The sequence below is a fragment of the Camellia sinensis genome, chromosome 1 (assembly GCF_055761805.1).
Source record: "Camellia sinensis isolate YWXY chromosome 1, ASM5576180v1, whole genome shotgun sequence".
In the NCBI taxonomy this organism is placed as follows: Eukaryota; Viridiplantae; Streptophyta; class Magnoliopsida; order Ericales; family Theaceae; genus Camellia; species Camellia sinensis.
In genome coordinates this window covers 2,908,862-2,968,714 of record NC_138961.1, presented here as the reverse complement: position 1 = coordinate 2,968,714, position 59,853 = coordinate 2,908,862, and the positions used below count along the sequence as shown (strand labels likewise).

The 59,853-nt window shown below is 37.0% G+C and overlaps 1 protein-coding gene and 1 pseudogene across 1 annotated transcript; one reads left to right on the top strand and one right to left on the bottom strand.

Annotated features, from left to right (window-relative positions):
- Positions 1 to 500: 500 nt before the first annotated feature.
- LOC114300444 (tubulin alpha-3 chain pseudogene) lies at positions 501 to 13,477 on the bottom strand (annotated as a pseudogene).
- Positions 13,478 to 37,159: 23,682 nt separating this feature from the next.
- LOC114301686 (endoglucanase 12) lies at positions 37,160 to 43,887 on the top strand. The gene is made up of 5 exons (XM_082870477.1): positions 37,160 to 37,496; positions 38,053 to 38,677; positions 41,933 to 42,841; positions 42,976 to 43,148; positions 43,278 to 43,887. The coding sequence occupies exons 2-5, from the start codon at positions 38,254 to 38,256 to the stop codon at positions 43,677 to 43,679; spliced, it is 1,908 nt and encodes a 635-aa protein (XP_082726603.1). The 5' UTR covers positions 37,160 to 37,496; positions 38,053 to 38,253; the 3' UTR covers positions 43,680 to 43,887.
- The last annotated feature ends 15,966 nt before the right edge of the window (positions 43,888 to 59,853 follow it).

Here is a 59,853-nt window from a genome sequence, read left to right as displayed (position 1 = left end):
CCACTTCAAAACTAATCTTAAGAATAGTTTGTAAGACCTCTTAAGGTAAGAATACTCAACCTTTATCCTCCCTTAGATATTTTTTTTTACTAAATCTATATATTAAAAATATGTAAGAGTGTGCATTGTTAATATACACATAGCAAGAATAGCTCAATGCATGTTTACATTTTGATAGAATAATAAGGGTAAATTATAACTTAACCCCCTATGGTTTACTCAAAAAACATGGAGCCTCCCCATAGTTTCATTTTTAATACTTAAACCCCCATATACTTCATACCAAAGTATAATTTTGGACGGATGTAACATAAATTATAAAAAGTCTAAATTACCCTTACAACAATGATTCATACCACTAAAAAAAGCACCACTAATAGCACTAATGCATTGGGAATACCAAAAAAAATAAAAAATAAGGCATAGGCCACTGCCACATCATTAGTGCTCCCTCTAGTGCTCCCATTTTAGTGCTCCCAACCATTTTTCATTACCCTTATTTATTTCTCTAATTTTCTTCTTAATGCCATTACAAACCACCAGTCAACAAACTGTACAGTCCGTTTGGTCTTGATAGTGGCAACGGCTACATTAAAATCCTTTGGAACAACATCTCCACGATACATCAAGCAGCAAGCCATATATTTCCCATGCCTCAGATCACATTTCGCCATCATGCTTGTCGCCTCAAACACTGAATTTGTGATCTCAGGTATAGATAACTGCTCATGGTATGCTTTTGTAGCTGAAATTACAAGGGCATGCGAGGAGAGCATGAAATGTATACGGGTATATCGTATAAGGTTAGTTTGGAACTCTGTAACGTCTACTTTAATGGCCCCATCAAACCTTAAGAAGTTGTCAAAGACGATATTATTTGAGAAATCAATCTGTTCAAATTGGTATAAGTTGGCCTTTCAATGTCTAGGGATCTCCGGCAAATATTGTAAATGGCTTCATTGTCCAAAAGCACAGCCGCATCTGTGTGCTCGAGGAGAGAGTGCGTAGAAAAAACACTGTTATAAGGCTCCATAACTGCAATAGAGACCTACAATGAACAAAGTTAGCTGCAACTAAATCAACAGACCTATAGCTAGAATAACAATGTTTCTAGTCACAACTTTGACGCACATATTGAGTAAAATTCATGCCATTTTTAACAAGTAGCATAAGTGCTTCTTTTTTTTTTCCCCCCAGAGGTGTTGATATTTCATTGAAACTCAATTAAAAAGAACAATAATTTTCAACTTCATGTTAACTAGTATTATTCTAGTTTTATGTTGATTAAAACAAATAATAATGTTATGACAGACGTCACTAAAATCATGACTAAGAAAGAAATAGATTTGAAGATGTTTCTTTGAAATGTGTGAAATTAGTTTTCAGACAACTTTTGGTATGTCGAAACCACCCATTTCAGGAAGAAGTGAGAAAACGAGGTAGCGTCGGATGAAGTACAAAGCAAGGTGCGAAGATTGGTGAAAAAATGGGATAAAATCGTTAAGAATCGAGAAAATTATGGAGTCCAAAAGATGGGCCAAAGATATGTCGGAAATGAGAAGAAAAAGTGGGTTTGGTTGGTATGAATCCTATCAATTCTATTTCAAAAATCTAAATGTTTACACATATTAATTGTTTGATTTCATGGGTTGGGTTTGTTACTAATTTGAATTATAAGAAGAAGAGTGGGTTTGGATAATTTTTAGAGAGAGAAGTTGTGGTGGTGATTTTGCGTGGTGGTTTTGCATGGAATAAGAAGTTGGTTGTGGTTTTGCATGGAATATGATGGTGGTGATGTTGGTTGGTGGCGATTTTGCATGGAAGATGATGGTGGTAAATGAAAGGAGAAATAAAAGGTGATGGCGGTGATTTTGCATGGAAGGTGATGGTGTTGCATATTTATATAATGAGGGAGAGAGAACCTGTATGATGGTCCAAGAGTGTAATCCATACTCTGTTGCACTACACCATTCTGTGTATATATATGGCAATAAGGGTGTTTTGGTCATTTGTCATATGTTTTTGGGGCTAGAAAAACTATTCCACTCACCAGTCATGGTTGTGTAACACACGTTCTGTTTAAACAAACAATTTTGTCCAAAATTGCACTTTGATATGAAGTATAAGGGGTTTAAGTGTTACAAATGAAATTATAAGGGGACTCTGTGTTTTTTAAGCAAACCACAGGGGGTTAAATTATAATTTACCTGAATAATAATTTCATGATTATATGATTTTTATTCCTTCTTGCAAGCATAGATTATATGGTTTAGCTACTGATTTTATCTTCTAAGGTGTTCAAATATTCTCCATTGTTTGAAATAATCTTGCATTGGGGTAATATGAGATGAGGTTGGTTCACTTTTACTCGAAACTTATATTTTCTTCACTGTCTTAGATTTTATCAGAGGTAAAATGCTTTAATAAATTGAAAATAACTTGTGTCAAAAATTTGTTTGTACTGGGAGTATATATAGGTGTTCTATACATGTGTAAATTTTTATAAAATCATTGGACCCTATTTTCTTACCGAAGTAAATATTTGTCCTAAGTGTTGTTCACAACACAGCAGAAACAATGACTTCAAACAGGTCCCATTTTCTTTGCAAATGGTATTTTTCTATACGAACACTTCGGATAGTTAGATATAAGAGTTATCTTTCATGTGCCGCCAATTTCACAAAAAATGGATAAGTCTAAAAGGAGAAATTGTAGTTTTACTAAAATGCAACAGAATCTGTCCTATTTTCTTAGAAAAATTATTTGACCATCTTCCATTGGTTTTCAGTCTTCAAAATCTTCGGGAAATATGTTCTAAACTCAAATATCTAGCAAGTCGTTCTGACCATGTCTCTTTTTGACACCGTTTGATGTCCCTTTTTATTTTTCAAACACAAATCACCTGTGCTGGAAGTTACCATAACTCACTGTCCCAGAAACCAGTTTTCTTCCAAATTTTATTTTAAAATCGTTTTTAGCCCTGGTATTCTCCGTGAAATATTTTCCTAACTCAATGAACTAGTATCATTTAAAATATTGTAATAATTGAACTTCGTTTGATATGGGTTTCATTATTTTTAGTGTGACCATATAGTACTGAAAAGAAGAAGTGTGAGAAATTCATTGAAATTTTGTGATGACTCCTACAACATTCTCTAATATTTATTTTGGTTTCCATACGTGATTATGTTGTGCTATATAAACGTTATGTCACTTTGCTTTGCAAACTAAAACTCGTACATGCATCAAAATATGAATTTGACGAAGTAAAGAAACACGAAATTGAACCAATGCATTAAAGTTTAAAAGTGATAGGGTGAGCCCGGTTTAGAGTCTTGCGCAAGTGAGTTGCAAACCCTAACATGGCACGGGAAGGTATTTCAGCTCTTATCGGTATAGGCGATATAAGGTTAGTGGTGCGGGTGTCACAACATAGACTGTTCCCTTGGGGTAGACCGTGATGTCACGACTCGAGTATGTAACCCTGGTGCGCAGGCATCATTAGTAGTTACAACAAGTAACATTTGAATATTTGATCAAGGGGGAGTCAGAATTGCCCGTGGCCATTACTTAGCGATTGAGTGGAAATGGTGCTCCACTGGGTTACTTAGATTTACCTGATAAACTAAATCTATGTGAATTTAAAAGAAAAGTTGGCATTTTCTTTATGATGAAATACTACTTTTGCTTGCCATTGTTCTTATTATCTATTGTTATTATTTCAATTGATAGCATTCCTGTTATGCTTATTAAACGCTGCATGTTATTCTGTTACTACACATTATTCATTAATTGTGAGTACTATTATTGGGGTGGGTATTTTCGGGTTGTAGTATCTTATTGAGCTCGTTGCTCATTGGCATTCCCGTTGCCCTGGCATTTTATGCCAGGTACAGAAGAAACCGAAGGAAATACCGAGGTCTTGGAAGGCGACATTTAGTCTTGGTTAGCTCGAAGTGTGCCCAAGTTCCATGAACCTTTTTTTTGAAATTTTTTTAGTGGTTTTTTTTTTTTTTTTTTTTTTTTTTTTTTTTTTTTGTATTTGTGTCTTTCTTTCATGTACTAAGACTAAGTCTTAAGTTTTATTGGAGTTATAATTTAAAAACTTTTAATTTCTATGTTGTTAATTAATGGATGATGGTAAACTTAGTGGCAATATTGATGAGGAGTTCTTAATTAAGAAAATTGGTTTTAAGTTCTAAACCTTATTAAGATGTCCTTAAATTTTGGGGCGTCACAACAATTTAGATTTAAAAAAAGGTAGAAAATATGGCAGTCTCTTTAGACTTTTATAATTACTAGTAGTTGGGCACGTGCGTTGCACTTGGCACGTGATTTTCATTAACTGTTAGTACTATAATTATGCGCGTCTCTTAAATTGGTATGTAATATGTATACAAAGTATAGAGACTTGTATAGATAAATTGATCTATCCAAAATACGAGTAAGAAATAAATGCATACTCGGCTAAAAAATTTAAATGATAAATGAAATTTTTTATAAATATAAACATTAATTTATAGCTAGATTATTGAGATCACGATTTTATCTTAAACAATAAACAATAAACAGCTCCTTTAATATATAGTATTGCACATATCTTTTTCTATCAACTTCCCACTTCAATTTTTCATAATTTGTACCTGTAACACAATTGAAAGTATGAAATTAATTGTACAATTACACAATTTTGTTTAATAGTTCATCTCATAATACAAATTCATTAAACTCACTATTATATATTATTTGCATACTATTACTGTAAGAATGCATTAATATCAATTTGTAATAGATTTTTATACATCAAGAGTCATTGAGTCTTATTTCTTGTGCCATAAATATCTTGCATGATGAAAAATATAACATTAGTCATTAGTATGTTTTTCACTTATATCGAAAATGTAGAATAATTTTTTTCAGAAAATGGAATGATGTAACTTAATATTTCGATCAATATAGAAATTTCATGATTGTTTTTACGACATTTATAGATCCATATTTATAAGTGTCTGTAGGGTCACTTTCATGAAACTATCAAGTTACATAATTTTTTATGGCATCGGTAAGTAATCAACATATAACAAAAATTGATCGAAACTTTTTATTTGATATAGTTACTTTTTGCATCATTGAGTTGCTGCGATAATGTTTAGGCGTCATTTGGTTTTAAAATGTGTGCATGAGGTACATTGTTTGTCTTGAATTTCATATCAAATAGGACAATTCCTACTTCAACTCGTATAACTTTTCTTGGAGAGCATGTTGCAATTGATCTTCTGTAGTTTTTATTTCACAATCTTCGTGTTTTTCTTCTTACTTCACCATTATAACTCATCATAATAAAAAAAAAAAAATGATGAATAAAAGTTTGAGGTGATATCATATTGTTATGAATCTGAAAATCTATTTTCTCTCAATAATGTATTTTTTTTTATGAGGGAAAAAAGTACAATTATTGTCGTGATGGAAGTGTTTTTGCAGCAATCCAAAAATTTAAGTTGTCCATTAAATTTTATATTAATATTATCTAATTATAAATGAGAAGAATATAATTCTATATACGATTAATTGAGATCAAGGTGCAATTTGTATGTAATTTTATAATTAAGAAAAATTAGGATCATAGTACAAATATTATATGTTGAGGTCATTATTTAAGTCAATAGTGTAATTAATTTAATTTATGGGCCAAAATATAATAAGATATTTAATTTACTTGGGGGTTACTCAAGTCTAGAAGTAAGATATATATTGAGTTGCTATGTGGCAAATGATCAATGGTGTAAGCTTTGCTCACCATTCCTATAAATAGGAGATTGGTGAGAATGAATAAACACAAGTCAACAATAATAAACAACGAAAGTGAGAAGGAGAGGCAACATGGAGGAAGGCCTCAAAATGGCCAAAAAAAAAAAAGAAGTGATATTAAGGTGAGTTGTATTATATCTTGAGTCACCATAATATATTTTACGTATGTTTTGAGTTACCATAATTTATTTTACGAAAATTGTGTTTTATAAATTATATTGATATTTCAATTACGTTGATTATTTTCTGAACTCTATTTGCTTACATGAAACCCATGGATATGTATGTTTAAATCTTAATAATTATTTGACAATGATTTCATAAGTAATTATTTTCTGTAAGTACCACCACGGGAGTCCCATGCCTTAGGGGATTTATGTAACGCCCTCAAAATAAACCCATAAACCACACAATCTTGACATGGTTAGACATAAGAGAATAAAGCATAATTTCATTCATCAGAGTATTTATTACAACATGTATTACATGTTACAACATGTATTACATGTTGACAACAAAAGTAAATGCCCTATAGGCTTACAACTTTCCAAGTCAACACTTGGTTACAAAAAGAGAGCACTAACTCTACACAAAATAAGCCCTTGGCTTGATATACATGTAATACAACAAAAGATAAACAAAAGAGTCTTCAACTCCCACAGCTATCCAAGCTAAGATCTCGGAGGCGGCATAATACCTAAACCTGAAAGTGATGTCCCATATAGAGTGAGCCAACGCCCAGTAGAGATATGCTAAACATAGTATGAGCAAAAACTAAAACATTGGCATTCGATAAATGTTTAACTCACATAAATCAATTCATGATCCATTTCAATTACATGACCAATATGTCCATGTTTCATTCCATTTTCCATTTCTTATCCAGTTCTCAATTTATGAATAAGGCTCAGAACCTGGCCAATAATTTAATGAGACTATAGCTCATATCAACAATACTTCCATAATTCACAATAGATACACATATTTGCTGTATCAATAACACATTCAAACACTTCCATACTTCACAATAGATACACATATTTGCTGTATCAACACTTCAATAGATATACAGACTTGCTGTATCAATGGAGTCCATCCCCTATCTCCTCCCAAATAACATCTGGTTTAGGAGTCCATCTCCTATCTCCTCCTAAACCGTGGAGTACATCCCCTATCTCCTCCCACACAACACAATGTATATAAACACATATCATATACATAATCAATCAATACATAAATTTAATGTATTATCCCAACCGTCATACTCAATAACATAACAAACCAATTAGTTTTAATTCACCTAATCATCATGCAGTGTCTACAACAATCAAGACTATCCTCCACCGATAGCCCAAAACAGTTATTTCTAAACAGATAATAAATGCATCAACAGATAAATTATCAACATTTTCAAAGGTGAGTGATTTATGAATCCAACTCCACCGTTCTACCTCATAGTGAGCCAATTTCATTATTCTCAACTCAATTTCATATTTCTATAACATTCCCAAATTAATTATATAAATTAATTCATATCATCAAATTAGGGCTTTTCTCCCTCTTTCTCAATATTGACCCAAAGGCCCAAAATATCTTCAATAATATCAATACCCTCATTTTATGACCCAAAATACACAAATGTGGGCCAAAATAACAAAACCCTCCCTTACTCATTTGAAAACCCTAACATCCAAAACTACCCAATATCAACATTAAATCAAAATGACCGAAAGCTTTTATTAAAGATCATATACATGAGTAGTTATCCCTACCTCAAATTTCAGAGCTCAACGGAGAAGATGAAGAAATCTCGAAATGCTCCAAACCAAGAAATTTTCGGATTGATAGTAGCCCACAACGAACTCCACACTTTTTACAAAAGGACAAAGGTGGGAGATCACTCTAACTAGATCAATACCTAGAGAGAAGTTGGGTTTTAGAGAGAGTAGCTCTCCAATGGAGGTTTTGAAAAGTAAGAGAGAGAAAAGGAGTTGAAAAAGTGATCAAAAAGAGCGAACTTCGGACTGATATACACGTCGCCCCGCTCGAGCGTGGAACTCCCCGCTCGAGCGTCAGACACAGACTCACGCTCGAGCGTCAAAAGCGGCGCTCGAGCGTCGATTGCACACTTGCAGAAGTTCTGCAGACCATGGTCCCCGCTCGAGCGGAAGAACAAAAATGAAAGGGCCCGCTCGAGCGTGAATGCCAAAATCTGGACATCAACTTTTGGTTTCTAAACACAACCAACCTGTTCCAAACCTGTCCAACACAACCCAAGACTCAAATATAAAGAGTAAAGGATGAAAATAAGAATAAGACAACAACATAACCACAGAACCAAGTCCGGAATACAATAAACAAAGGAAGGAAAAACCGAGATCGCTATAATTTAAATAACCATTGGCCTCTATTTGACTACTTTGTGGTCCTCTATTTGTCATGGATCCGTTGACCTCTGTTCTGTTTGTCACTCCAGTGACCTCTATTCTGCACGGAGCTAAGTGCTACACTATGTGGGAGCCACCTCTAGAATCCGTACAAGCCACCTCTTGAATTCGTACCTTTGTATTGTCATGAATCGATTGACATCTATTATGTTCTGCATTGTGGTTATGGTTATATATATGATTTCTTAAACGGATTTCTGTTATAATATGAGAAACTTATTTACTCTAATAAAAAAGTATTATATTTTATCTATTTTAAGCCTAAAGCTTATCCATGGTAATTATGCTCTCGGTATAATATTCTCACTTTGCCATAACTCTTTATCAATTTTCAGGAAATAATGCAATTCAAAAATAGCTTTTGGAGAGTCTTAGACGCGGGGTTGTGGAATAGACATACATAGCACTTTTATAGTATTTATAATTCTATTCTTCATATGTAAATATCGGTCTTTTTGATCAATGAATTTTTGTTATGAAAGTAGAAGCTCTGATGATTATTTTGGTACCCTCACTTAAATATTATTTCCGCTTGCGTTTATTAATTTGTTCAAGAATTGGCCGTAGGTAACTTCAGTTACTGGCCATCACGATACTTAACTCTTGAGTACGGGGAGCAGGTTGTGACAGTTTTGCAAAATCTTAATTTGTTATTGAAAGTGTTTGTTGTGGACAATTATTTGTATGACATATATATATATATATATATATATGTATTGAACATAAGTTGATAGGAGAATAATACACAATTCCGTAGTTTTTTTCCTAACAAATATAACTATATTACTGAAACAATATATGTTAAAAAATTAAAGAATTCGATAGTAATATAACATTACAAATTGACAATGTATTAATATAGTAACATATATAAATTTACATATATACATATATATATATATATTTATATATGTAGACATTGACATATATAATATATCACAAAAGTAATGTGTGAAATCTTTTTTAACATAATAATACAAGTAAGAAGTTAATTATTCACAATTAAATAGTTGGTTATAATTTACATGTTTAATATTACATTTTTGTGTGTATATACCATTTTTTTAATTAGATTATTAAATTCACATAAAAATTTAAAGGGATTTGTGAATAATTTGTATAAAATTTGAGATTAGTGAAAAAAGATTTAAAAAAAAACGAAGTTTATAGTGTTTTGTTTGGTTTGTTTTTCAAACTTTTGTTCTAAAATTTTTTATTTTCATATTTTTTGTCTTTGACACTTTTTATTTAATAACCCTTATATTTTCTTTTTATATTCACTTAATTTAATACTTTTTTATTTTTTAATTTTACTTTTAGATTTAGATTCACTTAATATAAATACACTTAGAAAATAATTTGTTGTGTATTCTTTTTGAAATTTTATTAATAATAATAATAATAATAACAAAATATATATAATAATAATAAAAAATAGTACATGTTTGAATTTATAAAAATTTTACCAATATTTCAATTTTTAATTCTATTAAATTATTAGATATTAGATTTTCATGTAAAAGTATAATTTAAATATAAAATATGAAGAAATTTCAGTATCTTTAATCACCAAAGCTGAGAAAATAAAAAAAATTAAAAATTAAAAAACAAATTTAAAAAATAAAACCAACAAAAGTGGTTCTTGTTTAGAATTTTGACATCATACATTGGTTACAGTTCATAAAATATAATTTAAACAAAAAGAAAGTGTATAAAGATAACTTGTGAATTTTTTAGATACAACACAAATCTCTGTTTTAAAAATGCATTCACTTTCCTCTGTCTAAATTCAAACGAATGCATACAATTTCAAGATTCAATCAAAATTATTCACAGTGATTTGATCCATGATGGACAATTGTAAATATTATGTATATCAATATAGAAGCAGAAACAGGAAATAAAAATAGAGTAATTATTTTTTTTCTTCAATCATCATTAATATAAAAAATAGGGAGACGACTTTTTTTTTTAAATAAAGAAGACAGTTTATTTATATTTATATAGAACGTTTGGAAGCAGATATATCATTTTTGAGTATTCAACTTCAAAAATAAAGAGATAGTTGGTTTATATAGGACTCTTCATAACTTTTATATAGTAGATTTGACAGGGTAAAATTGAAATTTAAAAAAAGTAAAAAACATGGCAGGTTATTCACACTTTTATAATAGGAGATATATATATATATATATATATATATGTATATGGGAATGACTATGATACACACCCTTCAAATGGTGTGTACCATATGCACCTTATAACGATAGAAGAAATGACATTACTTCATATTTTTTGAATCATAATTAAAAGAGAAAAAAAAATCATAACTAAATACAAAAAACTCATAGCCAAATATCTCAAAATAATGTAATAATTTAAGAAGAAAATTAGTCATAACTAAAAAAGAAAATAACGTAACTAAAAATGCATATGGTATGGAGGTGTGTAATAGAATTCTCCTTTATTTGTTTATCTCTCTAGATTTACTTGAAAAATTAAGTAATGAAATGAGGGTAATATATTAATTTTATTATAATAATAATTAGAGTTGACTGACAAGGTTATTAGTGTGATTTCAAAGAATAGAAGGGATTTCTGTGTAATTTATCTTTTTAAAAAAATAATTATGACATGATTATGGAGTTATCAATATCATATTAATTTGATTTTTTTATATGAATGATATATTCGATAAATCTTATAATATGAACAATTTAAAAGATCCTAAAGACCCTTAAAGATCCTTAAATTATCAAAATAGGACAAAAAAAACCCTAAAAATCCTTACAACCATAGGCGGAGCCATGCTGGGCTCAGGGGGGTCACGTGCCCCCCTGAGTTTTGGGAATTTTTTTTTTTAAACATAAAGAAAATATATTAAATAAAAAAATTATAAAAATATTATTTAAAATAAAATGTCAATGACATTTTTAAAATTGTGAGAACAATAATTGTTATTTTGATTGAAAATAAAAAGGCTATATTATTATCTATAAAAATTTCAATATAATGGTGATATCTATTATTATTGACATGCAAACATAATAAATTTCAATGAAGATATAGAATTTATTGGATTGTTAGTTACATTTGACATGTAGACTGTATCTTTCATGTGTTTTTTTTCCATTCATAACTAAAATGACCACTATATAAATTATGATCAAGCAACACATCTTCAATTATAAAAAAAAAAAAATACAATAGGTCATAACTAATATCAGAATGAGTCATAACTAACTATTACTTGATATATAGTCATAACTAAAATAACAACCATAAGAAGTTATAACTAAATTATATCTAACACTATAATGCGTTATAACTAAAAATCACGAATATCATAATTGCGACATATGATAGACATTTTGTTGCGACATATCAACGTATCTACTTTTTTAATTTTCCAATCCACATATAAAATAGTTACTTCCCAAAATTTGTATAAAATTTAATCCCAAATCCTTTAATTTAAAATTCACATTTATCCAAATGAACTCTTAACATTTAAATTTAGTAATATCTCATTGTTGTTTATTATGGAAAAAAAATTAATCAGTGTTTGAGTTTTTTGGATTAAGTTTTGGGGAATTTTTTTTAGGGTCCCTAGTATTAAGATTTTATAGCATAAAGGACATTCAATATTTTCATAATGTCTAAGGTCCCTTGAATCAATCCAGAGAAAATTCAATCCAGAGAATTTCTTTGGACTTTCACAGAGAAATTCTAGTTCCAGAGAAATTCTTGTTCCAAAGAAATTTTGTTCAAACCAGAGAAATTCTGATTGTAGAGAAATTCTGTCCAAACCAGAGAAATTCTGGTTCTAGAGAAATTTTGTCCAAACCAGAGAAATTTTCTCCAGAAAAATTTTGGTTCCAGAGAAATTCTGTTCAAACCAAAGAAATTGAGAAAACATTATCCACTATTGGCGTTGCATAGAAGTATTGTTGAAGAACAAAGAAATTGGAAAGCCACAATCCCAAGTCAATATCTCAAAAATCAGTTGTTCAGGACACAAATGATAGTCTAGTCCTTAAAACTATTACATACAGCCAAATATATATGCATCCTAAGAAGTCCTGATTACATTAATAAGAAAAGAAAAACTTTAGATTGGATGAATACCTTTGCAAAGTACTTTGCAGGATTATGTGCACATTGTACGATTGTCAAAAGGGCAAGCTCAAATTCCCCTGAAGTTTCATTCGTTATAGCCTATAATTATCTCAATTTGTTAAAAATCATAACAAGAATTTACGATAAAAAGAGACGGTGACGACATTAAGAACAAATTACCTTTTTCAGTGAGTTCCCATACATGTTTTGGTAAGAAGAATCTATAGCAACCAAATGTGCCCTGCTTATTACAATATATGGTTTCTATAAGCTAAGTACAAGAGTCATTATGTTTGTAGGCTTTGTATGGTTCTAAGGTGTATACAATGCTAGATATTCTGGTTCAAACCAGAGAAATTCACCATTGCAGTGGCCCAGAGAAATTCTCTCGAAATTTCTCTAGACATCCCACTCTCCAAATTTGATACAAACTAGTTAATTAAATAATCTCTTCCCACCAGATTTGACTTCATCCACATGGCCACTCTTACCTTGATAAGGTCGTAAAGTTCTTAAAGATTGGGCTGGACCTCATTGAAAATAACTTCATTTTTGTATTTCCACACAGACCAAAAAGTTGCTGCTGGTATAGCTTTTCATTTTCCAGTTCCCATTTTTTAAACTTCCATCCACTCCACCAATGAAGCAACCTTTCCACTGTACCTAGTATAGCCCATTGCACTCCCCACTATTTGATGATGCTAGACTAGAGTTTCCAAACGAATGAGCAATGTAACATTATGTGATTTAAAGATTCATCCTCTGTTCTGCAAAGGGCACAAACTGATGACCATTAAATCAACAGCATAGCAACACTCGTCAATTGACCATTAAATCAACGAACATATTCAAAATTTATTTGAACCAGTTAACGAAAAAACCAAGTAAAACATTCTAATTGTTGAAACAAACACACACAAAAAAAGGATATGAAATGGGTAGGAGGAAGAAGAAGAAAAAGAATAAAAAACCTCCTGTAGGAAATCGCGGTCGAGCTTATCGGCGATTCGAGAGGTAGTGAAGACAGTGACGACGAGGAGAGAGAGAGGGAGGACGAATGCAAAAATGTAGGTGCCAATGCCGGGACCTACTCCGGTCACCATAGACAAGCCTCCGATCGTCTTGCGAAGCGATATGGGTATGAAAGGAGAGTTGAGTACAAGTTGTTGGAGTGGGGTTGATGTTGATTTGGGGGTTCGAAAATGGAGAGTGTGAGTAGTGGTTGCTGGGTAGTTGCAGAGGATGATGCCCACGCTCGCCATGAATTACCAATCTCCACCTTTTATGGCTTCCTCCCTGTATTGTTCTTGTTGAGAGAAATACCAATCTATCTTTGTCGGAGATTGAGTGCCATGGTTGTGAGAGTCAAATTTCTCTGTGATATAAAGGTGTGGGGTTGAGGGATTTTACACATCACAAAATAATATTGTGGGTCTCTTCCATTACTAAAAATGAGAGAAGGACCTTAGACCAATTTTCCCTTAAGTTTTTTGAAAATTAATCGATTTTCATGTTTTTTTTTGTTTTTAGTGAATATTTTTGAAATTTTAAACATTTTTTTTTACTTTTTTAGATGCACCTTACTTAGATGTATCTAAAAAGTAAAAAAAATGTGAAAAAATATTTTAAAAAATTAATAAATACATAAAAATACAAAAAATGTACTGAATTTTCATATATTTTTGGTATTTAGTGAATTTTTAAAAGGTTTTTCTCACAATTTTTTTACTTTTTAGGTATATTTATATAGGTATGTCTAAAAAGTAAATAAAAAAAAATTGCTTAGAATATTTAAAAAAATCAGTAAAAATAAAAAAAAATAAAAAACAAAAAAGTAGAATTTTCTGAAAAGTATTTTTAGAAAAATAGAACTAAATTATCATTATGAATTTTTTGCTACGCCACTGCTTGCAACAAGACTGTTGTGGCACATTAACAGCTCTCAATCTGGCCGTCGAAGCCTTGTTTGGCAGAGTCCGAAAATTTCCTAAATTCCACCCAAAAAAAAAAAAAAAAGTCCGAAAGGGTGACTAACCAATAGTATCTGACAGTCAATAGCAAGGCTTCATAATTGCTTAGGTTAAAACTAAGGAAAGGAAACGATTAAAAAATGACATGATGCCATTGAATGAGCACGGGTTACTAATTCATAGGATAATTTCTACTACTTGACGACTTCTTGGTAAATGGGGTTCTTTGATCGGGAATCACTCCCCCTTCACACTACTATTCTCTGTCTCCTTTTATATTTCATTTTGTAATTCGAATTATTTAATTTATAAATTTGACAGTAATAGTGAGTTGTGCAAAATCTAATTTAATTGGACATACTAGACATGAACAAATTATATTTTATTTTTTAAAACAAAAATTATGAATTTAAATTTAAATTGTTTGTTTTATAAAATAAAATATAGCTTATTTATCTATTAATCGATATTTGATAAAGCTAATTTGTTACACAAATGATTTTTATTGTGAGATTTATGAAATAAATAGTTCAAATCATTATTATAGTCCAAAATGAGATCAACAAAATGCAAAATACAATATGAAAAAATATATAATATAATAATTAAAAAAGGAGCCATTATATTTCGATCATGCCTAGGAAAAGTTCCCTCCAAACCTATATTTTGAGATTTGCTTATTTTAGTTTGTTTTTTTTAATCTTTTATAAAAAGATATATAAAAAAATAAAAAGGTGATGTGACTTAAATAAATACATTTACCAAATAAGTGAATTTATTTGGATTATCCCTAAACAATCTATAATCCTCCATACCACAATCGTAAATGTGCCAGGTGCACTCATAATGATCCAACAGTAAAAAATAAAAAAATAAAAAGTAATTCTGAGCAAATTAATAACACTCAGTGTGTCTGGTTTGAGTTTTTTGGATTAATTTTTTTGAAAACTGAGTTTTTTGATACCATTACAGGTGCTCACTAAAGGTTATGGCTAGCACGTCTGTCAACGACTTATGGGCATCATACAGTCAAACGCACTCTCTGCTAAATGACCTAATCCTTACGCGACTTGGGTGACGTCCCACTAACCCTAACAATTAATTAACCTTACAATAGCACAAACCCAGGAATTAGCAACCACATAATACAAGTATAAAGAAAACAAATTATAACATATATGATCTCATTACCTTACTGTTGAGGTGGTGGAGGCCTTCTGGCCGCCCACGCAATGATTTGTTCGTGAATCAACGTCTGCAAATCTGCTATCCGCTGATCACACTTGGCTACGCGCTCCGCAATGTACTGGCGTGTATACTGGTCTATACGAGTATTACGATACTGCTCTTTCTGATTTTGCCAAAATTGTAATAACCACAAATACTGTTCTAGGGCATTAACGGAGGGCATACACCATAAATACAAAAGAGAATTTTTATTGAGGAAGTAAAACTATTTTACACAGAGGGGGTTAGAAGCAAAAGTCCTTTGTCTGGTTCTACCGATGCCTAATGCTCGGGTCCCATGCCTTTATTGCTTTTATCTTTGGCAACTTTTCTACGATGACAGCTGTAAGCGAATCCCAAAAATCTCCAAGATTGGGCTCAGCATCTTCAGGTAATTGTGATTCTCCTGCCAACACGTGTTCGGATGGATCACTGTCTTGTTCGGATGGAGTCTGACTTATGCTTGACCTCATGGATGCGTCATCATCCTGGCTGACTGATTGGAGGAACTGGTCTTTTAGATAATCCATGCTTTTAACAATTAATTCATTGTCGGAAATATGGGGATATTTCTGTTTTAATTCCTTCTGAATTTGTACAAACGGATTAATGGCTGCTATTGGAGAAGGTGCTGGTAAAGCTGGCTGTTTAACAGACTCCCAACAGGCTTGGGTATGCTGGTGAATTTTCTGAAGGAGTTCTTTTATATCCATTTTATCCCACTATTTAACAAAAAAGATTCTTTTAAGTCGGGGGACTTTGTTCTGGTAGTCACAGGCGAAATCCCATTTCCATATCCAAGGTATGCTAAACCGGATAGTGAAATGGACAACAGACTTACTGATGGAGAGTTCTCTGTTTTTATTTAAAAATGAATAAGCATGAGAATAAGCCATATGCCATTCATTATATGCTGTTCTAACTGATTCGGGTAAAATTTCAAGGGAAAGTCCAAATTTAGCCCACCAAACGAGGAACCAATTAGGTACATCGTTTTTAAGGATTTCGGAAGCAGTACGGATAAACCAAGAATGGTTCTTGATAGGATTCTGGTAATAGAAAACCTGGGTAAAAGCATCAATGTAGTCCCAGTAAGTATATTTTGTCTGTTTATGCCGGAGATCAAGATCACGGGTAGTATGCGGATGAATGCCCTAAGTGGAAATGGGCATAATGTTACGGATAACAATCTTACTGTACTGGATGGGGCTAGCGGCTTTGTTGACATCATGCAACGTATGCTTGATCTCAACGGCCCCGGTTTCGGTTAACATCTGTTCATAGATGTAGCGATACTGGTCAAAATGCGGAGGAGATTGCTGAGTGGTAAGATACCGACGTTTAATCTCCCATGGATCAGTCATCCATTGTTCATTTGATGGTTCAATCCAGAGGACAGTTTCCTCGGTAATACTGTTAGGTGTGTACGGGTCTTCGATCTTAAGGAGAATGTCCTTAGACGAGGGATTACTGGTTTGACCGCCTCGAGAGAGGGGTGGATATTCTGTTTGATCATAGCGAGGGGTGTTACCTCGGCCACGACCACGCCTACGTTGGCCTCTACTGGTCATTTACAGATTTCTGCAAATATTCACGGGTTAAGAAATCAGGCAAAGAGTTAGTTTCTCCTTTTATATATTCAATATCAAAATCAAAATTGGATAAATAACTCTGCCAAGTCAAGAATATCTGTTTGGATGCAAGATTTTGGACATCCTGTTTAAAAATCTGTTTAGCAGCAGAGCAATCAACTCTGATAAGAAAATGCTGGTTTAATAAATCATCTTGAAATTTAATAACACATTTAACAATGGCTAAGCATTCCTGTTTAATGGTCGGATAATTTAAAGCAGCTTGATTCCAATGTCCAGAATGGAATCGCAATAATTCCTCTTTCTGGGTCTTGGGATTAAGTTGTTTTAAAATACCACCAAATCCTTCATTGGAAGCATCAGTTTCAACTATCTTCTTCCAATTAGGATTAGGTAACTGTAAGCAAGGTAACTGTTGGACTTTAGCCTTAATTCGGCGAACAGCTAAAGTATGTTCAGGTGACCAAGGTGGCGGATTCTTCCTTAACCTGGTATAGAGAATGTTAGCGTCGGTAGATAAATTATGATAATAATCTCTAACATAGTTAAGACTGCCTAAGAATCTCTGTAACTGAGTTTTATCTTTAATTTCATTGGGAAATTTAGAAGCAAACTCCATACTACGGTTGATAGGTATAATACTACCATTGGAAATATTATGACCTAGATATCAGATAGTAGTTTGGAATAACTACATCTTAGGGGCAGAAATCACTAAACCATTTCGGATAATAACATTCTTAAAAATATTAAGATGTTTAATATGCTGATCAATTGATGAGGAAAAAATTAAGACATCATCAATATAAGATAAAGTAAACTCTGTATACGGGTTAAAAATATCATTCATGATATGTTGGAATTCTGATGGAGCATTTTTTAAACCAAATGGCATGACATTCCATTCGTAATGCCCAAAGGGTACTGTAAAAGCTGTTTTATATCGATCCTATTCTGCAATTTGGACTTGCCAATATCCTGATTTAAGATCAAATTTAGAAAAAATAATTGCATCCTGGAGGCGATCCAAAAGATCTTTTTTATTCGGAATAGGATAACGAATCCATTTTAATTTATCATTTAACGGTTTATAATTTATTACAAGGCGTGGAACACCTCGTTCAATTTCAGCATTTTTGTTTACATAAAAAGCAGTGCAACTCCACGGGGAGTGGCTAGGTCGGATTAATTTCTTAACAAGAAGATTACTAATTTCTATTTTGCATAATTCCATATATTCCTTTTTCATCTGACTAGGATGAGCTCTAGTAGGAATATATTTTTCATCAAAATCTGGTTCATATGGTAATGTGACTGTATGTTTTTTGCGTTCCCAAAAAGCATTTGGAACATCATTACAAACCTTAGTATAGCCCTATGTGATGCTAATCTTTCCGATGTCTTAGAACTCAGAGTTCTTACTCATGGATATGAGTATAAACCCGGAACCCCTCCTTTTTCAGTACACTCCAGAATTTATATTAAGGCTTTAACAACGTTAAATCCTTATGTTAGAAAGAAATCTGAAACAGGACAAACAGTATTAATTGAAACCAATCTTTACAGTAGTCAGGTAACAGTACCAAAGTTAATCCCCTGGAAGGATATAACATTTCCCGAAAGATGGCACATTCCAAATGCTGTTCCGCCAAAACCGCTTATTCAGCATAACATCGAGGATGTTATCCAAACACAAGGAGGTAATGTGTACCTACAATTCCAGAAACCTTTGCTTACCCATAGTAGTTCTTCTAATGCTAGTTTTAGAACAGCACCTAGAAGTTTTTCCAATAATAGTTTTCGATCTATGCCTCAGTATAGAGTCGATCTTCCTGAATCCAGTAGACAGTCAGTTGACTCTCTCCTACAACAGATTCCTTCTCGACCTCCTAGTAGACCACCTAGTGATCCACAGGAAGATCCAATGAATTCTGAAATCCAAGGAATCAGGTTATCTCAAAACAGAATTCCTCATGGTGTCTATACAGCACCTCCACCAGGTAGCCCCACGGCCAGTGACATGAATTTTGAAATTTAATGGATTTTATACCAGGAAGTGAAAATAGAAAAATCTTAAAGCAGGAATTTAACCAGGAAAAATATAAAGACTTTAGAGATTGGTATTTTTCCAATCATACTCCTGACCAGTTAGCAGAATACAAAAGTCATTATTATCAACACCTTGAGTTACACCAGAAGCTAATACCTTTCGTAGAATGGTACCAAACAGTTAGTCAACCTCAGCTTACTGCTATTGAAGATCAATACAAGACCTGGACTACAACTGAAGGACAAGCTATCAGCGCTATCCATCCGCCTCCTCAAGCTCTAGAATTGGTCCCTAATGGTGAAACTACCCGTCAACCACTATTGGCTACAGCATACATAGATGCCCAATCAGGAAAATTTGCCAAAAACGAATATATTAAACTCGTCGATTTAGGCTTAACAGTTAAACAACATAATTATACTAATTTAATCTGTCAAACCATGAGTAAACAATTAACCAGAATTAAAGAAGCTATTTCCACTTTCAAGGACAGAAGCTTAGTGTTACCAGTAACAGGATCTTCTACCTTACATCCAGTATCCATTAAACCACCTTTAGAGGTTACTAACTTTAAGTTAAAAGCCTCTAATACAGAATTTATGGACACCCTTTTACAGAAAATGTAGACATTGAATGTCCGCCCTCCATAACCCATTCCACATCCACCTGGACAGTCCAGTGGATCAGTCCAGATGCTTAGAGCTAAACCAACCGAAGACAATGAACATCTATCACCAGACCAAATTTATGAAATTCAAATGAATTTCTAAGAACCCTCATCTGTTAACAAACTGCATTCGTATAGTTCCTCTAGACCTGCTATGTTACCACCTAGTAGGAACTATTACGCTCGACCAACTCCTCCTGATGTTCTCTATGAAGAGACTTACATCAATGACCAGGGAAACTATCATGGCAAGACTATCTATGAATGGAATATAGATGGCGAATCCGAATATGGCATATATAAGAAATTACATCAGATGTTGATGTATGCAACCGTTTGTCGCCAATATAGTAACCAGGATCAAGCCATTGCTAAATTCATAATTAATGGTTTTACCGGACAACTTAAAGGATGGTGGGATAATATCCTTACTCTCACCCAACAGTTAGAAATTCTTAATTCTGTTAAAGTTGAAGTTGATCCAACTACCCATCAACCTGTCCAACAGCAGGATGCTGTTTATACTCTCATCCAGACCATTATTCTCCATTTTGTTGGTACCAGTACGAGTTCTCAGGATCGCGGCCGAGAACTACTCCAGAACCTTCGTTGTCCTTCTCTTACCCATTTTCGTTGGTATAAGGATGTTTTTCTCATCAAGGTTATGCAACGCCCTGATGGTAACAGTACCTATTGGAAAGCCAAGTTTATTGATGGCCTTCCTACCCTTTTCGCCGAACACGTTAGGAAAAAACTTCGGGACCGCCATGACCGGATGTCTATTCCTTACGAACAGTATACTTATGGACAACTTTGCTCCATAATTACCGATGAAGGTCTTTCTCTGTGTAATGACCTTAAATTACATCACCAAATGAAACAACAGAATCTTACAGGTAGAAAAGAATTAGGCGAATTTTGTGAACAATTTGCCTATGAACCAGTCATTAAATATCCAGGAAAAACCCGCAAAATTTTCCATAAGAAATCCTCAAAACCTTTCAGAAAAAAGTCACACAAGACTAGTCATCCGCCAACTACTAAGAAGTTTTATCCCAAAAAATCAACCAGTAAAAATAAAGGTAAAAATAAATCAGAAGTAAAATGCTACAAATGTGGCCAAACAGGACACTATGCAAACCACTGTAAAGCAAAAGCCAAATCTAAGATTAATGAATTAAATCTTGATGTAGGCATTAAAGAACAGATAATCCAAGCTCTTGAAGCCGAAGAAAATTCAACAGACGAAGAAACCCCTTCTGACGAAGAAATTAATCAGTTATATTCCACTTCTACTAGTGAAGATGAACCAGAAGAATCTTGCCCTTGTAATACTAACCAGGAACATATATCAGAAATTAATTATTGGAAATCAATTGTTGAAATGAATGGTTTACACTTAGGTGAACCCAGCAGTATTAATGTTTTAACAGATACACAAAAGGATATGCTTGCTGTAGCAGATCAGATCCAAGATCCAGAAATAAAAATGAAATATTTAAAAATGTGTTATGAACATCAACAGACCATACAGGAAACTCCTCCTATACCAGATTATTCTTACAATCTCCAAAATGTAATTAACAGGATTCACACAAAACCTGTGTTAGAACAACCAACTACACTCCAGGATTTAAAAATGGAAATTAACATTTTAAAAACAGAAGTAAAACATTTGCAGACTGCAAGTGAAGCTGCCACTAAAGATATTAAATATCTTCACAACCAGTTAAGACAGCAAACAGGAAAAGCCGCTCACTGAAAAAACTGAACAAAAATCTGAACCTGAATCTTCTACCCTGTACTTATTACTTGTTAATCAAGTAACTTTTCAGAAATGGTATACTAAAATTTCATTTTTAATAAAACCCGATTTCATGATTAAAGATGCTATTGCTTTAGTCGATAGTGGAGCAAATATGAATTGTATCCAGGAAGGTATAGTTCCTACCAGATATTTTGAAAAGACTACCCAGAGTCTAACCAGTGCAAGTGGTAATTCCTTACAGATCAGGTATAAAATTCCAGAAGCTTATATCTGTAATCAAGATTTATGTCTACCTACATCCTTTGTATTAGTCAAAAATCTTGCTCAGAATATAATTCTAGGCACACCTTTTTTATGTCTTTTAATGCCTATTCAGAAAATTGATCAAACAGGAATTTATTCTCAACTACAGGGAAAATCGGTACTGTTTGAATTCATAACAGAACCTTACACAAAATAATTAGATCAGATCCGTGATTTAGTTACTTTTAAAGAAAACCAGATAAATTTTCTTCAAAAGGAAGTTCAATTTTTAACAACAGAACAAAGATTACAAAAACCCTCTTTACAATAGAAAATAAAATTAATCGAAAAAGAATTTCAAACAGAAGTTTGTAATGATGTTCCAAATGCTTTTTGGGAACGCAAAAAACATACAGTCACATTACCATATGAACCAGATTTTGATGAAAAATATATTCCTACTAGAGCTCGTCCTAGTCAGATGAAAAAGGAATATATGGAATTATACAAAACAGAAATTAGTAATCTTCTTGTTAAGAAATTAATCCGACCTAGCCACTCCCCGTGGAGTTGCACTGCTTTTTATGTAAACAAAAATGCTGAAATTGAACGAGGTGTTCCACGCCTTGTAATAAATTATAAACCATTAAATGATAAATTAAAATGGATTCGTTATCCTATTCCGAATAAAAAAGATCTTTTGGATCGCCTCCAGGATGCAATTATTTTTTCTAAATTTGATCTTAAATCAGGATATTGGCAAGTCCAAATTGCAGAACAGGATCGATATAAAACAGCTTTTACAGTACCCTTTGGGCATTACGAATGGAATGTCATGCCATTTGGTTTAAAAAATGCTCCATCAGAATTCCAACATATCATGAATGATATTTTTAACCCGTATACAGAGTTTACTTTATCTTATATTGATGATGTCTTAATTTTTTCCTCATCAATTGATCATCATATTAAACATCTTAATATTTTTAAGAATGTTATTATCCGAAATGGTTTAGTGATTTCTGCCCCTAAGATGCAGTTATTCCAAACTACTATCCGATATCTAGGTCATAATATTTCCAATGGTAGTATTATACCTATCAACCGTAGTATAGAGTTTGCGTCTAAATTTCCTGATGAAATTAAAGATAAAACTCAGTTACAGAGATTCTTAGGCAGTCTTAACTATGTTAGAGATTATTATCATAATTTATCTGCTGACGCTAACATTCTCTATACCAGGTTAAGGAAGAATCCGCCACCTTGGTCACCTGAACATACTTTAGCTGTTCGCCGAATTAAGGCTAAAGTCCAACAGTTACCTGGCTTACAGTTACCTAATCCTAATTGAAAGAAGATAGTTGAAACTGATGCTTCCAATGAAGGATTTGGTGGTATTTTAAAACAGCTTAATCCCAAGACCCAGAAAGAGGAATTATTGCGATTCCATTCTGGACATTGGAATCAAGCTGCTTTAAATTATCCGACCATTAAACAGGAATGCTTAGCCATTGTTAAATGTGTTATTAAATTTCAGGATGATTTATTAAACCAGCATTTTCTTATCAGAGTTGATTGCTCTGCTGCTAAACAGATTTTTAAACAGGATGTCCAAAATCTTGCATCCAAACAGATATTCTTGACTTGGCAGAGTTATTTATCCAATTTTGATTTTGATATTGAATATATAAAAGGAGAAACTAACTCTTTGCCTGATTTCTTAACCCGTGAATATTTGCAGAAATCTGTAAAAGACCAGTAGAGGCCAACGTGGGCGTGGTCGTGGCCGGGGTAACACCTCTCGCTATGATCAAACAGAATATCCACCCCTCTCTCGAGGCGGTCAAACCAGTAATCCCTCGTCTAAGGACATTCTCCTTAAGACCGAAGACCCGTACACACGTAACAGTATTACCGAGGAAACTGTCCTCTGGATTGAACCATCAGATGAACAATGGATGACTGATCCATGGGAGATTAAACGTCGGTATCTTACCACTCAGCAATCTCCTCCGCATTTTGACCAGTATCGCTACATCTATGAACAGATGTTAACCGAAACCGGGGCCGCTGAGATCAAGCATACGTTGCATGATGTCAACAAAGCCGCTAGCCCCATCCAGTACAGTAAGATTGTTATCCGTAACATTATGCCCATTTCCACTTGGGGCATTCATCCGCATACCACCCGTGATCTTGATCTCCGGCATAAACAGACAAAATATACTTACTGGGACTACATTGATGCTTTTACCTAGGTTTTCTATTACCAGAATCCTATCAAGAACCATTCTTGGTTTATCCGTACTGCTTCCGAAATCCTTAAAAATGATGTACCTAATTGGTTCCTCGTTTGGTGGGATAAATTTGGACTTTCCCTTGAAATTTTACCCGAATCAGTTAGAACAGCATATAATGAATGGCATATGGCTTATTCTCGTGCTTATTCATTTTTAAATAAAAACAGAGAACTCTCCATCAGTAAGTCTGTTGTCCATTTCACTATCCGGTTTAGCATACCTTGGATATGGAAATGGGATTTCGCCTGTGACTACCAGAACAAAGTCCCCCGACTTAAAAGAATCTTTTTTGTTAAATGGTGGGATAAAATGGATATAAAAGAACTCCTTCAGAAAATTCACCAGCATACCCAAGCCTGTTGGGAGTCTGTTAAACAGCCAGCTTTACCAGCACCTTCTCCGATAGCAGCCATTAATCCGTTTGTACAAATTCAGAAGGAATTAAAACAGAAATATCCCCATATTTCCGACAATGAATTAATTGTTAAAAGCATGGATTATCTAAAAGACCAGCTCCTCCAATCAGTCAGCCAGGATGATGACACATCCATGAGGTCAGGCACAAGTCAGACTCCATCCGAACAAGACAGTGATCCAGCCGAACCCGTGTTGGCAGGAGAATCACAATTACCTGAAGATGCTGAGCCCAATCTTGGAGATTTTTGGGATTCGCTTACAGCTGTCATCGCAGAAAAAGTTGCCAAAGATAAAAGCAATAAAGGCAAGGGACCCGAGCATTAGGCGTCGGTAGAACCAGACAAAGGACTTTTGCAAAAGCAGATGCTCGCCAACAGTAAAAAGGAAATCCTGTTTCCCACTCCGTCAAAAGATGAAGATAAGATGATAAGGTGGAATCTGTCGGTCCAGTCGAAGAGGAACACCTGTCCCTTTGTTATAATGTTCTTATCTTCTTTTGTATTATAAAAGGGCAGCTCTCACCCTTGTTGAGGCAGAGTCAATCGGAGTCAGTTTTTATTTTTATTGTAATATCTCTTCCAACCCCCTCTGTGTAAAATAGTTTTACTTCCTCAATAAAAATTATCTTTTGTATTTATGGTGTATGCCCTCCGTTAATGCCCTAGAACAGTATTTGTGGTTATTACAATTTTGGCAAAATCAGAAAGAGCAGTATCGTAATACTCGTATAGACCAATTTACACGCCAGTACATTGCGGAGCGTGTAGCCGAGTGTGATCAGCGGATAGCAGATTTGCAGACGTTGATTCACGAACAGATCATTGCGTGGGCGGCCAGAAGGCCTCCACCACCTCAACAGTAAGGTAATGAGATCATATATGTTATAATTTGTTTTCTTTATACTTGTATTATGTGGTTGCTAATTCCTGGGTTTGTGCTATTGTAAGGTTAATTAATTGTTAGGGTTAGTGGGACGTCACCCAAGTCGCGTAGGAATTAGGTCGTTTAGCAGAGAGTGCGTTTGACCGTATGATGCCCGTAAGTCGTTGACAGACGTGCTAGCCATAACCTTTAGTGAGCACCTGTAATTATGTGGTTGCTAATTCCTGGGTTTGTGCTATTGTAAGGTTAATTAATTGTTAGGGTTAGTGGGACGTCACCCAAGTCGCGTAGGGATTAGGTCGTTTAGCAGAGAGTGTGTTTGACCGTATGATGCCCGTAAGTCGTTGACAGACGTGCTAGCCATAACCTTTAGTGAGCACCTGTAATGGTATCAGAGCCATGTTTTAATTATCACATAAAATGAATATAAATTAAACAAATTAGACATATATGATCACTATACAACCATGACTGAACACCAAGAGAATACTGTAGAAATACCAGGATCCGAATCAGTAACAACAGTAAGAAATACAATTTCCTCTTGAGCCGAAGCAGCTGAACTAGTAGCATACCAGGATGTAAAGGAAGCCCTAGATAAATGGACTATCCCATCTGTAGATCCACAAACCATTTATAAGAAATGACGCTTTCAATTTTTCAGTAAAACTATAATTAAGACATTTGAGCATGCATCTTGTATCCAGAATAATGATGAAATCATCCGTTTAATTCACATAAATGATTTTATTCCGTTTTTAAAAACATATAAGTACATCCATATCGGATTAGTACAAATTGCATTTAAACCATTGACCCTTCTTGGTCAAAATACCAGTATCCAGTGCACCCTTAGAGATGGTAGATGTCTGAACTGGAGAGCTTCACTTATGGGAGCTATTGAGACAAGTTTGTCTCATGGACCAGTATATTTCGATATTTATCCAAACCTTAGTATAGCCCTATGTGATGCTAATCTTTCTGATGTCTTAGAACTCAGAGTTCTTACTCATGGATATGAGTATAAACCCGGAACCCCTCCTTTTTCAGTACACTCTAGAATTTATATTAAGGCTTTAACAACGTTAAATCCTTATGTTAGAAAGAAATCTGAAACAGGACAAACAGTATTAATTGAAACCAATCTTTACAGTAGTCAGGTAGCAGTACCAAAGTTAATCCCCTGGAAGGATATAACATTTCCCGAACCGGATGTCTATTCCTTACGAACAGTATACTTATGGACAACTTTGCTCCATAATTACCGATGAAGGTCTTTCTCTGTATAATGACCTTAAATTACATCACTAAATGCAACAACAGAATCTTACAGGTAGAAAAGAATTAGGCGAATTTTGTGAACAATTTGCCTATGAACCAGTCATTAAATATCCAGGAAAAACCGGCAAAATTTCCCATAAGAAATCCTCAAAACCTTTCAGAAAAAAGTCACACAAGACTAGTCATCCGCCAACTACTAAGAAGTTTTATCCCAAAAAATCAACCAGTAAAAATAAAAAAAAATGAAAAACAAAAAAGTAAAATTTTCTGAAAAGTAAAATTTTCTGAAAAGTATTTTTAGAAAAATAGAACTAAATTATCATTAATTTGTGCCTCCTCTATACTGATTTTTTTGCTACGCCACTGCTTGCAACAAGACTGTTGTGGCACATTAACAGCTCTCAATCTGGCCGTCGAAGCCTTGTTTGGCAGAGTCCGAAAATTTCCTAAATTCCACCCAAAAAAAAAAAAAAAAAAGTCCGAAAGTGTGACTAACCAATAGTATCTGACAGTCAATAGCAAGGCTTCATAATTGCTTAGGTTAAAACTAAGGAAAGGAAACGATTAAAAAATGACATGATGCCATTGAATGAGCACGGGTTACTAATTCATAGGATAATTTCTACTACTTGACGACTTCTTGGTAAATGGGGTTCTTTGATCGGGAATCACTCCCCCTTCACACTACTATTCTCTGTCTCCTTTTATATTTCATTTTGTAATTCGAATTATTTAATTTATAAATTTGACAGTAATAGTGAGTTGTGCAAAATCTAATTTAATTGGACATACTAGACATGAACAAATTATATTTTATTTTTTAAAACAAAAATTATGAATTTAAATTTAAATTGTTTGTTTTATAAAATAAAATATAGCTTATTTATCTATTAATCGATATTTGATAAAGCTAATTTGCTATACAAATGATTTTTATTGTGAGATTTATGAAATAAATAGTTCAAATCATTATTATAGTCCAAAATGAGATCAACAAAATGCAAAATACAATATGAAAAAATATATAATATAATAATTAAAAAAGGAGTCATTATATTTCGATCATGCCTAGGAAAAGTTCCCTCCAAACCTATATTTTGAGATTTGCTTATTTTAGTTTGTTTTTTTTAATCTTTTATAAAAAGATATATAAAAAATAGAAAGGTGATGTGACTTAAATAAATACATTTATCAAATAAGTGAATTTATTTGGATTATCCCTAAACAATCTATAATCCTCCATACCACAATCATAAATGTGCCAAGTGCACTCATAATGATCCAACAGTAAAAAATAAAAAAATAAAAAGTAAATCTGAGCAAATTAATAACACTCAGTGTGTCTGGTTTGAGTTTTTTGGATTAATTTTTTTGAAAACTGAGTTTTTTGATTTTCGTATTTTTTGTTTTTAGTGAATATTTTTAAAATTTTAAACATATTTTTTTCTTTTACTTTTTTAGATGCATCTTACTTAGATGTATCTAAAAAGTAAAAAATATGTGAAAAAATATTTTAAAAAATTAATAAATACGTAAAAATACAAAATATGTACTGAATTGTTGTATTTTTTTTTGTATTTTTGGTATTTAGTGAATTTTTAAAATATTTTTTTACAATTTTTTTTACTTTTTAGGTGTATTTATGTTAGATATGTCTAAAAAGTAAAAACAATTGCTTAAAATATTAAAAAAATTCAGTAAAAACAAAAAAATACGAAAAATAAGAAAGTAGAATTTTCTAAAAAGTGTTTTTTGAAAAGTGGAAACAAGCAAGGTGACTGGTATTTGTAACTTTCAAAATTATAGGGACAATTCATATTTTATGTAAATTAATAACATGTGAGTCCTACACCATAATGAATTCAATAGATTTCAAATAATAATAATAAATAAATAAATTATAAATATAGATGAGAAAATAGTTGAAATGTCCCATCTAAGGAGGGAATAAGTCATTAAGTCCAATAGATATTTTTTATTGTCGAGAAATCCATTATTTGTGAAATAATTTGATGAGAAGTCCTTTTATTTGTTTTGAATGATATTTTGTTTCCAATTATATCCCTTAATTTATCTGCTGAATTTTTTATTTTTTTTATTTTTTTAACTATCTGTTCAAATTATTTTCTATCTGTTCTAAATTTTTGACTATATGTACAATTTATTTCCCTTATATGTTCAAATATCTGTCCAAATTTTATTATCTGCTCAATTTTTTTTCCTTATTTGTTTAATTTTATCTGTTGAAATTGATACAGATTATCCCAAATATCCCAAAATCCCTTATCTGTTGAAAGCCAAAAAAATAAAAATAAAATAAAATCACCTCTATTGTAAAGAGAGAAACAGAGACTATTGTCACCTCTGATGTAGAGAAAGAAATCACAACAACTGTTAACATCTACTCATTTTCATCACGTCTGTTACACTAGACTATTGTCACTTGAAATTCGTAATTTCATCATTGGGGTTAATGTTTGCTCAGTTCTCTGCCAACAGAGAAATGAGAGAAAGCTCAATCCACACCAGCCGTGCTAGAGACCCTCAGTCTCTAAGCACCCCCACCAGCCCCCACACACACGTAAGGGTTGATCATTGGATCAAAAAAAAAAAGAGGACCAATCACACCCCACAGAGGGCCTGGGTGTCACCTCTAGTGGGAGTCTGAGGCTTTATTGCAATCCCCCCCCCACACACACTCTCTCTCTCTCTCTCTCCATGTGTGCTATAGAGAGAGAGAAACCCATCACCTACCCAGTGATCCAAACATGTAGAGACTCTCACAAAGAAAGGCCCATCAAAACACCAATTACAAATAGAGTAAGTATAAATTTTGCGACAAACACAAGGGATTAGAAAATCATGAACCACAGCAAAACCACAGATCTTGAAGACAATTCATCCAATCTTCATAAACAAAAAGAAAAGAACATAGAAACAAGGAATGTAAATAGATCCAGATTCTAGTATCAAACCAAACATAAAAAATACAGATTAAAAAACTGTAGTTGAAATCAATTTCATCATTCTATCCACATATTTCAACTCCAAGATTGCACAAATTTTCAATGAATCAAATATCCCAGAAGCCAAAATTTCAAAAATTAACAAACATTAACAAAAGTAAACCTAAAAGTACCACATGAAATTCAAACCATGATTAAGTATTTCTTTTGAAGAATTAACTGGTTCATCACAAGCATTAAAAGGTCATACGTCAATGATCTCCTCCCAAGCTCTTTTTCAATGGTAGGCCCCTCCACACCCAACCTCTCCCTTTTTCTTACCATTGGTGGTAGTGGTGGATCTGGGTCTGTTCAAATTCGGACATAGCAGATTGGCGGGTGGAGCAAGATCGATCTGAATACAGATAAACAAAAAGGAATAATATTAGGGATTATGAAAAAAATAAAAAAAAATAAAGGATAAATGACAAATGCATCCCTGAGATTTGATTAAAGTATAAATTGCTCTATATGATTTGAAAAATTACAAATACCCCATTGTTAAAATTTTTTATTTAACAGAATTAACTAAAAAAAATAAAATTCATAATTTTTCTCCTATTAAATAATAAAATTACTTAAATTATTAATTGAAATATGTTTATAAAATCATTAAAAACTAAAAGGAACGATTTATTATGAAATTAAAAATCACAGGGGTGGAATGTAATTTTCAAAACCACAAGGGTGTTTCGTATTTTAATCAAACTTCAAAGGATATATTTATAATTTATCCAAAAATGAAACTCGAAAATGAGTGAAGATATAAATCATACATTTTTTAATTAAAAACGCGATAAATTAAATAAGTTACAATTATTTGATCGATCTAATTTTGTGTGTAGACGAAATACACAAAGTGTCTGACAAAATGAACTGGTCGAATTATCGAAACGGGGCCTATGGTGGAACCTACTGGCCCAAACAACGTCCTCTAGTCCAAAATTTGAACCAGATGGGATCCTCTTCTTTTAAACAAATATTAAGGACTATATTTGTAATTTACACACGCAAAAAAATAAAAATTAAGTACACAAAAATGGGAAATTCTATTTCCATACACAATTTGTCTCTATGCACACACTTAATGAAACATTATTTAAATGACAATTGTATCCTAAAGCAAAATTATTATAATGGACATCAAAATACACTCATAATATTATATTAAAATTTTTCTATGCTAATCTTTTTAAAACAAAAAAATCTCAACACACATCGTTTGAGTTAAAAAAAACAAACAAACTAAACTCTACATCTAATGAGTATCGTAGTGTTCCTCTTCACACAGATATGAACATCCGACCAACTACCTTTGTCTATCGCTTCCAATTCTCGTTTTCTTCGACCAATTATTCACAGATTCATCCATTTCTTGATCAAATCACTCCCGCAAGTTGACCTGAGATTTTTTCTTTTTCCTTGTCATTATTTGCTTTGTATGTTAATGCTTCATGATCGTTCTTCCCACTAAACTTCCTTTAAAGTCCATTAAACTCCTTGCTTCCCTGATAGCTGTTGGAAATTTTCAACGTATTCAAAGAAATGAAAAAGACTGTTTGATTACAAAAATCAATATAGTATATAAAAAAAATAAAACAATAGATTCTTATTTTGTTACAAAAACAAAATCAGAATATAAAAAGGAAAAAAAATAAAACAAAAAAGTAAACCAATTACTTACCTTATTATTTTCTCAAACAAAATTTTGATCAAATCCAGTGTTTAACACTGTATCCTTAAGACAGATTTCTCCTCTCCTCGATGCTTTCAGATTATGGGCGTCTATCTCTCAAGATAAAATAATCAACAACAAACAGTAGCAGCACTGCAAACTATTTGTACAACGAATACATTTTGTGTTTATACACTTTCTCACAGGAAAATTAAATGCAGCAAAGTACAGAAAGCAATTGCAGAAAATAAGAACAAAAAATTATTGAATGCAAAATCCAATTGAGGTACTGCTTATTTATAGATGAAATAGTGGCTTTTCAGAAAAGGTTTCAACAGGTAAAAATATGTTCGAGATAGAGGTTGAACAGGTACAAACTTGTTCGGATTTGAATTGAATAGATAAAACCAATTTGAACAGGTAAAAACCTATTCGGATTTAATTTAAACAGGTAGGAACTTGTTTAGTAAAAAGGAATAGGTGTATTGGACCAAACGAATTAATTTTGAAATTTTCAAATTGAAATTCAAATTCCAAATGATAAGAATTTAATTTTTTAAAGAAAAATAAAATTCAAATGTTTTTGGCCCAAAAAGATAAGCATTGGGACGAACGGTGGTGGCGGTGCGCGCGTGTGTTTTGTTTTGGGTCCAATGGGTCTAGCCCACGTTGCCCATAATCTCACCCTTCCACAAAATTTGGGTATCCTTTGGGGCCCTCCCTACGTTGCAGACCTAAGGCTTATAAACCCACACAAAGTTTGCCTACTAAAGCAATGTGGGACAAACTTTAACTCTAACCTTTATGGAAATTTCACCAAACACACCATTTTCATGGAGCTCACTTTGGCTTCAATTTCTCATTCACCCGATAATGGTTTTGAGTAACCAAATATACGACATGAATCGTTATGCGGCAAAGAACATGTTGCCAAAAGGACCGGCCGACTTTGGCGCATGGGTCTCACCTAAAAATTAGACCAAAGTTTGGAAAAAAAAACCTCTTTTTTTTTTTTCCCCAAACCATTTCTCAAACCATTTCTTTCAATAGCTCGATGTCATTCACTTTCTCCCTCCTAAGTTTGTTTAGTGACCAAAACTACAATCCAGCCTTTGACCCTTTCGGTGTCAAAGCAAAGCAAAACCTTGATCATGCAATCCAGTCTTTACGTCGAGGAATCTTTTCCGTTCTTAAAATCTTAGTACGACATATTTGATACTGTCCTTGTTTTCCCATTTTTAATGGCCACTATCATGTGTTTTGGAAGCCTAATTAACTTGAAAGTTTTCTATTTAGCTAATTAACTGTTATTTCTATCTCAGAATGTCACGAGCCAAACCCGCCTCTATGGGTTTAGCGTCGTAACTGGCTAGTAATCCTTGGATTACCAAAGGCCTCTGAACAGGATAACATAAGATAGGGGCTGAGAAAGCAAATATATAAAATTAACGTAGTCTATAGAGCTGTGCAGACATACATGGGACAAAAATTTTCAAAACAAACTTATATATATACAGATGTGATGTTAATAATACATTAGTCTTGCGTTACTCAATTACACAAATAGGGTCAAAGAGTACTTAACCCAAGTACATATATACAAAACAAGCTCAACTAAAGCCTTGACATAATCCTCTCAAAAGGAGCCTCCTCTGGAGGCACGGTAGCTGGCTGACCAAACAGAAACATAGGCCATCAACTCTAGGCCTGGTCACGTGCCTGCTCACCTACATACATAATACAAATAGTGAGTTGGCACCCAGTGAATAATAACAGAGTAAAGAGGTTTAATAAATGTTGTCCATAACAGTTACCGAAAACAGAATTCAATAGTTGTCAGAGAGGAATTCGTGATTACGTTAAAAAATCATGGTGCATGAGACGTACAATTGGCCCATTAAGGGACGTATACATAAGGACCCATAATAGTTGGCTCATGAGACGTATAGTTGACCCATAATTGGGACATAACAGAACAGATAACAGGTGCCGTTTGAAGCTAAGAATGCCACGGATACATTTCAGGAACATTGGACAACCATTCATTCATACAGAAAATAATAATTCGGAAACAGATCATTTTATATCATTCAGAAAATACTTATAATTGAACATAGCTTTACAAAATTATTACTCACAGATAATAGAGGCTCTAAGGTAAACAGACAGGATAAGCAATTTAGATGTCTTGCGGCGCGTGACCTACATAACATAACAGATACAAACATTGAAATACACGCTCGGAGTGTACATAACTTATTTCATTGTTCTTAGTGTGCTTCTAGCCTTATCCTTATTATAGTGTTTTAATCTTGGCCTAGGAATGCCTAGGATGAAATGAGATTTCAAAAATATACTTGAAAACATTTTTCAAAACTTGCTAAAAACAGGATCCACCTGGAGCGTGGTTTTACTCGCTCGAGCGGACATGCAAAATGTGAGGGTCTGCTTGAGCGTAACTTTCTTCGCTCCAGCGGTCAGCAAACTTTGACAAAAGTACTGGTTGCTTGATTTTCACGCTCAATGGACGCTTGATCCCTGCTCGAGCGTGACTTTTGTCGCTCGAGCGATTTACAAAACATATGAACTTTTGGGAGCATGCATTTCACACTCGAGCGGAGGTGCACGCACTCAAAGTGGTCGCTCGAGCATGAATTCCTACGCTCGAGCGTATGTGCAAATTCTGGAATTTCCAGATTGATCTCCAAGTTCAAAACTCAATCTTTAAGCATCAAAACTTGATTTTTCTGGGCCAAAACTTGAGGAAACACTTAGGAACTCATAAAACATCATGAATTTAGGATCATTTCAAGAAATCATGGCCCAATGGCTTGCTGTGCAAAATTCAACTTGAACTTTATGGATGTTTCATGAACATAACATGCATGAATTCCTTTAAACTCAATCTTCTCAAAACATGATCAAATGCTACAAAACAACATGAAACTTGATGATTTTCCAAAATTAAGATGAATTCAAGACATGCATGAGGGAATTCTTGGAAATCATGCTCAATTTGTGAAGAAATGGACATGCATGCATGGTATGACCCATTTTCTTTCATTCAAGCTCAACTCTAGCATTACATTGCTTAATTCTTTGGTTTCTTGGACTAAGTAGTTTAATCTCAAGGTTGCAAGGTTGGATTCTTACCTAGATGTCTTAATTCCCTTGATTCTTAGGAAGTCTTTCTCAACCCCACCAATTCCTTAAGTTTCCAAGCCAAATCCTTCTTTGAACTCAACTCTCTCTTAGGTTCTCCCTTTCTCCACGTTTGTGTGGGTGTGTGATAGCTTAAATATGTTTGACAATGAAGAAGAAGAGTTGAGTTGAGGCTTACATGGAGTTTTATATAGGCTTCATTAGTGTTGGATTATTAAAGCTAATCAAACAGGCATTAAATTAATCCAATTTAATCGTTCCGAATCGGATTTCAATTGAACCTTCCATAAAATTCTAAAAATTAGAATTAACACATAAATTGAATCAATTTCTGAATCGGATACAAATAAGGCCTTCAATTCGCAAACCGAAATGAAAACATGAACAGATATGTCTATGTTAAACAGATATATGCACACACAAGGCAACATATGATGCAACATTTCACTTCAATTATTTATTAGGTGTAATTAAGCATAAGTTAACATTAATCATGGGTTAGGGTTGTTACACAGAAGCACCAGGCTTTTGGTTAAACTGTGGAGGAAAAAGAAAAAAAAAAAGAAATTATTGGAATACCAAGATGTTGTGCCCCCTCCTTATGTTCAATGATGTCTGATGTGGAATTATTCTTTCTTTTGCAAAAGGCGTGATACTCTCGTTTTGACCATGAGAATGTTCTAAAGCAAATAATGACAAGGAAAAAGCAAAAATAAAATACACAGATTCAACTATTTCTTAATAAAAAATAATATACTTCTTAATTGAAACAACTCATCTGGGTAGTCTCTGATTTTAAACCGTAGTTCATAGTTGTGTTGAAATAGATGAAAGGGGTAAAGGTCTGTGAAATGAGGGTTTAGGTGATGTGTGTATAAGGATATAAGTTAGGGTATAATTGGAACATCAAGTGTGTTGAATGAGAAGAATAATCAAATCCAAATGGGTAAATTACAATTACACCCCCTGAGGTTTGGGTTTAACACATAAGTTTGGGAAATTACACTGACTTCCTGTCATTATAATTATTTAGATGAAATTAACGTGGGTATCAAAAAGAGATTGAATTCATACACTCTCTCTTTTCTTACTTTGGTTTGCTTTTTCTGTTTTTTTTTTTTTCTTTCTTTGCTTTGCTCTTTTTTTTCAATGTAATTTCCTTTGTTTTCCATAAGGAGTTGTTGCCTTTTATATAAGAAGAGGGTTTGTGAAATGAAACTATTAACCACAGAGGTGGAAATATAATTTCTATAACATCAAGGGGTGGGATCTAATCGGACCAACTCTTAGGGGGTGTTACCGTAATTTACCCAAACCAAATTAATAAGCGTGTACACTGAGAAATGATGCGCACTAAGATAAATAAATGTGTAAACATAGAATTTCGCCAAAAAACTAATTCATGGAATTAATTACAGACAAAACACAAGCAAATTCTAACTTTTGTGTCTTGTTTGTGATTAAAACTCCAAAAAAGAAAAGAAAAAAGATTACACGTGGAGAGAGAACGCCTTTCTCTGGAACAAACAACCCAAGAAGAAGTGAAGAACTGCTTTCCTAGATACAATTCTACCGCTTAAAAATTGCATATTTGTGATACAATTCCATCTCATAGATCAAGAAGTACATTGCAAGAAACCCTAAACCTCCAAGCAAAGGCACTAGTTATCATTCTATCTCAAAGAATCCCAAAATAATGAGACAAAAACTTGCATGTTTTTCAAATAGTAGAAATCATACTTGTGCATCCCACGTGTAACAAGTATACCTCAAAGGATCCCAAACTCTCACTACACTATGCACCTTAACATCAAGAGATTATCAAGTATTACGGGACTACGATGTGGTTGTGTAACAAATATCTTTTTGAGCTAGGTAAGTACATAACTCTTTTTTTATTGGATTGGTATGTATAGTGCCACGTTAAAATTCTTAGAAGTTCAAATATTTACTTCTTAACATCCCTTTCTTGTTTGACAATGATGAATTAGAATTTCAATTTTAAAAAAAGGAAAATAATTTAGAAACATAATTTTTGCTCAAAAAATCTCATCCAGAATGATGTGATAAAAGAAAATCTTAAAATTATGAGCCATAATGGTGGTATTTATTTTGATTTGAAATGAAACTTACAAACAGTTCTCTATAAATTTTTTATACAAATATTTCATTTGTATATCAACAATCTTAAAAAAAATCATTCAGACGCAGCCCCTAGATTCTTTATTATTATTACCAGCAATGGTTGGTGGCCTAAAATTCAGTGGCTCGAATGGCTCGAAACTATCAAAACGACGTCGTTTTGGCAGTTTCGAGCCATTTGAGCCACTGATTTTTTGACCTTCAAACATTTTTCTATTATTACTATCTAACCCATACTGGTGGGGATATGTTCGAACCTCTCCAGAAGTCTTCCATTCATTCACTATATTAATTCAAATTGATACATGCATCACAGGGAGAGCTAAGGCAAATTCTGGAAAGCTTCCCTAGCTGTAGCCTTCCTGCTAAAAGGTCGGTTGATAGTTTCTCTATCAATCCAGCTTTCAGTTTTCCCCCCAGAACCACTAATAACCACAAACCGAACTTAGAAACTAATAAAAAATTAACCTTCAGAAATTAAAAAAAAGAAAAGAAAAGAAAAGGTAAACTTGAAAACTCTCTTTCTCCCTCATTAAGTCAACTTTTTATTTCTCTCCTCTCTCTCTAAAGTTATCAACCCATTTATATTGGCTTGATGATGAAGATTAAGAACGAGAGACAAAAAAAAAAATGTTAGACAGAAAGAGTAGCAAGAGAAGATTGATATATATTGTTATCAAGAGTCACAGGACTGGGAGTCCTAAAATGGTGAATGGGTTTTTGTGAGTTATACACCATGCGGTAAATTTCTATCAAACTTCATTATGATTATGATTATTATTCAAATTCATGTCATATACTTATTTGGACTTGCCTGTATCTCTCTCTCTCTCTCTCTCTCTCTCTCAACTTGTGGAATCTTTGTTCTTGGTTTTGATTTGTGAAAGTATTTCAGAATTTAAACATGATAAAGATCTCATGCATATGCATGATTTGATTATTATTTAGCTGTTTCCTCTTTTTATTATTTTTCCGATATAATAGGTACGGTAATATTAATTTTGATATTGATATACATGGGCATCTTAATTACAATTTTTTGAAAACCTCTGCAATTTATCCTCAAGGTTTAAATTATGTTTTTTTTTTGGGTTGTGGTGGTGACCGTGTGATCCATTAAATTCCCTATTAATTAATAATCTTTACTTAATTTGTAATTGAAAAAGGTAACTATTATTGATATTCAATTTTTGTTTTTGTTTTTGTTTTTGTTTTGTGGGAAGTAATGGATGTTGATTTATTTAATTTTTATGATAATATAAAAACATTTAATGAGATTAAGGATGAACATGAACAGGGCCAGGCAGTGATGGATGATTGGTATCCATATATATTCGTGGTTTCATGTCATCATTCGTTGGTTGGACTTGGATCATTGGTGCATGTATGCATGGCATGGGGTAACTAAATAATATCGATATCGTATATACATTCCTTTTTTCTGGGTTCCAACACAATCAAATCAAATCAAATCAATCTCGAGAGACAGAGAGAGAGAATGTATTCGTCGAATCATTGGGGAGGAACATTGGAGATAAGCAATGGGAGAGGGGAGTCTATGACAGAAGACGTGGAGAGGAGCAGGGAGACAAACATGGCGGAGTGGGACAGGGCGTCGATAGCACACCAACAGCAACAGCAGCAGTACCATCATCATCATCTGGACGAGACCCAACAGAGCTGGCTGCTGGGGCCGGACGACCTGAACAAGAAGAAGAACAAGTACGTAGATTTGGGATGCGTGGTTTGCAGCCGTAAAGCTCTCCGATGGACGTTGTGGTCAGTGGTGATCGCCTTCTTCGTTATCGCCCTCCCAATCATCATCGCCAAGTATTTGCCAAAGCACAAGCCCCGCCCTTCTCCCCCTGACAATTACACTCTCGCCCTCCACAAAGCCCTCCTCTTCTTCAACGCCCAAAAATGTACGTAACCCTCTCTCTTTCTCTCATTTACTTGTCTTCTCTTCTCTATTAGTTGATTAATTAAAAAAAAAAAAAATCCCACATTAATTGGAAATTGATTAGTACTTTTCTCTATCCCTTTTTTAAGGGTACTTATACTTTCTTTGTGTTTCGGACACACGACACAATATTGGGCACGGTTCATTGTTGAACACTAGCTAATTACAGAGGACTCTGTCACTAGAAAATACTTGGTTGAGGCTATTGACTTGACATTGTAATTCTCCTCCGTGTGGTTCCAAAAACTTCAAAACTCATCGATTTCCTACTCTCTTCCTTCAATTTTTGTTTGTTTTTGGTCCATTCTTTGTCTATCACACTCTCAATACATAAAACTTGTGATTCTCTCTGTTTGTACATACACACTAATATTACTGCTGATGACAAACTTGCCACGATTCTACTAAATATATTGATCAGATAAATTACTTTGATAGTTGTCCTCAATCAGCTCATAGATATTGTACTCTAATAATAATAATAACAATAATAATAAAATTTCAAGAAACAATAACTTCTAACTAATCAGTATCTTATGTTATCACACGAAACCACTCAAAAATAGAAAGATGACTTTACTACTACAATATTATTACCTGTCTAATTCTAATTGTGAATTTCATTCACATTGTATGGTTATATGTATGGGTAAAAAATATTCACTATGTTTGGATTTAATTTTTTGAAAATTGAATTTTTTATTTTTCATATTTTTTTTATTTTTATTTTTAGTGAATATTTTTTAAATTTTAAACAATTTTTTTTTTTTACTTTTTTAGATACACCTTACTTACATATATATAAAAATAAAATATTTATAAAAAAAATATTTTAAAAAATTAATAAATACATAAAAATAAAAAAATATACTAAATTTTCGTATTTTTTATATTTTTGATATTTAGTAAATTTTTTAAAGATTTTTTTCACAAATATTGTACTTTTTAAGTGTATTTATGTTAGGTGTATTTAAAAATTAAAAAATTGTCTAAAATATTTTTAAAAAATTCAGTAAAAACAAAAAAAAAACCACAAAAAATAAAAAAATTTAATTTTCTAGAAAGTAAAACTAAACAAGTTGAGATTTTGGAGGTGATTAGAGAATTATTATTATTATTATTATTATTATTATTTTAATAGAACGCCAATGTCAAATTTAAGTGGTTGGACTGAAATTTTCAATCGGCCAACTTAACAGCACACACATAAATAAATAAATAAAAAGACGGAGTCATTCGGTGGTTTTAGTTTTAGAAAATTGAGAGAGAGAGAGAGAGACTAGATGTCATGGCATGCGTTATTAAATTATTAAATAGTTATATCTAATCTAACAGGTATAGGCCACCAAAACCTGACGTAGGTATGTATGTAAGGATGTTAATGTTGGAAAAAAGACATTTTTATGTTGAGTTTAGCAGAAGGATTTGAGAAGTGATTTAAAAAATAAATAAAAAAATTATAAGTAAAATATAAATAAAATATACTTATATTTTATTTAATTTCGCTCTCTCTCTCTTTTTCTTTTTAAATTCTTTTCTAATTCGGTGGTTTTAGAAAATTGAGAGAGAAAATTGAGAGAGAGAGAGTAGATGTCATGGCACGTGTTATTAAATTATTAAATAGTAATATCTAATCCAGTCCCGCTAGGTAGCCTGAATCTTCCGAGGCTCGAATGACTTGAGGTGCCAAAATGATTTCTTCCTTTTGTCTGTATCTATTCTTCCTCATTTTTTTTTCTTTTCTTTTCTTCTTTCACAAAATCAAAAAAAAAAAAAGAGAGAGAGAGAAGAGGAAGGATATTCTGAACGCAATTGTTTGGTTTGGTATATTTTAGTGAATATTTTTTATTGAAACTCTGATGACTACAATGACCTACATATTTTTGAACGCAGAATCAAATATTTTTGTTGACCTGCAGAATCAACCTCTGATGACCTACATATATATATATATATATCTTCTTCCACAGAATCAATAAAAGAGAGGAGAGGAAAAATCAAAAAAAAAAAATCAAACATAAAAAATCAAACCCAATACAAATCAACCCCAAAAATTTCACAAATCAAAACAAATCAAACCCAAAAATCAAAACAAAAATCAACCCATAAATCAAAACAAATCAAACCCAAAAATCAAATAAAAAATCAAACCAAAAATCAATACACAGAACAAAGAGAGATAGAGAGAGATACAGATTAATAGATCTGTGTATAGAGGATGGCCAGTGATGGCGTGGATGGCCGATGGTGGCGTCGGTGATGGCGCTTCTCTCTTCCTTTCTTCTCCCTTCCTCTTCTCTCTCTCTCTTCCTCTCTCTGTTTCACAGATAAAAGAGAGGAGAGAAAAGAAAAAAAAAATTAAAAACGACATCGTTTTCAGTTCGGGCCAATCGAGTCTCGACATTTTCGAGCTCCGAAGCATTTTTGTATCTAATCTACAGGTAAAGGCCACCAAAACCTGAGGTAGGTATGTATGTATGTATGTAAGGATGTTAATGTTAGAAAAAAAGACATTTTTATGTTGAGTTTAGTGGAAGGATTTGAGAAGTGATTTTAAAAATTTTAAAAAAAAATATGTAAGTAAAATATGAATAAAATATACTTATATTTTATATAATTTCACATCCTTTCTCCCTTTTTCTTTTTAAATTCCTTTCTAATTTCGCACCTTTTCTCTCTTTTTCTTTTCAACATTAAAATCTTGACGTGCGACTAACTTGGTGCCGCCTTGTTCCGAAGCAACATCACATCACAACAACACTCAGAATTGGTCAATTTAATATAATTCATGTTGTGCCCCACAGAAATAAAAATCAAAACAGAAACATAGAGGTTGACTTTGGAGGATGTAACGTAACCAACCATGCACAAAAGAAAGGCTTGTGGTATTTTGATATATAGTAGGGGAAGCAAAAAAGAAATAATAAAAAGAAAAAATGAGAGAAAGGTTAAAGGAGGAAAATAGACATTGTAGGTGCATCCTATTCTCATGGTTTTGTTTCTTCCCTAAGAAAAATCTTGTGCTACTTAGGAGTTAATCAACTTCTAAGGTGGAATATAATATTCTCACAAAGCAATATGAGATGCACCCCCACACATAATTAAATTATAATAAAATATTAACAACATAATTAATCCTAATAGTTTAAAAAGTATTTAATTAATATATAATAATAGTTTAGTTATTTGGGAATGTGACTGGGCAATGGATTGGCAGCTGGGAGATTGCCAAAGAACAATGGAATATCATGGAGAGGGAACTCCGGGCTGCAGGATGGATCCACATTAAGTGACGTTAAAGGAGGACTGGTGGGAGGCTACTACGACGGTGGAGACAATACCAAGTACCATTTTCCTATGTCATTTGCTATGACAATGTTGAGTTGGAGTGTCATTGAATACGAGCACAAGTACCGAGCCATTGGCGAGTACGATCACACCAGAGACCTCATCAAATGGGGCACCGATTACTTACTCCTTACCTTCAACTCCTCCGCCTCCAAAATTGACAAGATTTATAGCCAGGTTGGGGGTTCTCGAAATGGTTCTACCACCACCCCTGATGACCATTACTGCTGGGAGAGGCCTGAAGACATGGACTATCCTCGCCCTGTCCAAACTGCAGTTTCAGGTCCTGACCTCAGCGGCGAAATGGCTGCTGCTCTTGCAGCCGCCTCCATAGTGTTTAGGGATGACAACAGCTACTCGAGCAAGCTGGTGAAAGGTGCGGCAACCGTGTTTGCCTTTGCGAGGGACGGGGGGAAGCGGACTCCCTATTCCCGAGGGAACCTGTACATAGATCCTTACTACAACTCCACGGGATACTTTGATGAGTACATGTGGGGTGCAGCATGGTTGTATTACGCCACCGGCAATAACAGCTATGTTTCTCTGGCAACCAACCCGGGCTTGCCTCAGAACTCCAAGGCATTCTTCATGATTCCTGACTTGAGCGTGCTGAGTTGGGACAACAAACTACCCGCGGCCATGCTGTTGCTCACCAGGCTCAGGATATTCATAAACCCAGGCTACCCTTATGAGGACATGCTCCGCAGCTATCAGAACGTCACCAGCCTTACCATGTGTTCTTATCTTCAAACATATCATGTCTTCAACTGGACTCGAGGTACGTACATGTATATATTTTCTTCAAATTAATACTATATATATATATATACATATATTAAAACTTCTTATTTAGAAAGACTTTTTTCAAATATAATAATAATATTATTATTATTGTTAATTGCATGCATGCAGGAGGACTGATCCAACTGAACCATGGGGGAGGACAGCCTCTACAGTACGTGGCGAATGCAGCCTTCTTGGCATCACTATATGTTGATTATATGAATGCAACTGGCGTTCCAGGATGGTATTGTGGAACCTCTTTTATCACCTTGGATATTCTCCGCACATTTGCAACCTCCCAGGTTAATTAGTTTGGCTCCCTTCCCCTATTTCTTTCTTTCATTCTTTCTTTCTTTCTTTCTTAAGATGATAGTCATCATCTTATTAAATGAGTAATTGAATTGAATTGTGTTGTGTTATTGTATGAACAGATTGATTATATTCTAGGTGCGAATCCCATGAACATGAGCTACGTGGTGGGGTATGGGAACAAGTACCCGAAACATGTGAATCACCGTGGGGCATCCATACCTCATGACAAGAACAAATACTCTTGCACAGGTGGCTGGAAGTGGCGTGACTCCCGCAACCCCAATCCTAACACCATTACAGGAGCCATGGTTGGAGGCCCTGACCGCTTCGACAGATTCCAGGATATCCGCACCAATTTCAGCTACACTCAGCCTACAATGGCTGGTAATGCCGGTTTGGTTGCTGCACTTGTCTCCCTCACTGCCTCTGGTGGCTATGGCATTGACAAGAACACCATGTTTTCAGCAGTTCCACCACTGTACCCCATGAGCCCACCGCCGCCCCCGCCATGGAAGCCCTGAAAATTCATTCCCAATGTATACCACTAGTAGCGTCTTCATAAAGTTCATCGTTTTAAATTTTATTTTATTTTTTTTTCTTTTCGTTTCAATTATTTGTACTCTTGAATCGTACTCTGGATTTACCTGCTCTCCTCAGCACATCTCATTTACGGCCCATCACTTATTTTCTTTTAAAACAATTATAAATAATATGGGATATTACGCATAATGATGGGACACTTTTTATAAATCTTTTTTCATCTATTTATGTTTTATTTAATTTATATTATTGTTTTATATTTTAATAAGTCTTATGAGTGATGTAATTATCAGAATATTCCTAATAATGTTTACATTTACAGTGTAAATGTTCTATGATGTGAATGTTCATATCGTCGATGTGAATGTTCATATCGTTAATGTGAATATCCACACCATCAATGTGAATGTTCACACTGTCAATGTGAACATTCACACGTCAATGTAAATTTTCACATTGTAAAATATGAATGTTCACATCACCAAATTACTAACCGTTCAAAAAATATTTGTAAGGGTAAAAATGTCCATAGGATAGTTTAAACATGAAAATTAAGATTTGGTAGATCAAATGTTCAAATAATAAGACTTATTGGAATAAAAGAATATTTTATAAACTAATTGGGATACAAACACTTAAAAAAGAATTTTCAAATAAATTTCCCTATAATGATTTATATTTATTAAAAATTATAAGATATAAGATAAAAATAAATGAGTACAAATTAATATTATAATATTTTAAGGGTTATTTGGGGTGTACTTTTTGTCTTTTTAAATTAAAAAGTTGAGAGAAAAAATATGAATGTTTAGGTTAACTTTTTGACTTTTTATGAAAAAATATGTATTAAAAAATTGTATAAATTAGTATGTAGGGAAAAATTAGGATTGGGAGTTGTGTAGCCGTACTTTTTGACTTTTTGTGAATAGTGATAATTTTTTAACTTTTTGAATAACTTTTTGACTTTTTTTCAACTTGTCAAACTTGGCCTTAGTGTTTTAATTTTATTAGAAAAAATTATTTATAAGTCCTATTAGGGAGAATTATGCTACATATGATCCTATTAAAAAATTATTTATAAGTCCTGTAGGAAGTTAGTTGACACATTTACCCTCAATATTAGTTGTTAATATCATAAATAATAGTAAAACCATATATAGGAAATTGAATGTTACCATAGATCATATCTATATAAATGTAACGTAACGTAACACCTACATAAACGTAACACCTACATAAACGTAACGTGACACCTATATAAACGTAACGTGACACCTATGATCTATGGTAATATGCAATTTCCTTGCATGTTACCATAGATCATCTCTACACAAACGTAACATAACGTGACACCTACATAAACGTAATGTGACACCTATGATCATATTTATATATGATCATAAACGTAATGTTGCCATAGATCATATTTATATGAAACGTAACGTGACACCAACATAAACCAGCAACATTTTCACATTCAATTTAAAAAAACAAAAACTCATTTAGTTTGCGAAACGTAACGTGACACGTTACGTTACGTTTATGTAAGTGTCACGTTACGTTACGTTGCGTTTACATGGGTGTCACGTTACGTTACGTTTATGTAGGTGTCGCGTTACGTTATGTTTATGTAAATGTCACGTCACGTTACGTTTATGTAGGACCTTGTGAAATACATTCCTATCTAAATAGGACTTGAGATTCTATAAAAAATTACATAGGACTTAACCTACCATAAATGTCTAAAAAAAGACTTATAAATAAGTCTCCTATTTTATTATAATGAAAAAAATTAAATTATATATATTATATACATATAAATATATTTAATGAATATAATTGAGGCGAGAGTCGGGTAAAACATGATGGGGAAAGAAAAATATGTTCCCGCCCCACTTCCTCATCAAGGCCGGGAAAACTTGTGCGGAGCGGAACAAGGATGGGGAAAATGACCATTTACGACTCCTTTCGAGACTAATTCAAGATAATTTCAGTGAGAATATTTCTCTCTATATATATAGTAAAACTAAAATAAACTAAATCATTTGTATCTCGGTAGGAGAACTTGCACCTTCATTTAGTACATCTATCGCACTTGTTTAGCTTCATGCATCTTTCGCACAAAACTCTTTTGTTTCTCAGGACGTGCGAAGGACTGCCCCGAGCGGTTGGTTCTCAGGATGGGTGAAACGCAGCCCTAAGCGGGTTTTATCTCGAGACATGCGAAACACAACCCTGAGCGATTTTCTTTTTATCTCAGGACACGTGACACGCGGCCTTGGCGGGTTTCATCTCGGGACGTGTGAAACACGGCCCCGAGCGGCTGGTTCTCAGGACGCGTGAAACGCGGCCCTGAGTGGGTTGACGTGTGAAACATGGCCCTGAGCGGTTTTCTTTTTATCTCAGGACATGTGACGCGCAGCCCTGGGCGAGTTTTTTCTCAGGACGTGTATGTTTGTAGACGTCCCCGAATGTCCCGGGAGGGAAATCCCCCCCCCCCGGTTTTGTTCGTTTGAGGCTCACTATAGTTCAGGACTCAAAGTCACGGTCTTGTATCTAATCTCGCAGAGTACAATGCACGACTGATGAATCGTCAAAGAGTCCAAATCCGGCAAATTGTTTTGAAAACAGATTTTTTTGAAAGTAGTGTCAAACATAGACTGCTTTGCCAGATACAGAGTCGCCACCTAAATATTTTATTTTGGGAGAAATTTAGGAAACCCTGACTCGTGCCTAAGGCCACGTGTCCGTCATCACCAGAGTTGCCTCGGCTCGAGAACTTAGGTACGATTGGGGAAGGTCAGTTATGAGCACCCCCGCTCCCTCGATCAAAGATCGGCCTCTACTAACCATGATATCTAGTTTTGAAAACGTTATGCGTTCTTATTCCGGTTATTAGCCTAGATTTACTATATGATGCGCACAACATACAAGTATAGACTGGATTGCATGAATTGGAACAACACATCTCATGTTTGTTTATTTTGAAAATGGTTTGATGGTGCTACCCGCAAGTAGGCTAAGACGTGGATTTGCCACCCTCGGGTGGGCTTATAAAACGTAATGGTTTGCCACTCTCAAGTGGGCTTAAAACTCACAGTCAATGCATTATTCCAATTCAGATAATCCAACCTTCACCCACAGGCATTCAGGCAGGTATATCACATAAGCAGTTAGCCTCATGGTAAGCATGCTATCATGGCAGTCACTCACACACATGCAAGGATGCTAAAGCATAAACACTTACCGAGTACTCCGAGCCAAAACAGAAACTAGTTAGTAATCATATGCATGATCCTAGTTCATGTTAAGATGGCTAATGCAACACATGCAGGAATGCAACTACAAATAGGCTCGGCTATCCTAAGAATGGCATATGAGATGTTACAACTAACACGTATTCAACTTGGAATTGAAATACAATGCAGTTAGTATGATGCGCCGAGCCAGTGCATGCAAAACAGATGAATGAATGCAAACATGCTATCATAAGTATGCTAATTGAAATATGCCCTAATACTAACCATCAAAAGTAGGTAAGTAAAAGGGAGAAAAAAGTGGGGTTGGAAGACATGCATTACACGCACGCACACTTATTACAATTGTGCCCTCGCTCAAAGGGTCCGAATAAATAATACAAGCCGCCTAATTAACTAACTCACGAGCTAATTAATTATTACAAAACTGAATTAATAACTAGCTACAACTAATTATTACACAACTACTAACTAACAAGTAAGCAGTAAATGAATGCTATTCCAGCTCTGTTTGGAGAAGAGGGAGGTATGCATGCTCGCTTCGGTTCTTCGCCTCGAGACACCTTCCGGTTGCTCTTTAGAGGCTCTGTTTGCAGGGTGTCTTCCAGTGTTTGTTGCTGAAACTTACCAAAACACTACTGGAGAGTTCACCAGTGGCTTGCCGGCCATGGAGGGAGATCTGCCAGCCAACAACAGGGCACTGCCGGCCAAGTACGTGACACTGCCAGCCATTAGTGGTGCACTGCCGGCCACTGGTGTGTTGTGACACCAAGCTGCAACAAAGCACAAAATAGAGAAAATTGAGGGTCTCCCAAGGGCATGTAGGCACTATGCCACCCCATATCGCCTCAAAACATTAAGGGAGAGGCTTAGTCGGATCCACGACCATCAATCACGTATCTCGATGCATGATGGCCAAAGATCCGACTTGTGCAAATTAATATGAAAATGAATGCACAAATACAACAAGTAAAGCCTAGAACTCTATCATGAATCATCAAGAGCTTCGGCGACTGAGAATTGAGACACGTTCCATCACTCAGAGTATGAAACGCCCATCGTTTCTCATGCTCAGATTAGCATTTAATCCAAACAACGATGCAACACATAAGCATGGCAAGCATACAATGAGACTTAAGTGGGCAAGCATGTAACTAACTCAAGCATGCAACAAGCATATAAGCATGATGTGAGACAACAATCTTGGATAACATGACAAAATGTAACATGGACATGCAACAACATGTAATGGAGGCTAGCATGCGACAACATGCAAAGATGGAGCAAGCATACGACAATATGCAAGGCAGGCATGCGACAACATGCAAAGGGATGGATTTAAACTAATGTGGGCAGCTCTCAACTAAGCCCAAATCAGTGGCCAAAAGTGATGAATTGATGGCATGAAAAACATCAAATGGCAAGGCAAACATGTATGCCAAGTGGCCCAAGTATTAAGGCACAAAGAGGACAACTCTTAAGCATACTTAAGGAGCAACAAACATGGATATATGATGATGAGGTAAGCTCTGAAATTTCATGCAAATTGATGCCAAATCAACTCAACAATGCAAGCATAGCATGTTATGATGCTCAAAGCTCAAAGTAAGCAAAGGGACTTAAGCCATGGCCATACAAGGCAAGCCCCAAAGGGCCAATGGGACCTAAAATAGTCCTAGGGCTGGTCCAAACACGACCAAAACCAAGCTCAAAGCTAACCAACACAAGCTAGGACACAAGGCTAAAACATAGGATATGCAAGGCTACAAAAGAGGCAATGCACTACACCTATATGGAGCATGCAAAGGATGATCAAACCAACTATGGATGGGGTCATGACATGCCAAATGATGACCAAATACATGCTGAAATGTAAACCAAACAAGCTAACATGACATGGCAAAGCATGAAGCATATGAAGCTAGTTTAGGGGATTTACACTACAAGTACATCATGCAAGCATGGAGTGACAAAACCAACCCAAAACAGATTCATGGCATGATAAAACATCACCAAAAACCCACTGAAATGGACTCAACACAAGTTAAACACACATGCTACTTTGATGAGCTATGAATGGAGTTACACTACACATATAAGATGCATGCAAAATATAACCAAACCAGCCATGGACAGGGCCAAGGCAGGTCCTAGAAGTCACAAAAATAGGCCTAAACCAAGCCTCAAAAATGCATGGAGGGATGGTCCTTTGGAAGGCCAAAAATACAAGCAAAGAGGAACCAAAAGAGAGGGGGCCACCCCCTCTGATTAAGGACCTCAAAACCACACCTTTACCACTGAAAATCCAATGGATTTCAGTGGTAAGAAGGCCAAACCAAGGCTAGCTCGGAGGCCTCAAGGAATGGCTCAAAACAAAGCCAAACAAAGCATGCAAGGGGGTTACACACCCCTAACAGCAAAATGACCTTAACCAAACTTAAAAAGCACTTAAATACAAGACTTTTTCAGTTATAAGCAAAGCTTAAACCAATATGCAAAGAGGGCTAAAGTGAGGCACAAGAAAGTGCAAAAATGGGAAAAATACTCACCCTTGAAGACCCTTTTCGAAACCAACAACTTCAGGGGGTGGAAACCAGTTTTCAGAGCTCAAGAATCCCTCCCAAGAAGCTTAGTCCAATGGTGGTGGTGTATATCTATGGGTTGTAGTGTAAAAGTGCAAGGACATCCAATTTCTAAGCACAAAATACAAACAATATAGAGAGAAAGAGAGGTTTTCTCTTCAAAACTGCAGAACCTCTGGCAAAGAGGGAGGTCTCTTGCTTATATAGAGAAATGCAAAGCCAAAGCTTCTTCAAGAAGCTTTTTAAGGGCTTCATCCCTCCATACACATGTATGGAGGGGAGCAAACAAAAAACCAGCTGGCTCAAAAGATCTGGAGGAAAACCAGCTGAGACAGGGGGGGTGCCGACCATCATCAATGGCCAGCAGTGGCTCACTGATGGCCGGCGGGGCATCACCAATGGCCAGCAGGCACAAATACAAGGCCGGCAGTGCACAAAAAGGTCCACTATGAAAGGACCTAGCCAAGGTCCAAAAAAGGGGCAGAAAGGATACAAGGTCTGAGAAGCTCAAACCGGTGACGTTCCGCCGCGACGGTCGAGTACTCAGCGAGCAATCAACTTAGTTGTTGGGTGCACCTACAAGCACAACCAAGTCTTGAGGATGGTCAAAAATGGGGTGTCTACAATGTTCCTCTTAAAAACTTTCGATGAGCTTGTGACATTATGACTCGAAGTCATGTCCTCAATCCTACTGCCCAAGCAAAACTTCAGATGTTTTTGGATCAACTCCCACTGCTTCTTCATTAGCACCAAACTTCTGTAGCCACCACTCAATCTTTGGACAACATCTCAGCCCGTCGAATTCACACCCAGTATGAAGTAGATAACCTTATTGATGAATATAATGACTTCAAGAATAAAGACTCTACATATTGGGATGACTTGGATATGGACGAGATAGAACAAGGATTGAAGGAAACAGAGTTCGAAATAAAAGCCGAACAACTTTTTCAGCAAATAAGAGCATATCAGCTTCACCAGCCTAGCTTAGAGAAGATAGAAGACAGAATAAAAAAGGAATAGAAATTCATCAACCACTGTTGGCACAAGTTCCATGACCTTGTCATTTTCTCTATTCCTTATTTTTATGAAATTGAATATGTAGCCAAAAGGCCTTCTAATGTAATTACTTTCATCTTAATAAAGCTAGGCTTTCCTTTATTTATTCGGCATGGTCTGATTTTATTTTGTTTATTCAAAATGAACAAAATCAAAGTTTCGAATTCACCAATTTTGTCCTTCAAAATTTGATTTAAACATATCCAATGGAATACTAGAGACCTAATTTGAACTTCCCCAGCATATGGAGAGTAATTGACAATTTTCCCAATCATATGTGAGAGGGTGATTTATGCTCCGGCGTTGGGCCGAGGTATAAACCGAACAGGTTGGGGGCCCAGCAGAGCAGTGGGCCGAGATGATCGACTGTTCACCCGGAGATGGGCTACCAGAACTTGGGCCGGGCAGAGTTTGGACTATGTGCTGCCCCGAACCGTGCAGAAGGTGCTCGGCCAGGAAGTGACCGGTCAGACCAGGATGCTCGGTCCGAGGATTGTCGAGATCAGACAGACCGAGAGGCCGGCGCTCGGAAAGGCGCGGTCAGCCGAGGTAGTTGACTGACCGGCGAGAAGACCGACCAAAGGAGGATCCCGGGCTAAGCTTTGCCGAGATGCCGCCTAGCCCGGTCCTTCATTCGGTTATCCGGTCAGGCGCTTAAGGTATGAAGCATGGTATGACCGAGGTAGGGCAGCTCGGCTGCCGAGCTCCAGCTATGCTGGCAGGCAGTTGAGAGCAGGTGATGAACGGCATGGTTTAAGCTGACAGATGGGATAGCAGAGCCACGTGTCAGGAGATGACAGGGAGTGGATATGGGGCACAGAAGGTATATAAGCCTGTCTGCGCCCCCCATACGCGACAGACGAACACTCTGTAAGAAAATCCTTACACTCAAACACTCTCTCCCTTCTCTCTATTCCCTCTAAGGTGTGTGCTAACTTGACCGTCGGAGGGTTTTTCCGGCCACACACCGCCGGGTAGCTCATCCTTATTGACTCGCAGGTGATCGGACATCGACGGAGCTCGGAAGAAAGGAATACGGGCACGCCGGAATATCTGCTCCCCGTACAATTGGCGCCGTCTGTGGGAATCTTGACAGACAAAACCTTGTCTTCCAGGTTCATCTGATCGCCGTCCATGGCGAACAACGACGAGTTCCCGTTGTCCGCCATCGATGGAGCCACCCCGGAGTATACCCGAAGGAGAGAGGGACCACCTGCCGTCCATCCAATGGCTGAGTTGGGGACGCCCACTGGAGGACAGTCAGGAGACGCGCGGGATAAGCGCGGAAGGAGTCATGGGCATTCACGGAGTCCAGACGGTCACCGGCGGAGAGACTCACACGCCAGGCGACTGGAAAGCAAGTTAAGGGACCAAGACGCTGTCATCAGGCGGATGGCGGCGGAGATGGAGGATCTTAAACGGCATGTCAAAGGGAAAGGTGTAGCTGGAGTGGGAGACCACAGTGAGCGCACCCTATCCCGCCGTTCAGGCGGACAGAGCCAACGACATACTCAGTCCATATCTATCACCAGAAGTTACCAGGTTGGTGATTCCGACGTGCGTGCAGAAAAGTCCAGCGCGCAAGACAGCACCTACAAACCCTCACGTCCGGCGACGACGTCGAGGTATTCTTATTTAGCTCAGTCAGAGGACTTACGGGCAGTATTAAGGGAGCGGGCTCGCCGGCGCGAAGCTCAGAGAATACCTGCTTTCCAGCGGCTCTCCTACGGGGTTCATGCCAGCGAGGAGGTCGGAATGCCTCCACCCCGCCAGGCAGTGCCGATATTCGAAGATACAGACTTGGCAAGGTTGAATGCCACTCCTTTCTCCCTGGAAATAGAAACAACGCCGCTTCCAGCGGGCTTCCATCAGCCTAAGTTCACACTTTACGACGGGAAGACCGATCCGTACATGCATGTGAGCCACTTCCGACAGGTTATGGCCGGACATCGGCGCAATGACGGACTTATGTGCCTAATCTTCCCGTCAAGTTTAGGCGAGCTGGGCTTAAAGTGGTTCGAGAGGTTGCCGGAAGGGAGTATACAAAGGTGGCATCAGTTGGCCGAGGCGTTTGTTACGCGCTTCAAAACCAACACAAAAACACCAAAGGAAGTTGATCACTTGCTGAGTGTCAAGATGGAACCGTGCGACACACTGAAGGCGTACAATTCAAGGTATTGGGAAACCTTCAACGAGATCTTAGACTGCCCGGTCAACCTTGCTATCACGCAGTACAAGCGCGGTCTCCCGGTCGGACATAGACTGCGGGACTCGCTTACCATGCACCAACCGACTTCCATGGGCCAGCTCATGCAGCGCATCAACGAGCACATCCGAGTAGAGGATGATGCGTCGGCTTCCACCGTGAAGGCCACTCCGGTCGGAACAGACAAGAAGACAGCAGGCAAGGTGCACGCAGTTGGGCAAGAGTCCAGCCGCTCAAATGACCAGGCAGAGGAATCAGACCGAGGTTCAAATCGAAAAAACCGGGGTAGAGGACGTCGGAATGACCGGGATGACTACCCCCGTGATGACGTTGAGGACGCAAACAGGAGAATGAAGGCAAGGACTGGCATAACCACGGTCTTTAAGATTCCAATCTATCGCATACTTAGCGAAATCCGAGACGAGGAGTATGTCCGGTTTCCTGCTAAGTTGGGCGATGGACAAAAGGGGTACAACCCGCGGTATCGTTGTACGTTTCACCGGGAGAGGGGCCACCGGACTGAGGATTGTTTGCCTTTGCGACAACATTTGGAAGAATTGGTTGCGGCCGGGCATCTGGACCTTTACATTGATGGCGGAGTGAAACCAAATCAGGCTCCGGTTGATCCCAGGGGACAGGACGACCGAGATGCACCACCACAAGGAGTCATTAATGTCATCCACGGCATCGTGGAACCGGAGCGTGTCTGCGAACTCCGGGGCATGATCAAGAAGGCAGAGCACATGAGGGAAGTTTTGTCAGTACAGCCTGCCATCAAAAGGGGGAAGACAGAGGAGAAAGACGTGATCAGTTTCACCTCAAGGGATTTAGAGCGTATCCAGACGCCGCACAACGATGCTCTTGTCGTAACACTACGCGTCAAAGAATTTGATGTTAGACGGATCTTGATCGATCAGGGAAGCTCGGTCGAGATCATGTATTATGATGCGTTCAAACAGCTCAAACTTCGTGAGACAGACTTGGCACCGGCCACTTCGCCACTGGTTGGATTTAACTCGCAGCCGGAGTGGCCATTGGGAAAGATTATCCTGCCGGTCAAAGCGGGATCCGTGGTCCAGCAAGTGGAGTTTTGGGTGCTACAAGTGCCTTCAACATACAACCTTATCCTTGGAAGAGGATGGCTTCACGCCATGCAAGCCGTAGCATCGACCTACCACCAGGTGATGAGATTCCCCTCGGCTATGGGGGCAATCGAGGAGATTTGGGGTGATCAGGTCATGTCCAAGCAGTGCTTCGTGGCGGTCAACGGGAGCCGGGCTGCCAAAGGATTCGTTCAAATGATCGAAGGACCGGAGGACCAGAGTGTCTTGGATGATGTTGGCACCAAAGTAGAAGACAAGGCAGTTGAAGAATTAGTTGAGGTGCGGATTGATGCCGAGCAGCCGGACAGGTTCTTCTTGCTCGGTTCAAGTCTCTCGGCCATGGAGAGAACCGAGATGATCGAGTTTTTAATGGCGAACATCGAAGTCTTTGCATGGTCGCCCTATGACATGCCTGGTCTTGACCCAAGCTTTATCTGCCATCACCTCAATGTCTTCCCTGGAGCAAAGCCAGTCATCCAGCGAACAAGGCGATCGGCGCTGCATCACGCCGAGGTAGTAGCAGAGGAGGTAAAGAACTTGCTTGAGGCACGAGCAATACAGGAAGTGCACTACCCTCGGTGGATTTCCAACACGGTAGTGGTGCCCAAGAAAAATGGAAAGTGGCGAGTTTGTGTCGACTATAAGACAGTCAACCGAGCTTGTCCAAAAGATAGCTTCCCTTTGCCGCGCATTGACCAGCTAGTGGATTTGACGGCTGGACACAGTCGGCTCAGTTTCTTGGATGCATACCGCGGCTATCACCAGATTGCCATGCATGGGCCTGACCAAGAAATCACCTCTTTTACGACTCCAAGGGGACTCTTCTGCTATCGAGTTATGCCCTTTGGTTTGAAAAACGCCGGGGCAACCTTTCAGAGGATGGTGACCAAAATGTTCGCTCCTTTGCTCGGCCGGACAATGGAGGCTTACATCGATGATATGGTGGTAAAGAGCCGGCATGAGGCACACCATCTGTCCGACTTAGCCGAGATGTTCGCCATTCTTAAGAAGCACAAGCTGCGCTTGAACGCCTCGAAGTGTACCTTTGGCGTGGGATCCGGGAAATTTTTGGGATTCTTAGTCACAAACCGAGGCATCGAAGCAGACCCTACTCAGATCAAAGCCGTGCAAGAATTGAAACAACCTAGCTCAGCTAAGGACGTACAGCATCTGGCCGGTATGGCCGCCGCGCTTAATCGATTTATAAGCCGGTCATCAGATCGCTGCCGCCCTTTCTTTCAAGCATTGAAGTCAAAATTCTCATGGGATGACGAGTGTGACCGAGCTTTGGCTGAGCTCAAGGATTATTTGTCTTCCCCGCCGCTGTTGGTTACACCAGAGCCCGGTGAGGAACTCTACCTTTACCTTGCCGTCTCCCAGCACGCAGTAAGTGCGGTGTTAGTCCGGGCTGAAGGAATTAAGCACCTCCCAATTTTTTACGTAAGTAAGACCCTTCTGCCGGCTGAGACGCGGTACTTGCCGCTGGAAAAACTAGCGTTGGCACTGATGATGGCTTCGAGGAAATTGGCACATTATTTTCACGCCCATACCATCGTCGTACTGACCGAGTTCCCTCTCAAGGCCTTGTTTGAGCGCGCAGATTTTTCCAGCCGAATATTAAAATGGGCGGTCGAGTTGGGACAGTTTGATATGAAGTTCCAGCCGCGCACCGCAATCAAAGCCCAAACCTTGGCCGATTTTGTTGCCGAGTTCTCACCTGGCACTCATCCGGTATGCCCGGTCGTCATTGCCGGGGCAGATGATGAGACGCCCACAATGCCAACCGAGGACCTACTATCTGCAGAAGGTCGCGCCGCGGAGTTAGCGCGCACCATCGAAATTCCCTCAGTTTGCACGGTAATACCTCCCGGTGTTGCGATGACGGAGTTGTGTATCACCAACCCATCCACTCTATCCGGTACCGCATCACCAAGGGGGGAAGGAATGGTTCCACACAGCTCAGAACTTGATGATTCGCCTACGGACTTGGGCATTCTGAACCAACTTGCTGAGTCCGGTGCCGAATCCTCAAGGGGGGAAGGAATGGTTCCAGGCAGCTCAGAACCTGCGGCCGGCTTCACACCGCAACCTGGTGTTTCGCCTACGGACTTGGGCATTACGGACCAACTTGCTGAGTCCGGTGTCGAATCACCAAGGGGCACTGACTTTGAACCGGTCAACACCAAACTTGACACCGCACAGCCGAGCAGTTGTGATCCCATTGCCCTTCGCAACTCTCAGGACCCATCTGACTGCTGGAAGCTTTTCGTGGGGGACATGTGGAAGCTTTTTGTTGATGGAGCGTCCAACCGCCATGGTGCCGGCCTAGGTATTGTTCTTATATCCCCGGACGGCCTAACCATAGAGCATTCTATCACACTCGGCTTCCCGGCATCTAACAACGAGGCTGAGTACGAGGCGCTTCTTGCTGGGCTCAAGAGCGCAATCCAAATGAAGGCTGCCGAGCTTCTGGTATATAGTGATTCCCAGCTTGTGGTTAATCAAGTTTCCGGGATTTATGAAGCGAAGGACGACAGGATGGCGAAGTACCAAGCTCTGGTCAGGGACCATATCAAGCAGTTTGAGGCAATCAGAGTCCAGCAGATTGGCCGGGAAGAGAACAGCCGGGCTGATGAACTCGCCGGCCTCGCTTCCATGGTAGATAGCACATCTCCAAACCCCCTGTTGATTGACTTTCTTCCGCGGCCAAGCATTGAAAACGCCGGGCAGACGGATGTACTCTGCGCCGAGCTAGGTCCTTCATGGATGGACCCATTGATCTCGTTCCTCAGAGACCGGACTCTTCCAGCGGACAAGAAAGAAGCACACAAAATCCGGGTGAAGTCCGAGCGGTTTTGGCTCTCTCCATCAGGCGCGTTGTATAAGAAGTCCTTCACCGGTCCTTATCTCAAGTGCGTGCACCCGAACAGTGTGGAGGCCTTCTTGTTCGAAATTCATGAAGGCAGTTGTGGCAGCCACGTTGGGGGACGGTCCTTGGCTTACCGAGCTATTTCGCAGGGATACTGGTGGCCGTGCATGCAGGCCGACGCCCAAAAATATGTCCGCAAGTGCGAGAAATGCCAAAAATTCGCTCATCAGATCCACCAGCCTGCCAGGGAACTTCTTCCCCTTACCAGTCCTTGGCCCTTCGCCATGTGGGGGCTAGATATAGTGGGACCGTTGCCAACAGCACCGGGCAACCGGAAATTCTTCATCGCGGCCACAGATTACTTCACAAAGTGGGTTGAAGCTGAGCCCTTGGTAACCATCAAAGAAAAAGACGTGAAGCGATTTGTCTGGCAGAACATTGTCACGCGGTTTGGCGTCCCCAAGATTTTGATCTCTGACAACGGTACCCAGTTTGACGGTCGCCTATTCAGAGGATTCTGTGAAGATCTAAAGATAGAATTCTACAACTCCACCCCGGCCTACCCGCAGTCCAATGGTCAAGCCGAAGCATCAAACAAGACTATACTGGATGGGTTGAAGAAACGGTTGGAAAAGGCTAAGGGCAAGTGGGCTGAAGAATTACCGAGCGTCCTTTGGGCATATCGAACAACCCCGCGACGTTCGACCGGGGAAACTCCATTTGCTTTGGCTTATGGCATGGAGGCGGTCATACCCTTGGAAGTTGAAATGCCCACCCTCAGAACTGAGAGTTTTGAGCCCGAGCTAAATGCCGAGGCTATTGCCTTGGAGTTGGACTTAGCGGAAGAGCGCCGGGAGAAAGCCCTCATCCATGTTGCAGCTTACCAACAAGAGCTCTCCAAGAAGTATAACAAGACAGTGCACCCCAGACCGTTCAAAGTTGGGGATTGGGTTTTGAGGAAAATTATGGGCAACACCCTGGTGCCAGGAGAAGGCAAACTAGGGGCAAATTGGGAAGGACCTTACAAGATCACTGGTCTGGCGGGCAAGGGGGCTTACCACTTGGAGGATCTAGAGGGAAGAGCCATACCCCGGCCATGGAATGCGGCCAACTTGAAATTGTATTATTTTTAAGCTTTTTACTTTCCTCTTTTTTGTAAAGCAATTTTTTGGCTTGCAAAGCAGAATGTAATTCTTTTTGTCAAATTATAGAAGTCATTTTGCATTAGCACTCGGATTGTTCTTTTAATGTTTAAAACCGAGATGATTTGCTCCGGTTGGAAGAGTTGGTGTTTTGTCCAACTTAGGATTCCCAACCGAGATGATTTGCTCCGGTTGGAAGAGTTGGTGTTTTGTCCAACTTAGGATCCCCAACCGAGATGATTTGCTCCGGTTGGAAGAGTTGGTGTTTTGTCCAACTTAGGATCCCCAACCGAGATGATTTGTTCCTGTTGGAAGAGTTGGTGTTTTGTCCAACTTAGGATTCCCAACCGAGATGATTTGTTCCGGTTGGAAGAGTTGGTGTTTTGTCCAACTTAGGATCCCCAACCGAGATGATTTGCTCCGGTTGGAAGTGTTGGTGTTTTGTCCAACTTAGGATCCCCAACCGAGATGATTTGCTCCTGTTGGAAGAGTTGGTGTTTTGTCCAACTTAGAATCCCAACCGAGATGATGTATTCCGGTTGGAAGAGTTAGTGTTTTATCCAACTTTGGATTCCCAACCGAGATGAAGTACTCCGGTTGGAAGAGTTGGTGTTCTGTCCAACTTGGGATTCCCAACCGTGATGAAGTACTCCGGTTGGAAGAGTTGGCGTCTTGTCCAACATGGTATCTTGTCCAAACTTAGCAACAACCGAGATGGATATTTCGGTGCGTGAATTTGTTTTGTTATGCTCAAGTGCGTCGACCATGTTATGGACTCCGGTCGACCAAGTGTTCAAATGATAAGTCATACCGAGATAGTTTGCTGAAGACGGAATTAATTACTACCGGGCAAACACTTGGCGAAAATTCAAAATTTTTCATTGATAAAGAAATTCATTACAAGAGGTGGGGACAGAGCCCGGTTACATCTAAAGTATTGAAAGCAAAAATGCAAAGAAAAGAAAACTAAATCAGGGGGGATAGATTGGTGAATTCATCCTCGGCAGTCTCAAGGTTGGTGGTTGGGCTCGCTTCTTGGGCACCGGGCTCAACTTGACCGGGCTGCACTTCCACTACGGCGTCTTCAGCCTCCGAATCTGTCTCATCACTCCCTTCTTCAAGCCCCTCCTCGGCCTCCGCTTGAAGCGCACTGAATACATCATTTGCATATGGCACGAGGTAGACCGGTAGTGAAGCTTTGGGAGGATTGGCAAAAACGTCGGTGTCAGAGCCCTGGCCGAGCTGTTCGCAAGCGAATTTCCAGCCAGCCTTGAAGTATATGTCTTGTGTTGCAAAGACTTGCTTCTTGTAATTCATCTCGGCCTCGTTGAAACCCGCATTGTTGGCAGCCCGGCAAGCCTTCTTCTTCGCCTTCTTCAAAGTGTCAACCTCGGCCTGGAGCTCGGTTTGTTTTTTCTCGGCTGCATTCAGTTGACCGAGCAGCCTATTATTGTCATGGTTGGCCATCTCGAGAGAAGCTTTAGCCCGGCCAAGCTCGGCTTGAAGGCTTTCAACATGGCTGGCGGTGTCGTTGGCTTTCTGCCTAAGCCGGTGGATGCGCTCCAAGACCAAATGTTGTTTTTGAATGGCCTGCAAAAAGAAGCAAAGTACATCAGAAAGGGGACCGAGCAAGAAGGACCGAGCAAACACTTGTTAAATGTTAAAAAGAACGCCGACTTACCCTGGCCATCGACTTCACGGAAGATTTTACCAGCCGGGTATCAGGGACGTGGTCACTGCCTACCACGTCGCCCGGTAGGAGAAACGCTTTGGAGAGATCGAAGGCAAGCAAATGTTCTTTGTCTGCCTTGATCGATGCAGTCGCCGGGATGTCCTGCCCCCGGTGCTTCAGCTGAGGACGCCAAGCGGGCACGGGAGCCGGAGTTTCAGCAGGATGTTCGGTTGTCAGCTCGGTGACAAGCTCGGCGGAAGGATCT

What these genes read in the sequence shown, in the direction of transcription:
- LOC114301686 (XM_082870477.1), top strand. Translation starts at nt 38,254, where the DNA reads ATGTATTCGTCGAATCATTGGGGAGGAACATTGGAGATAAGCAATGGG. An exon ending in CTTCTTCAACGCCCAAAAAT is followed by an intron (nt 38,678 to 41,932) that starts GTACGTAACCCT and finishes ATGGATTGGCAG; the next exon opens with CTGGGAGATTGCCAAAGAAC. An exon ending in TGTCTTCAACTGGACTCGAG is followed by an intron (nt 42,842 to 42,975) that starts GTACGTACATGT and finishes GCATGCATGCAG; the next exon opens with GAGGACTGATCCAACTGAAC.